At 40.6% G+C, this 55,883-nt stretch overlaps 2 protein-coding genes across 3 annotated transcripts; both read left to right on the forward strand.

Moving 5' to 3' along the window:
* Positions 1-1,658: 1,658 nt before the first annotated feature.
* Positions 1,659-44,114, forward strand: LOC115574864 (uncharacterized). Of its 2 annotated transcripts, XM_030406489.1 has the most exons (4): positions 1,659-2,087; positions 2,542-2,778; positions 3,711-3,955; positions 43,769-44,114. In XM_030406489.1, the coding sequence occupies exons 1-4, from the start codon at positions 2,012-2,014 to the stop codon at positions 43,880-43,882; spliced, it is 672 nt and encodes a 223-aa protein (XP_030262349.1). In that variant the 5' UTR covers positions 1,659-2,011; the 3' UTR covers positions 43,883-44,114. The 2 variants fall into 2 exon arrangements, 1 of the variants encoding a protein (XP_030262349.1); XR_003982577.1 differs by lacking the exons at positions 1,659-2,087; positions 2,542-2,778; positions 3,711-3,955 and adding exons at positions 41,955-43,215; positions 43,349-43,534.
* On the forward strand, positions 23,695-28,512 carry LOC115574863 (uncharacterized). The gene is made up of 12 exons (XM_030406488.1): positions 23,695-24,881; positions 24,996-25,073; positions 25,169-25,258; positions 25,488-25,836; positions 26,007-26,289; positions 26,395-26,628; positions 26,753-26,838; positions 26,926-27,030; positions 27,281-27,474; positions 27,565-27,729; positions 27,959-28,200; positions 28,360-28,512. The coding sequence occupies exons 1-12, from the start codon at positions 24,733-24,735 to the stop codon at positions 28,380-28,382; spliced, it is 1,998 nt and encodes a 665-aa protein (XP_030262348.1). The 5' UTR covers positions 23,695-24,732; the 3' UTR covers positions 28,383-28,512.
* Positions 44,115-55,883: the final 11,769 nt, after the last annotated feature.

Below are 55,883 nucleotides of genomic sequence, written 5' to 3' on the forward strand. Positions count from 1 at the left end.
ATCCACAACACAATCTTCCTTTTGTGTTGCAGATTATTAGTTGCTCGCAGCAATGTGGTAAGTTCCCGTTTAAAACGAGCCATTTTCTGTTCTTGTGTGTTCACGTGAGGTTACGTGGTTCTGCATTTGTGCGACGTTCAAGGACAAGCACGTTATCGTTCTTTCTGCGATATCCCCGAGCGGTGGACACACGCAGGCTGTCTTCCTGAAAATGTTGTTCAGTTACAGGTAGTTGTTTTATTTTTGTGCTAACTGGTTGGTCCTGTTAGGCTATTGGTTACTTTCTACTAAACTTTTGGAAAGGGTATTAACCTCTTCTAAATTATGGTCTGCATCGCACAGACATGTTTAAAGTTAGCTTGCTAACCGCTAGCTAATTACAACGTGACTGTTGGTTTGCCAGCTCGGTTACGTTGCATTAGCACCTTCGGGGCTAGCTACCGCTAACGTTACCGTAACGATAGCTAATGCGACTGTTAGCTTGCTAGCTAGGCTACGTCGGGAAGCTTAGGTGGGGTCCAGTGTGCCATTCCGAAGGGCTGCCATGCCAGCTCCTTGGGTGCTAGCTAGCTACCGCTAGCTAACGTTACTCGTTTGCTAGCTAATTTACTGTCTTGTGACTGTAAATGGGACTAGTTGTTATATGATAACTGCTTGAGCTAGCTAGCAAGGTAACGTAATTAGCCAACGCGTTAGCTAGCTGGCAAGTGTGTGTAAACTTCACCCATGCCATGCGTTAGGTAATGTGATTTTTTTATTTTTTTATCTTTTTATTTCGAGCTTAAAAACAGATAGTGATATCAATAAAATAAAAGTAATATCAAAGAAAAAAGAGGAAAAAAACAGGACAAAGAAAATATGCAAAGCAAAATCCAGAATATTCCTAACAAAACGGCAACAATTAAGACAGCTTGAAAAGGAGTAGGAAGAAGTTAAAACTTTTTTAATCCTACCCCCTATCTCTTTTTTTATCTAGTTATAATAGAGTATCATACCACAGTTACTACGTGTCAGATATTATTATATTATATACACTTTTCCGATATTATGTGTTGTAGGGTTGGTGGTGTCTTGTTATCAATCTGGCAGATAAGTAGCTAGCTATATGGCGAGGCGTTTCATTTGTTTTTGCGCCAGACCTTGAACTTTTGAGCTTGCTTATGCCTTGCCTATACTTTTCTTGTTTCAATATTTGGGAATTTAAAGGGGAACTTTTGTATTTTTTAACCTAGACCCTATTTTCTCATCTGCTTTTATCTAAATGAATGGTGGGATTTGCAATTTCTGTAATTGCTCCTGGGAGTGAGGGACTGGCCCAACTGGAGGCCCAAAAGCCTTTCAGTGCATTCCTTTGAGGCATACGTGAAACATCAAAACACTTCCACAAAAAGTAAATTTTCTCACGTTTTAATAGGGCTGAAATGTGAAATAATTCACTTTTTATGGAAGTATTTTGATGTTTCACATGCCCCTGGAATGCATTGAAAAAGGCTTTTGGGCCTGCAGTTTGGCCCCCCACTCCCGACAAGAGCAATGGCAAAAAATGAAAATCCCTCCACACATGATGTAGATAAAAGTAGATGAGAAAATAGGGTCCAGGTTAAAAGATACCACACAAGGGTTTTCAGTACTGCTATGGTGGCTGGTGTTATGCTCAGTTTTGTATGTATGCTGAAATCTACATGCACCCTCATATTCTTCCATATAAAGTCTCATAATTCAAACATTGTAAAATATTAGGTGCATGCCGACCATACATGCAAAACTCTTAATTCAGCATAACACCAGCCACCGTAGCAGTCCTAAAAACCCTCCTTGCTTTAAGACCCTATTACCTCCATTGTACCGTGCTGCCATATGTGGGACGGGACCACAGTGGAAATGAAATTCTTATACTTGGGCTATACTAAAGTAGAGAAATCTTACTCTTTGTCGTTGTCGCTATGATTGTGTAATTATGACATTGCCGTAACGGCTATATCCTTGACTAGATTTTTTTGTCTCCACAGCCATGAATACTAGAAGAAGGAATGCTACTGCTGATCCAGTTCCTGCCAATTCAAACATCAATGTCCTCAGTACTCCAGGTAACAGCTGTTGGCCTAAAATGAGCTTCAGCAAAAACGCATTTTGAAGGGACAAAGTGATTTTTTGCGACATCTAGTGTTGAAAAATGAAATTAACAGAGTTAGCATAAATAAGATACTCATACCTATACTTAATTGGTGCATGGTGGTATAAATGTACTTTTTTTTTGGAGGTTGCTTATTTTCAAATTCAGTCATTTGATTAGCCAATATCCAGCAGGAAACAAAGTCTTGGTGACATAAAAGGCTTATCGTTACCGCCAACTTTATATACAAGAGGCTAGCCTTTTTTATTTTATTGCTGCCCTAAAAATGTAGTGCTAGTGCTTTTATGAAACTGTAATGTAAATTAATGATTTTTTTTTATTGCTGCCTTTCAAATGATTGTGCTGGTGCTGTTGTGAATCTGTCATGTAAATAAATAAATGAATGAATGATTGTTTTTGTACTTCAGTGTTATTACAGTACCTGACCGGCAGTTGGGGCATTAGAGCCAGCTCTAATGCCCCAACTGCTGTCGCAGAAGTGGCCATGCTAAAAAAGCTTCTGGAAGCTGAGAAGGAGAAGAATCTTCTTAAAGATGAAACTATTGCCATTCTTAAAGCTGACAAAGTGTTCCTGCAGGAGTGGCTGGAAAAGAAGGAGACCTCTCTCCAGGAACTCATGAGAAAGCCCGAAGCATCTAGTTCAGGTTTGTGACTTATAAAACAAGACCATTAGTCATGTTAGGATAACCCTTATGTACGTCAGTGTGAGCCCTACCGGGGTTATAATTAATATAATTGATGGCTATCACACACGTTTCCATTCAAATTTATTTATGATCACCAAATGATTCCGGAGCGCGACACCACTGCTACTCGATACTCCCACGGGGGATGGCTCAAATGCAGCTGAACAATTGACCCTTCGCTAAGCCCCGCCCCCCATGGTTACTGTTGTACTGATATCAGAGAGAAGCAGTCAGAGAGTTCATTCATCGTTTTCAGTTACGTGACATGCAGGAGCATGGCTCGGAGTGAAAGCTTGTCTGGCGTAGCAACAGTAACCATGGGGGCTGACGTAGGATTGGACAGTAGCCGTTTGTGGGAGGGGCTTAGCGAAAGGTCAGTTTTCACTGTCTGTGACACTAAATGGGAATTTTACTATACTTGACAGGTGTGAAGCCCCCCAAGAAAGATACTGATCAGAGATGAGTCCGAAGTATCAAGTGGCACAGAGTCAGATTCTGATTCCAAGGATTCACCCTTATCAGATTCCTCTTTGGAGGAGGTGTTTGCCAAAAGCAAAGCCAAAAAGAGAAAGGTGGCCACTCCAAGAAAAACAGCATCCAAGGAGATTGATCGCGGCCGTGTTCGAAGCGAGTACATGACAATCGCAACAAGATGTGTTCTGTACTTTTTATAGTTATTTTCTAGATTTCTGGTAGCCTTGTCGGTTGGACTTCAGTTGGATACGGACACCTGCCGTACGATGTAATGTCTGTTGTTCATCAGAACACTATACTTTTTTAAATAGCATCATAACTTAAACTCCTTCAGGTGGCAGTTAATGCTTTTACTATATGAGGAGTCATGTCTTGTATATTTGATTATTTTTTTTTTCAATACTCCCTTCCTTTAGTGAGAGACTCCAAAGGCATCGTGGCGAGGTACCGTATGGCACTTAAAGCCTTCCAAGAAGGACATTCGATGAAGACCGCTTTTGACTCTCTGGGAGTTGATCAGTGCACAATTGCACGGACAGCTCCCATTGCAGAGCTGAAAATCTCAGCGCCGGATGTGTTCAAAGAGGTTCGTCCATGGGACCAGAGGTCCGAAAAGCTGTCTGCTTTTGTGGAGAGATGCCGCACTGTGATGACAGACGAGGTAAGAGACCGCATCAAGAAGTTTAAGGCAGATGACGAGCTCTTACCTTTTGCTTCCAAGTAGAACACCTGCAATGCCTTTTGTTTTTTTTTTGTTGTTTTTTTTACACGGCTATGGTTTTCTTTTCTTTTTTTTCTTTTTTTAAAGATTAAAAGTCGTCTGTAGTTGAAATTCAACAGATGTTATATCCCCACTTTCTGTTTTTGACCATGCACTTTGGCATAATTTTCTGTTTGCTTGTTGACCTTTGAGGTCTTGAGGATGTTTTACAAGTTGTCAAAAATAAAAATATTTCATTTTAAACAATGGGTTGTCTTTTTCTCTGCACAGTGGCTATACAAGTGCCCTCTAGAGCCAAATGGACATGGACCTTAGGCAAAGTATGACCACTTGTATTGATTTATAACTAGCTAATGTATTATGACTTTCTATAACCCACCAGAGTGTCCTCACTTTACTTAAAGCATCCAATGACCGCTTATAAACAACTTATAATATATTATGACTTTCTATAACCCACCAGAGGGTCCTCACTTTAGTTAAAACATCCAATGACCGCTTATAATCATTTATAACCACTGTTCAAGCATTATACCCTCTCATACAGCCATTATTTGACATAACTTATAATAAATTATAATCATGTTATAAAGTATAATAATAGTGATTATAATGCGTTAATGAGAGATTAGTTATAATACTTTATGATACATTATGATGCTTGAACCCTTATAAAACATTATAACAAAAATTGTAATCTGTTTATAATTGTTATTATAACACATCATGAACATGTATAAGTAATTATAACACCAATTATAAATCATTATAACCTCATTATAACCGTATTATGATCGCATCATAATGCGTTATAAGAATGGGCTTCATAGAAAGTGTTACCGAACAGTCACGGATGTGTTTGAGGAGGGCGTTCCAGAGGGAGGGGGCGGCTATGGAAAAGGCTCTGTCGCCCCAGGTGCAATGCAGCATAGGGCCCTGACATATAAAAAGCACAACCCTGTTCATTGTTATGTTCATGTATTTGTTATGTTTCTCATGTGTACACATGCACACATAAACACACAGACAGTATGAGATGAGATAAGGACAGGACAGAAACTGCTGTGGAACTAGTTAAAATGCAATATGCCATGGAAATACAATGCTAGCACTTTTGTACAAATAAGTACAGTTGCACTTGTTTTTTCAAATGTGTTTATTCGGTCGGACAGCGATATTGAGAGTTGAGAGATTTGTTACATTTAGCGTGTTTGGAGTGTGTAGTTAGTGTGTTATGTAGTGTTTGGTGTAGTGTGTTTAGTGTGTAGTGGAGTCGGTTTTTCGTTTAATGAGTCAGAACAATGAGAAAATGCTGAATGTGGAGCAGGCAGTGCAGCTCTCAAGGAGCACAGGCAGACCTGAGCATTGCCAGCATTTAAATGTAAATAGTTACATATAACTTTGTAAATGTTTTAAATGTATGCACAAATTTAGCAAACAACAATTTATATTTGCATTATAAGTAAAAAAAAAATGGTTTGTTGTAAATATGTTTATTTGTGGTTTTCACAGTAAAAAAATCAAACTTTTTCTACTCGGATTTTATGGTTTTTTTGTGATTTTAGGTCCATTGTGTTAATACAGTTTGTCAAAATAAAAAAAATAACTGTACAGTCACACATGTGAGGTTGTGCTAAAAATAATGACACCAAGTAAATAGTTTTTAAGGTGAAATATAATTGCAAAATCAAAAATAGTCAAAAACAGCCAATTATACCCTGGAATATCGGATTTCACAACAAACCTAAATATCTCCGACGTCCCACCTTCAAACACAGCCTCATTTGGCCATCCATGAAAAAGCTCCTTAACCTCCCACTTTTTTATAGGAATACACTTTTGTTACAGGCACTGCACTAGTAGATATAAATGTAGGGGACTATCACTGCTTGACTATTCCAAACATCTAACAGTACAAGTTTGACTTGGACAGCTAGAGTATCAATTTCAAATCAATTTACTCAATCTCAATATTCTGAAGCAGTGAATTCTTTGCACGTATCCATCGGTTCTCCACATTAAAATTAAGTTCCAGACAAAGACAAATGATTATATATGTTTATTGACTAAATAATTTGGGGTAACATAAATGAACTGACAATTTTAGACGAACAACAGATAACAGAAAAGGCAAAAATTGTAATAAGCAAAGTAATAAAGTTATGTGACCATTGGCAGATGGTAAAGTTTAAAGGGTCGGGTTTTTATATATTAAATATTACGGGAGTAATCCTTTAATACTAACGAGACCCTAACCTCAACTTTCAAAGTTCATAAGATAGAAGTCAGAACTTTAGACAGAAGTCAGAACTTTGACAGAAGTCAAAACTTTAGACACCACTCATTCTCAGGTGTGTGGATCCAGCGGTATGAAGACGTTCAGCCTGTTTTGTCTGGGCGTCAGGAGGCACTGAAGCTTGGTCTCTCTGAGAGTTCTGGGTTGCACTACGGCACAGCGCGTCGGTCCAATAGCCAGAGGGAAGGCCGGTACTCTGTTGAAGAACTCTTGGTCCGGAGGCCCAGCGGGTTTCCTGCCTTGGGAGCGCTGGGGGCAGAGGCGATCTCGGCTTGGAGCACACAAAGTCTCTTTTGTTGGAGACTCCTTGCACGGCTTCTGAGGCAGACGATGGACTGCAACGTTCTTCATCAGATGATCACAGCCTTGAAAAAGACTTTTTCTTTGATGTTTCAAGGTGGTTCTCAAGTTCTTATCCTTTCACTAATTTAACTTCTTCTGGATCAGGCAGTGATACATTAACGTTATATTAAAATCAAATCAAAAATCAAAAAGAAAAGAATTCGTTCTATTAAAGACTTGGATAAAAGTAGAGCACTTAAAGTAGTTATTCAATTCCCTTTCTTAGAGCTTGTTGCAAAAATAAAAGTAAAGATTACTTTAAAAATAAAAATAAGAATAAAAAGCAAAGAAGTGAAGAGAAGAGAAGAGAGAAGGAGAAGAAGACAGAGAAGTGTAGTGAAAGAATAGCAGTGACCGACGTCATGACCGAAGTCAGGACCGAAGGTCAGGACCGAAGTCAGACCGAAGGTGAAACAGAGAGGAGAGAGTGTAGTAACAGAAAGAAGTGACCAAGGTCATGACCGAAGTCAGGACCCAAGGTGGTGTGCAGAGCATCTTCTCTGTTTTTATGAGCTACAGCAGACAGACTGAGAACAGGGGTGGGGCTGGCTGACAATACTCCTTCTGTGTTCGGAGTTTCGACCCACAACACTTTAATTTAACTAAACTATTGCTTTAATGTTTCGAAATCGTGTTTTCTTCCCAAAAACTTTACCATCTTAAAAGTCGAATTTTTGTCTTCGTTAAAAGATGTAACATGGTTATGATCCAAGAATGAAAGAATTAAAAACATGATTAAGGCATAAAACAATAAAGTATACAAAATAAACAACAAAGTATACAATACACAGTAGGACCAAGGACTTATACATATTCCTTGTAGTTCTATCTTAACAAAACATATCAGACATTTAACTGGTAAATAACACAAGCATTACACACAAAGAGGATCATGATATACAAGTCTGTGCCCATCGCAAAGGTGGGGGCTGGTTTCTCTCAAGCCCCAAATTCATTAAGTAATAAACTTAATTTGGGCTTGACAATAACATGGGAAAGATCTATTGTATGGCCTTCTTAGGCTATTTGGAAATCTGATCAAATTAAGAAGATGAAATTGTAGTTAATAGTTATTCAGAACATATTGAAATGTGGATGAGTATAGGGAATGCAGCAAAGATTGAAATGTCACAGACAGGGTCATAAAAACGGCTTGGCCTGTAAGGGGGGAGGACTGGGTCATCTTTACCCCAACCAACATCTACCCCCACTTCCTGTCATCTGATGTGAAGAGAGAAAGGACTCTATTGTGCTTAGTCGTTAAATTAGTAAGAGAAGGTCTCCAGTGATCTGTTTATAGCAAGAAAGCAACACATCGTCCTACTCTATAGAGAGAGGAGGACTCGTGCTGGACATAGTTTGGCCTGAGGAAGGAGGAGTTCATCTTCTTTGGAAGGGGGAAGAGAAGCGAATATTCAGTCAAACAGATAGGCTTTGTTTGTTAAGTGAATCTTCTCTTGTGGTTGAGAGGTGAGAGGTCAGAGGACAGGGAAAGGAAGCAGAACCTCGTGATGGAGACATAAGGGCTGGTGTTCCTACACTGGTTAATAGTGCAATTAGGAAGTGAAATGTCAGCACTATTTTTTTTTTCTTTCTGCAATTTCAATTGCACTTGCACTTAATAAAAAAATACAGATTTTTAAAAGCATACATGATCTGCGTAAATATATTAGTCTGTGGTTAAAAGGACTTGAAAGGACTCGAAACTCAAACTGCAGGACTTGGGACTTGACTTGAGACTTGTCAGTCTTGACTTTGGACTTGACTTGGGACTTGCCTGTCTTGACTTGGGACTTGACTGAATTTAGGGCAAAGATTTGAGACTTACTTGCAAAACAATGACTTTGTCCCACCTCTGCCATTCATCATTTAATGTTAAAGCAAGAGGTACAGCAATCTTGATGAGGAAAGGCATTCCCTTCATTTTACAAAGACAAAATATCTGATAAGAAGTCGCCTTCTGATTGTAACTGGGCTGGGGAAATATATTCTTTTTGAATATGTATTCACCGAATAAAGACAGTCCATCATTCTTTCAGAAGGTAATATCTCTTATATCAGACTTATCCCAAACAAATTTAGTCATCGCAGGGGACTTTAATTGCGTGTTAGACCCCTACTTTGATAGATCTTCCACCCGCAGAATAGAGAAAACTAATTTGAGTATCCTTCTTGATACTTTATCAATAATACTAATTTGTCTGACATTTGGAGAATCACTAATCCGACTGGCAGAGAATACTCTTTCTACTCGGCAACGCATAACTCATACAGCAGGATAGATATTTATTTATTTACTTTGTCTACATTTTACTTTTCTTCATTTGTATTTTGTAACTCACATTTATGTATGTTCTTTAACCTACTATTGGTATATGTAAGACCCAACAGCACATATATCTATATGGATGTATATTGCGCTCATAGATATGTATGCTATAAATAAATAACTGTATAACAACGTGCTCTAATAAAAACATTTGTAACACATGAATACAGGCACAGTGAATCTACTCCTTCTCTGGTACTAGCCTCACCTCTTTGTTCCTGCTAATTTTGACATTAAGTATGAGTAAAGACGACAATAGTTAATATCCACAGTAAATATATTCCTGACAGTCACAGTTGATAGGAATCAAAGGTTCTTATTAGATTAGGAAGCTTGGTGAAGTAATGGAAGAACAACATTTATCAAAATGTATAAAAGATCAATTAAAAATTGAAATGGCATGACTTAAAAAAAAGATTTGGCTGGATTAGCTGTAGTTTGAAAGAATAATAATAATAATAATAATAATAATAATAATAATAATAATAATAATTATAATCAATATGACAATATTGCAAGAAAACATCCTCACCTCATTTTTGACCCACTTATGCAACTAAAGGTTAATTTGTATGTTAACCCTCTGGGGTCTGGGGTATAATTGGCCATTTTTGACTACTTTTGATTTTACCTTTATATTTCACCTTAAAAACTGTTTATCTGGCCTTGTGTGGTGTCATTTTTTTCAGCACAACCTCACATGTATGAATTTATTATTTCATTATGACATACTATATTAACACACTGGACCTAAATTCACCCAAAAATCATAAAATCTGAGTAGGAAAAAGTTAAATTTTTTAATGTGAAAACCACAAACATGTTTAACCCTCTTTTTTTATTAGAGTGAGATTTGTGATATTTAGTGTGTTTTGAATGTGTTTCTCGTGATTAGTGCGTAGTGTAGTCGTCTTTTAGTTTTGTGTGCCAAAACAATGAGGCAACTCCTGACTGTGGAACGGGCAGTGCAGCTCTTCTTTGAGCTGGATGGAGCTGAAGAAGACGCTGAGCCAGAGTCTGAGCCAGAGAGAGAGGACTCTGATGATGAAGTGGATGATCCAGCGTATGTTTTGGATGAGGAGAGAGAGGAAGAGGAGCCTTTGACGTCCACACAGAGCCGACTGGACGGCGCGGCGCGCCCACGAGGTCCGGATCTCCATTAGCTCAGGCAGCAGAGACACGCCCTAGATCTGAGCCCTGGAAGACAGCGGAGGATGCTGAAGCTGCCCCAGTGGTAAGCCTGTTTAAGCCAAGGAGAACACCAGGAGTCCAATTAGAGACACTTTCCCTCTACAGCCCAAAAGACCTGTTCTTGTTGTTTTTTGCTACTGACACAGTCAGGACAATTTGCAGCAACACAAACAAAAAGGCTGCAGAAAATAAACAATTAGGCTGTAAATATCAGTGGACTGACGTGGAGATGGAAGACTTATACAAGTTTTTTGTCATGTCATTGGTGTCTCTGCCAAGTCTCCAAGATTACTGGAGACAAAATCACAATTTGCCGGTGCCCCTGCCAGCCAAAGTGATGTCCAGAGAAAGATTCAGATCCATATTATGGAACATCCACCTCAGTGATCCTGAAGAGGATGCACAGAATGAGAGGAAGAAGGGGACACCAGGCCATGACAAACTGTTCAGAGTCAGGCCTCTTTATGACGACATCCTCAGCGACTGCCAGGCTTATTAACACCCGAGGAGAGAGCTGGCGGTGGACGAAAGGATGGGGGCGATGAAGGCGAAGATGGGCATGACACAGTACATGAAAGACAAGCTGACTAAACAGGGGATCAAGCTTTTTGTGTTGGCTGAGTCGAGAAGTGGCTACACCCTCAGATTCCAGATATATACTGGAAAAACAAATACTGCGAATGAGCAAGGGCTGTCTTATGATGTGGTCATGAACCTTATCCAGCCATCCTGTCTTGGTACTGGGTACCATATTTATATGGGCAATTTTTACAGCAGTCCCAAACTGTTCATGGAACTGGCCGGGATGAAGTTTGGAGCATGTGGAACCTACAGGGAGAGCCGAAGGGGATGCCCAAGATGGTGGGCAAATGCTCTCACCAAGAAATCTAAAGAGGATCTGTGAGGTGGATCAGAGAGGGGCCACTTGTTTTTGTGAAGTGGATGGACACGTGAGAGGTGTCTGTGTGCTCCACCATCCATCCTGCATTTTCTGGTGTGACAGCACAGAGACGGGTGAAGGACAGAGCTGGACGCTGGGCTGTGAGAGACGTTCCCTGTCCCTCACCGATCACGGCCTACAACAAGAACATGAGAGGGGTTGACCTGTCAGACCAGCTCATCCAATATTACTCCACCCACAGAAAAACGGTGTGCTGGTACAAGACTGTGAGGCTGCATTTCCTGGACATTGCGACAACAAATGCATTCATCTTGTACCGGGAGATCAGCAGTGCCAGGCAGGTGCAGCCCATGACACACAAAGACTTCATGGTGGAGCTGGTGTGTCAGCTGTGTGGCATGGACAAGACAGGTGTTCCCCAGAGCAGGAGAGCTGATCATGTCCCTGTGCCCATTGACACAGCCACTGATCCTGGCCAAAAAGTCACAAGGGGCAGGCTGAGGTGCCAACGCTGCCACCAGGTGGAGAACAAGAGGAGGGACACACCCTGGAGGTGTCAGGCCTGTGATGTGCCTCTCTGTCTTGTACTGGATAGGAACTGCTTTCTAGAGTGGCACAAATAATTTGGTGGCATCCTATTGTGGCACCTGATTGTTTTGTAAATAGATTTTTGTAAATTTGTAAAAAACGCCTGAGGAATTGCCTGCATTTTAATGTAAATAGTTGTATATAACTTCGTTGTTTGCAAATCTTGTACATAGGTTTTGAAGATTACAATTTATATTTGCATCCTAAGTGATGAAAAGGGTTTGTTAATATTTGATATTTTGGAAAGATCCTGATCAAAGAGAACTCCCTATTCCTTACTGTGGTGCCAGCAGAGCAATGTCATCCAGAGTAGCTATAACATTAGATAATGTATCTCTAAGATGTTTAGGGCCCGGCACAATAACCTCTGTTTTGTCTGAGTTCAGTAACAGAATAGTGCAGGTCATGTTTTTATGGTGTTCTTTTTGTGTGTTTTTTTTGTACATTAGCGGCTGCTTATGCACAGTACAGCAGAGTCGACCTGCTAACAAAACTCTCAGCTGTAGACAAAGACCAACTATGAAGACAGTCAAAGTATGTACTGAGGAAGCCAGCTCAGCCCTGCAGGACTGCTTTGAGGACACAGGCTGGGATGTTTTTGCTGAGGGGACAGACCTGGAGGGATGCACATCAGCTGTCCTTTCATACATAAACGTCTGTGCTGAGACTGTTTCAGAGACAAAAACTGTTAAAGTGCTCCCCAACCAGAAACCGTGGTTCAACGGCAAGGTGAGGACCCTGCTCAGGACATGGAATGCTGTGTTTAAGCCTGGGGACTGGCAGGCCTACAAACAAAGCCTAAGGAGAGGTATTAATGAGGCCAAACGCAGGTACAAGCAAGGCTAGGTGAGCCAAGGTGTGAATGGCTGTTCTATAATCTTCTTTCTACTTCACTAAGCAGATCAGTGACTTTGGTGTTATAGTCTGCTATGTTTAGCACTACAGTGAAATTCCCTTTGTCTGCTGGCAACATGGTCATGTTCCGGATTCTTTTGAGCGATTGCAGGGCCTTCCTTTCCTCAGTAGTGAGGTTGGAGGGGGTGCTTTTGCATTAGCAAGAGTGCTGTTCTGCCTCTGAATCTGCCAGCTTGTTGTTTCTAAAGGTTGACTCGGTTGCTGTGATTAAATCTACTACCGCTATCTGTTCTGGAGTGACTGCAAAGTTCAGTCCTTTGACAAGGACATTCTTCTCTGGTTGGGTGAGCTCTGTATTGGACACGTTTTTCACCCACTTCTCTTGTATGTCCAGATGTGCTGTGTTGTTGATTGCCCTATTTCTGCAGGTGAGAGCTTCTTTATTATGCAGGTTGCTTTGATGTGCCTGTTAAGTTTGGAATTTGTGTGTCAGCCGTTCCTTAACCTTAGTGTGCTGTGATGCTTGTGCCTTCTCAACAAACTTGGAGACATTTGTTTGGTAGTAGTGATTTTAGTTCCTCAAATGTCTGGTCTAGTTGGTTTTGAGCCTCCTGAAGGATCACTGTGGCCCTGTGTCCTTTCAATCTGGAGCCCAGGTGTAAGATTTTAGGAATTATCCTGTGTTGCCTGCATCTCAAGTTGAAGTGCAGGTGGTTCCTGTAAACAGCTAGCTTCCTGGCTGTTCGACCCACAAGTGGCCCTAACAGCTCTGAAACTCAGAGCTCACGTGTTCTTAACTGTAAGAACACACCCACACAGAGTTTAAAAGCCTGCAACTCCTCAAGTTATTTCGAACTGACGACGCTTCTTGGATGAGAGGTGAAACATCTTCAAGAAAATGAAACAAGTCCTGCTGCCTACGATACAGCACTTAGATTTAGTCAAGATAATAATATTGGTTTTATAGCTGTTTCTGAGGGTTCTGTATTAGAGGCTTAATTGATACCAGCTGAGGTCCAAAGGTGATGAAGTTGGTCTCTAAAAAGTAGACTTTTATAATTAAAGAAGCCCATAAAGTCATTACTGGTGAGTGTAATAGGAATACAAACATCAATATAGGTATAGTCTGTCAGCTTGGCTACAGTGCTCAAAAGAAACCTGGGGTTATCCTTATTTTCCTCTATCAATCTGGTCAAGATGAGCAAATTAACTTCTGTTCTTCTGTTCATTTAAATTTTTGTTGAGCTGAGTCAGGTCCCCTTTACTTTGCATTAATACCAGCTATCACACATCTTGCCGGCAGTAGATAAGTCGGTAGCGACTTGGCTTGGGGACCGGAGGGTGACTGGTTCAAGTCCAGTATGGAAGTGGACTGGTAGCTGAAGAGGTGCCAGTTTACTTCTTGGGTTACTGCTGAGGTGCCCTTGAGCAAGGCACCAAAACCCCCATGTGTGTTCCCCGGGCTTCTGACATGCCACTGCAGCCCACTGCTCCTAGTCTGCAGTGTGTGTGCGTATACTTACAATGTGCAGCTAGTGATGGGCAGAGGACAAGTTTCAGATGTGTTTGCATGTTAAATGTAAAAAATCACTGACAAATACAGTTTCTTCTACTAGAAGAAGAAATTGTTTTCGTCGTCATAGAGTGAAAAATATAACACTCCTTCTGTGATTCTTGTTTATGATCAATCTAACATCTGAATTCAAAGAACACTTCTGTGAGACGGATGAAAAGCGTCTCCTGTCACACAGCTTTAACTGAGGATTCATTAGATTAAAGTGAACTGATTTTTTTGCAATGAATAACTATATGTTCAAACAAATCAAATTGAACAACTCCATAACCACATGTTAAATATTCAAACCAAACAAATGAAAAGACTACACGTGCTTCTCCACCAACATCCCAAAGATAACACTAATGTGTCAAACTGCTCCTGCTTTCTCCTTTTTCTCTCTCTGCTTCACTTTCATCCAGCTCCCTCAGGCCCTTCTCCTGCCTTTCTGGGTAGTCCCTTAGCTGCTCTGCACCTTCTTATTCTTTTGGATTTGGCCTTTTGATTTCAGGTAGTAAATCTCCCTGGAGCAGAGATACTGGGAACCTCATGAGTCTGCAACATCTGGTGAGGAGTCAACTGCTGTGGCAGTGATGTTCAGTGGCCCAATGAAGTCTCTCTGCCCCAGAGCCTCATGCTTTGCCTCAAAGAAAGACCCATTCCAGTCGGATCAGTCAGTGGTGATATTGGAGAATCTGTACATTTCAGGAGTTCAGTTCAGAAGTACTTTGGAAATGTTTCTTTTCACATAATTTGATTTATGACATTACTATTTCCTCTCTGCATTCATTCATTTAAGTGGTGTGGTTACTCTTTGGAATGTTAGCACCAGGCAACTCTTTAAACTATTCAAATAATTTAAATAGTATCCTTAGTAAGACTAAAATGGCCACGCCTTTTTTGTCCAACAGGTGAATGGGGCATGAATGGGGCAAAAATTTTAACTTATAGATATCACCACGAAACTTCACATGTTGATCACTGACATCAATACAAACATCTTTTGTATTAGAAGTCTTCATGGATTTTATGTTTTAATGCAAATAGGCCATTATCTGATTAAACGTGTGCTAATTTGCATAACTTTCATAACAGATGTGTCAAAATTGGATAAAGCCTGGTTCAAAATTCTATCTGTTTTGTCGATATTAACCACATATTTCTAAATAGGTAATTTGGGATATAGCCAGAAAATCTTGGAGACATCTTGGTCTCCAAGATTTCTGGCTGGTTGCGATGTGGTACAACAAGGGAATGGAGAATGGGAATGTCCTGGTAGTGGAATTAGAGCACTTTTGGTCATCCTCTGTCAGTAAAACTGCTTTCCAGGCATTCTATGTTGAGTGGCTCATCACAAACTACCAGAACACCAAACCCCTTTACCTTGGTATATCACCACAGGCCTGGATTGTGTCAGCTGGGTGTGCATCTCCATTCCCTCGCCTCAACTGCACTCACAAGGAAGCTGATGACAGGATGATATTCCACATACAGGACATTCTACACCACCGGAAAGGACCTACATCCCTGACACTGACTTCAGGTGACACAGATGTCTTTGTGTGTCTGTTGTACAACATCGCAGACAACTGGAGACATCTTGGTCTCAAAGATTTCTGGCTGGTTCGCAACTCAGGAGTGAAGAGGTCAATATTACCTCTCCATAACATCTGCAAAGCTGTAGGAGCTGAGCTCTCAAAGTGTCTCTCAGCACTTCATGCCCTGACTGGGTGTGACACAACCAGCAAGATATCTACCAAACTTGCAGCTATGAATGCTGTCCGCAAACAGGAAAATTCCATTCTGATCAGTCATTTCGCCAGTCCACAGCTAACTGAGAGCACGATTCAGATGGCAGAAACATTCTTGGTGACTTGTCTCAAACCATCCACCAACCTGGAGACCTTTGATGACCTGTGACTAAGTGAATTTGAGAATAATTCCTTGAAAATGGATTTGGAGAAAGCCCCATGTACCTCAGCTAATGCAAAAAAAACACATTCAGAGGAGTTACTATCAAGTACAGCTATGGGTTCAAGCCCCATTTAGAGATGCCACCTTGATCATGAACCCTGAGATGTATGGTTTTTAAAGAAGTGGTGGTATCTTGGTGCCCGAGATGGTGATCTCCAAACCTGAAGGCCTGCCAGATCCTTGCAAATGTGGCAAGTGTGCACACAAGAATAGCTGTCGCTGCCGGGTAGCTGGGATACACTGCTGCAAGTACTGCAAGTGCAAGGGAGGTTCTTGTGAAAATACCATCACACCAAATGAACAGTGACTTATTGCAGACCAGGAGTGACAAGAAGAAAGGGGTGACAAACAGACAAGAAGGGGAGCATCTATCTAGCATCTACATCTATCAAACTTTGTGTAATTGAAATAATAAAATGTATATATTATTCAAATGTTTGCTTTCTTTCTTCAAGTAGTATTAATATCCCAAATTACCTATTTTAAAATATGTGGTTAATATCGACAAAATGCAGATAGAATTTTGAACCTGGCTTTATCCAATTTTGACACATCTGTTCTGAAAGTTATGCAAACTAGCACACGTTTAATCAGATAATGGCCTATTTGCATATTAAAACATAAAATCCATGAAGACTTCCAATACAAAAGATGTTTGTATTGATGTCAGTGATCAATATGTGAAGTTTCGTGGTGATATCTATAAGTTAAAATTTTTGCCCCATTCATGCCCCATTCATGCCCCATTCACCTGTTGGACAAAAAAAACAATTTGCCCGTACTTTTGCCGCCTTGGAGGGTACACTTTTTTCCGCCTCGCCTGCTATCTAAATCCGAGGCATCAATGTGCCAACCCCTGCGTAAGATGGGCGGAGGTGTTGAGGACCTGCATTTTTGTGCGACCCACAGCCGGGGAGTTTTAAAACCAAGAAACAGCTGATCACAGCAGTCAGTCCATCACTTCATCCGTGGACATTAAGATGAACAACTGGACAGCCGCTGAGATCCAGGAGATGCTAGCGTCTCCTGGATCTCTGTAGCTGTCACTGTCACTGTTCACAGCCCAACTTCATGCTTCACGTCACGTCACATGTTTACGCTGTGGATTTTTATTATATATTCGCTATGCTTTATGATATTCAGATGACAGACAGTTTACAGTACAGACAGAAGGCTCAAACCCTGTCACCCGAGAGTGATCCCTGTCACCAGAGAATGAACCCTGTCTAGTAGAAAGTGGAGAGATATAAAAGCAGAAGTGAACCAGAGGAGTAGACACAAATATGTGTCCTTGAGCATGAGGGATGGTACGATAGTGGGGAGGAAAACACCCCCAACCAAGTAACAAGATGTGAAGCAAAGTGTAAATATATCCATTTATGGTTATGCTTTATGAAATGTAAACGCCCCTATGATTTCAATAAAATGAGCCTGCAAACAGCGGAGAATTCGGAACTCTTGGGGAACAGCTGCAGGAGCAGGTCACGTGATCTGTATTGAGCTGTAGAGTTCTCCCTTTTGCAAAAGGTGGAAATTAATTCTGACTTTGTGTGATCATTCAGTCTTCTCTCCCTCCAGTATTTACAGGGTCGAGGTCCTGAGGATTCGGGGTGACACTTCTGGTCACAACAACGCCTACCCCGGTGGAGGGGTAAAAGGAGGAATATTACGCCTCCGTTTTAGAAAAGGACACATTGCCACCCTTACCTTGGAGCAAATGTGCCGCCTTTTCTATCTAAAAAGGGCTACTGCTTTTCTTGTTTCCCTACTGCAATAATTTCTGTTTTCTGCAAATTAACTTAGCATAACCTGAGACCAGTGATTATTTGGATAGATAAATCTGTTAAAGATCATCAGCCAGTTAATACATTAAACTGTATATTAACCTTTGACGGGGGGGCGGGAAAGTAGGCACCCCTGTCTGTTACCCTGCTCAAACAAATCTTATCTGTTGGAAACTGTCACAGATGAGCAACAAGGGTTGGACCCAAATACAAAAGACAGGCGAGGCAGCAGGATAACTTTAGTGATTTATTTAGACAGCTTATGTGGAGACCAGTCGGTAGGCAGACAGGCACACAGGTAAATTGACAGGCAGGCTGGTACACAGGTTAATCCGATAACAAAACTCAAACACTTGCTCAAACTGACATGACCAACTTGGCTGCAGGTATGAACTGGCCGAGTTTAGTGGGAATGTCTTACCTCCTCCCTTCTCTCTCACCTTTTTCTTTCCCTATGTGTGTCTGTGGGCGTGGCAGTGGTGTCTGCAGGAGCGGAGAGACACACCTGCAGATCATCAACTCATTTACCTCTGCCATTTAACCCTGGTCTCATCTCCACTCTGGTGCCAGATTGTTCTGTCCCATATGATGATTATTATCAGTGCCACTTGCTATTGTGTTTAGCTTGTCATATTATTTTCCTAGTCTTGAGATTTCTCTTGTATGTAAGTTCAGTGCTTTTGCCCTGTCTGGGCTACATCTCATGTTCGTGTTTTGTTTGCCTTGTGTGCAGAACATCCAGCATCTCTCTGTTGTGCTTCCTGCTCCACTGGCTCCCCTGAGTTCCCTCCACACTGTCACTAGACAATCCTACCTGCCTGCAGGTTGGCCTGCCCTCCTCATCCGCTATTCCCCCAAAGAACTCATGCATTTGGGTTACTTGAGCCATTTATTCTCATTCCAGCTAGGTACCTGGTGAGTTAGGTTGTTGTGAGCAGTTTTCACACCAGTGAGGATTCAGAATCAACTGAATCATATACCTGGGATTCAAAAATGGCGGCAATGAATGTGTCGACCCAAGGAGATGACTACACGTGCACAATTTTAAACATCGTTGTCTTTGGTTTCATGTGCAATGTGATTGCACCCGAGGTGAATTCAGAGGGATAATATAATATTATTATTTTTATTATTATTATTATTATTATTATTATTATTATTATTATTATTATTAACTAGAACTGCAAGCAGTTATGAACGGGGGCCAAGCCTCCCCGCGCAACTCGGACCCCACGCACCGCTGAGCCCACGGAAGTTGGCCCCAAAGGAAGCCGTGGTATTCACTGTAATGGGAAGTGCACTGGAAGTGCAAAAGGCTGAATGTGTGCCGATTTGGATTTGTTGTAATAAGGCACGCCCACATTGACCAGTCATGGCCATCTTGAAGATGTGGCCTCAGGATTGGTCCTACAGCATACTGACCAAATTTTTTTATTTTTTTAAAGATTTTTTTGTCATAGACACCTTTTATTAAGCAGTAGACAGATAGGAAATATGGAAGAGAGAGGGGGATGTGACATACAGCAAAGGACCTCTGGCCGGAATCGAACCGGGGTCGGCTGCGTTTATGGCATGCGCTCTAACCACTTGACCACCTGCGCGCCCATACCGACCAAATTTCGTAAAAATCTGCGTAGCCGTTCAGGAGATATAAACTTCTTATCCTTTTAGCGCCCCCTTAGTGGCCAAACTTCGCCAAATTCGGCTCATCCTTTCCCAGTCTCATGGCAAGCAAGGATCTCAAATTTGGTGTCAATAGCATTAAGTTTGATGGAGATATCAAACAGTTTACATTTTTATAGCTAGCTGCAGAAATTTGTTCGTTAATAATTTGTGCATTTTTTGACCGAGCAAAATTCTTTTGATAACTTCAGATCAGGTCCAGCTGAAGAGTGTACGTGCCAAGTTTCATGCAGATCGGATAGAATCCCAAGGAGGAGTTTGAAAAAGTAGGTTTTGCATATGTGGCAATTCAGCGAATGAAATGTGCAGCAGATGTGGGCGTGTCCTATGTCAGAAAACCCAGCTCTATTTAGGGAATATATGGATATAAGGTTTGCAAATGTTTAATTTAAAATGTGGAAGTTACAGGTAAAAATGCGATTGCATCCATTATAGCGCCACCTATATTCCAATTTGCACCAAATTTGGCACAGAGCCTCTGGATGACTTCAGGAATAATTGACTTAAGTTTGATGTTGAAAGCATTTAGTTTCAACATCAAAACATCAGACTGAAATATGAAACAATATGTGTTTTTTAGCTAGCAAAAAGGATTGTTTGGTTATAACTAGCAGATTTTTTGGAGTGCCAAAATACAAGATTTTTGAATGTACTACCTACGGTTTTGGAGTTTTATGCAAAAATGTGTTGGCTTAGGTTATAGCGCCCCCTGCAGGCGAATATATGTAGTTTTTTGTGTCTGAGATATTCGCAGGAGTCTGGACTAACCCTCCAAATTGCACTGCCCTCCCTTGCACGGTTTAGCCCGCAGCACCACTTTTAGCCGGAGAAAAATAAAAATAAAAATCTTTACAATTACAATAGGGTTCCTAGCACCGCTGGTCCTAGGAAACGCGTATGCTTGCATACGCTTTCCCTCGGCCCCTCAGGCTTGGCCCCCTAATAACAATGATAACAATGATAACTTTATTTATATAGCACTTTTCAAAAACAAGTTACAAAGTGCTTTACAATAAAATAGAAAGATAATATAATACAAACAAAGATATAACATGTAAAATAATTTACATAGTTAGAACAATTACCAACAATTAAGAAAAAGCCATAAAAGTGAGTTTTAAGAAGGGATTTAAAAGAGGATACTGAGTTTGCCTGCCTGAGATCTCCAGGCAGGGAGTTCCATAGCCGAGGGGTACGGACAGCAAAGGCCCGGTCACCTTTGTTGACAAGTCATTCAACTGCAGAACATTTTCAGACATCCAATTTTTTAACTCAGCAAGTCAGGACAAAATAAAAGAAACATCAGATTTACCAGGCTGTAGTGGGACATACGAAAAGCTGAAAAAGCTGAAAGCTGAAATGCCAGAAAAGCTGAAAGGGCTGAAAAGCTGAAAAAGCCAAAAAGCTGAAAAGGCTGAAAAGTTAAAGGCCGATGAAGGAGTTGAAAAAGTTGAACATTTTAATTGCTGAAGATGAAGTTGAATGTTTGAAAGAGCTGAAAAGGCAGAAAGGTGAATATCTTAAAAGGCTAAAAGGCTGTAGAGTAAGAGTGCTGGAAGAGGTTAAAAAGATTTTTAAAAAGCTGAAAAGGGGAAAAGCTGTAGAGTAAGCGGGCTGGAAGAGGTAAAAATGGTGAAAACTTAAAGGCTGAAAAGCTTAAAAAGGTGAAAAAGGATGAAAAGCTGTAGAGTAAGAGAGCCGAAAAGCTTAAAAAGGTGAAAAAGGATGAAAAGCTGTAGAGTAAGAAGGCTGGAAGGAGTTAAAATGGTGAAAAAAGGCTACAAAGTTTAAAAGTTAAAGGCTGAAAGAGCTTAAAAGGGTGAAAAAAGGATGAAAAGGATGGAAAAGGATGAAAAGCTGTAGAGTGAGAGGGCCAAAAAAGCTAAAACAGGTGAAAAAAGGATGAACATGTAAAAAAGAGGGCTGAAAGAGCTCAAAAAGGTGAAAAAAAGCTGTAGAGTAAGAGGGCTGGGATAGGTTAAAATGGTGAAAAAAGGCTAAAAAGGTAAAAAGTTCAAGGCTGAAAGATCTTAAAAATGTGAAAAAAATGAAAAGCTGTAGAATAAGAGCGGTGTAAAAGCTTAAAAAGGCGAAAAAGGATGAAAAGCTGTAGAGTAAGAGGGCTGGAAGCGGTTAATATGGTGAAAAAGGGCTAAAGGGTTAAAAAGTTAAAGTCTGAAAGAGCTTAGAAGGGTGAAAAAGGATGAAAAGGTGAAAAGGGATGAGAGCTGTAGAGTAAGAGGGCCGAAAAAGCTTAAAAAGGTGGAAAAAAAGGATGAAAATGTAAAAAAGTTAAAGGGTGAAAGAGCTTAAAATGGCTGCACATACGCTGGAGCAGGAGCAACCATGGAGCAAGCCAACAAGATTTCCTACATTTCTATGTATATATTGTCTGTCAAGTAAAAGATGTGGGATCCAAATCCAGCTGAAGAGAATTCTTTCTCCAGATTTTCCAGCTGTTCTACACTCTAGCGATGATGTCACGCACTCTAGCTCACGCAATACACACGCTGGAGAAGTAGCAGAGACAGAGATGAAAATGTCCCCATAAGAATGAATGGGAAAGCGCCTCCCAAACCCCTGCAATTTTTGAAAAAACTGTAATGGTTATCGCCAAAATATTTATATGTTGAGTGAGAAGAGACATGGCTGAATGCACTCATGTTGTTTTTATTTCTGTCGAGTGAGAAATGAGGGTAGAAAAGCAAGAGACAAATCAGGTACGGTCTGCTCTCCTCCAGAAATGTAGCCTCAAAATTAACATTGCGGCATATGGGGCAGCTGCTGGACTTCTTGTCACTCTCGGGCTTCTAAATCCAAAAGTGTAAGTCCTACATCTGAAATAAGACCGTCAGCTGACACCCAACAAGATTTCCTACATTTCTATGCATATATTGTTTATGTCAAGTAAAAGATTTGGGATCAAAATTAAGCTGAAGATAATTTTTTCTCCAGTTTTTGAAGCTGCTCTTCACTCTAGCGATGATGTCACGCACTCTAGCTCACGCAATACACACCCATTATAAAATTAGAAGAGGAGCTAAAAATTCTTGAAACTAAAACTGTGACCATTTCAAAACTGTACTATATTTTTAAAAACTGAATACATCGCCAATATTCCAAGGTCTTGTGAGTGTTTTAAAGTTTGAAAGGGTCCTCTAGCTCAACGTATGAGGGAGAAGAGGTTAAAAGTCGATGAGTTTTGAAGAGGATTTGAAGCTTTTCCCATTTGATTCAATGTTAAATTTTTTTTGGAAAAAGCTGAATTTCTGCAAAAGTTGAAAAGTTGAAAAGCATAAGGTTGAAAGAGCATAAAAAGCTGAACATTCTAAAAGTTGAATGCTTTCAATAGCTGAACGTATGCTGAAGTTATAGCAGAATGAAATTTGAAAAAATCCCCACAATTTTGCAGAAAAAGCTGAATATTTCCAAAAGTATAAAAGGTAGAAATAAGAAAAGTAAAAGCAGTAATGTCCGAAAAAAGCTGAACATTTTGATATTTGAATGGTTTCAATCGGACAATATTTGTAGGAGGAGATACGTGCCAAAAAACGTACGGAAGAATAATAATAACTAGAAAAAATAGCATTTCCTACGAAAATACAGTGTGAATGCTGAAGACTGAAGCGAAATCTGCTGAACTGACTTCCGGAAATGCATAAAATTATAGGCTGAATGGTCGGGATTTTGCAAAAAAAGCAGAATTTTCCAATAGCTGGTAAGGCAGAAAGGCTTGAAAGCAATAGGTTTAATGGGCTAACAAAGTTGAACATTTTAATAGCTGAACAATTTCTCTAGCTTAACATGAAGTTGTATGTTTGAAGGAGTTGAAAAGGCAGAAACATGAATATCTAAAAAGGCTAAAAAGCTGTAGAGTAGCAGGGCTGGAAGAGGTTGAAAAGGTGAAAACATATGAAAAGCTGTAAAGTAAGAGGGCTCGAAGAGGTTAAAAAGGTGAAAACATGAAAAGTTGTAGAGTAAGAGGGCTGGGAGAGGTTCAAAAGGTGAAAACATGAAAAGCTGTAGAGTAAGAGGGCTGGGAGAGGTTCAAAAGGTGAAAACATGAAAAGCTGTAGAGTAAGAGGGCTGGAAGAGGTTAAAAAGGTGAAAAAAGGATGAAAAGGTAAAAAGATGTAGAGTAAGCGGGTTGGAAGAGGTTAAAAAAGGTGAAAAGAATAGGAAAATCTGTAAATTAAGAGGGCTGGAAGAGGTTAAAAAGGTGAAAAGAATATGAAAATCTGTAGATTAAAGGTACAATATGTAAGAAATCTAAAGCAACTGGCCGTAAAATCATCCTAATATGTCACAGAGACTCAGGAATAATGTTCATATAACATACTCAACTCACCAACAACAACAGTACAGCCAAAATATTCGCATTAAAAAAAATCTTTTGCAGACCGCAAATCATGTTGATGTTTTGAAATCATGTTTTGGCATGTGGCGCCACCCACCGCCGTCTACAAGTCATTGCAGTCAGTCGAGTCTCAGTTGCCGAGCAACCACAGGTTGCCAGTCACGACTGAGCTACAATGGCGGAGGCAACGAAATCCAAAAGAGCTCGTTATGATTCTCAAAAACGCCAAGATAAAATTCGCGCTAAAGCGAGGGTCTATATAGGTCATGCTTTTGAACGGTGGAGACAGTTGAAAGCCGACAAGGATTTGAAAACGGACGCCGAATTGGCCACTCTTCTCCTAGACAGGTAAGCTAAACTTGGCTAACTAAGTTAGCATCATAGCTTGACGTAGATGGACATTTCGAATACTTTGAACTGTCGAGTAATAACGTTATTCATTTCGATCATAGAAACAAACGTTAGCAGCACAGCTAACGCTAGCAGCATTAGCACTGTACTGGTACGGGCATCCGGTCTCCAGCGTGCCGCTGTCCAGTCGATGTCCAGCCGCTGTTGGTGCGCTTGTCAGCAGCGGCTGGACAATATGAAATCTTACATTTCATACTTAGCCAAATTCGCGTCCTCTTTAGGTCTTTGCATATATGTCGCCATAAACTATATAACGTTATAAAAGGGGAGGCAAAAATGAAGGACAGTTCTGTCAAATATCATGCATAACGTTATTCCATCTGATATGTCCATCCCTAGTCAACAGCTAACGTTACCATAAATAATAATGCATCTTGATCTTCACTGAGAGAACAGAATTGTGTGTCTTGGAGCCACTCATTTATGATAAAACGCTCATCTCTTAAGCTACATGGGTCCGAGCACCTCCACCCCCAGTAAGAGGCACAGACTGGGGAAAAAAATCTTGGCAACTCCATCACTGTCAAGTATTGGAGGGGCATCATCTGATACCCTCTCTATTGAGAGCACCGCAGATGCCCCTGAAGCCCTACAGGAAAGGTAAATAAAGCCTCACGATCCTTGTAATATGATTGAGGAAAATAAATTAGGTTGAACATTCCCTTTTTGTATGATCCACACCTATGGTGACAGTCATTTTTTTCCCCAAAAAAGTTTACAGAACATGAGTATCCAGGATAGTGAGACCCAGACTATGGATGAACGTCAGATAAATGACCTGAGGAACAGTGTGTAAGTTTTACTGAAAATGCCCGTAGTAGTAGTAGTGTGACAAGACTTGCTGATGTGCTTTGATTGTTTATATTTTATCATTTCAAATTTGACAGTATTGATTGGGGTGATTGTGATGAGACTGAGGACGATATTGAAGGTGATGACAGTCAAGATGAGGACTACGTTCCTCGTATTTATGTTCGGTATGTTACCATTATTTTGATTCTCTTTGCTTCATGATGTTTCACTCGATAGGAATCTTTAGTAAACATTGTTTGGAACACAGAACAAAAAGAGACACAGAAGAGTTATTCGCAGAGAACTAAATAAAAACTCTAACAATTTATGTAATTATTGATGCTTCATCACTAGATCTTGTATTAATAACTAATGCATAAATAGCAATTGCTTTCATATGTTTCATGTCTACAGGATGGGTGGAGCATTGCAGGCACCACCAGACATTGCCAGTCTGCCTGTAATTGATGCTAATGAAACTGTACATGACATCCCAGAGATGGAGCCTGACCCTCCAGCAGTTGTCCCACCTCTGCCTCAACCTCCCTTTCCTGATGTACTGGATGTTATAACAGAGGATGACTTAATCGGGAAACGTGCCTCCATTGCATATGAAGACTGTCTGAAGCAGCTAGCGTCATTCCTTGTGCTGCCACTCCAAAGGTGCCCTTACACTTTTGGTCTCAGCCAGGTGGAGTGTCAGTGCCGCCCCCCCTTTGAAGTTTCTATCACCTACAGGGGTACTGCAAGCATAATGGAATGGGTGAGTGGTTGTAGTCACACAACATTGCAAACTAGTAGTATTTCTGAGTTAGAGACATTGGAACTTCTTTTGTGACACTTGATTATGCTTTCAACGTTATTCATATATTATCATTAGCAACACATCTGTATTTTGCAATGTTGATTAAGTTGTGTTTTATTCCTTGGCAGACCTGTCCTGTTGGCCATATTGTATGGAGGTGGTGCTCACAGCCAACAGTGAAATACGGGATACTGGCAGGGGACTTCATGTTGGCCACTAACATCTTGCTCTCAGTGAGTAACTATGCCAATGTTGCTCTACTGTTTAGTTTCATGAACATGGGGATGGTGGACCATACTTCATTCTACAACATTCAAGACACGTATTGTGTTGATACCATCAAGGAATGTTGGGAGGAGAAGAGAGCAGAGAGCATAGAACGCCTACAAACCAGAGATGTGGTGATAGTAGGTAATGTGAAGTTTTTAAAAAAAAATATATTTTAAGATTCAGTGGTTTGTTGAAGTTTGAATGTGAGGTTCATTGAAAATAATTTATTATTTACTATTTCAATAGCGGATGGAAGAATGGACAGTCCTGGGTATTGTGCCCAGTACTGTACATACACTGCCATGGAGAATGACTCCCAAGAAATCATTTCCATCGTAACAGTGGACAAAAGGGAAACGGGGAGAAATTCTGTGGTCATGGAGAAAGAAGCATTTGTGCGGACAGTCGATAGGCTATTGGAAGAGGTGAAGCTTGTGGAGGTCTGCACAGATGCCCATGTCCAGATCTCTGCCCTAATGAGTAAGTATTGAAAGTTTGTTAGGGATCTTACAGGAAAAATAATAGTAGTCATCGTTTTATTTATTTTTTTGGAAAATCAACTGTATTTACCGTACATAATTTTCAATTAATTTTACTGAATCAGACAAAGGAAAGTACAAAGACCTTGGGATGCAGCACAGCTTGGACATGTGGCATGGTGCCAAGAATTTGGCCAAAAGGATCCATTCTGTAAGTGTAGTTTTCATTACAAACACTTTTACCATGATAATCTAACTTGTGGTTTGTTTTGATGACTGTTCTATATTTACATCCTAGGCTGCACAGGTGAAAGGTCAGTCCAGCTTGATCCATTGGTTGAAGGACATCGTCAACCACTTTTGGTGGTGCTGCAAAGAGGCAGATTCATACCACGAATTCATCGTAAGTTGTCATGGTTTGAAAACTACTTGATTATCATTTTTTGGACAAAGTAAAGGTTTATTTCTAAGAAGAAAATGAGCAGTGTAATAAAAAGGTAAAATAAAGTACATCTGTTTCTATGATTTTAGACTATAGATTATTTTACAGATACTGCAAACAAATAGTCTGTATTTTTATTGTATAAGTGTGTTCTCAAGAACTCAATTAGTTTGTGAAAGAAAGCTGTTATCTATATATATTTATTTTTTAGGAGCTGTGGCTTGGACTACTACATCATGTCATCAATGAACACAAGTGGGTCCTGGGCAGCTGCCAGCATGTGGACCTGGAATCTGGGGGAACTCAGCAGTGGCTTGTGAGAGGCTCCATGGCACACGAGGCCCTCAAAGCCATCGTTGCAAACAAGCGGTGGTTGAAAGAAATCCACAAATACCTAAAATTTAGGTAATTTGACTGTCTCTTTACTAATAAGGATGTTTGCAAAGCTAGAAAGTAATTTACTGAATATTTGACAATGGTTGTCCCCATCTACAGGTCCACTGCTGATCTGGAGTCTTTCCAGAATCATATTCTTATGTATGCAAATAAGCGTACAGCATTTAGCCCACCAGTGTTTGAGGCCCGAACAATCCTTGCCGCCATGGATTACAATTTCCATAAGGACAGGCCAGACTCACTTAAATCTGACGGAGGCAAACAGTAAGTCACTTGCTCATTGCTCCATGTCTTTATTTTTGGAAAACACTAAAAAACATGTTTTGAGGAATATACTAAGACATCATGCCCATCACCACTTTGACCTATTGCCCTCTGGGCGGTGCGATCAATCAGTTCTCAGATTACTTTCCTGAGTTGAGATATTCTAATTACATTTCTTTCTCTCTCTCTCTCTCTGTCTCTCTCTCCCCTCTGCTTCTACAAATTTCAGGTACAAGAGGCTGTACAAAAAAAATGCAAGGAGGTACATGCTCTACACTGTGAAGGCTGCAAAAACATATGCATACATCCCAGAGTTGCAAGCCAGGATTCTTCAGAAGAGACTGGCTGGGAAGGGAATGCCCAGGAAGAGGTCACTTCGGCCTGATGACCCCAGAAGGCTTGGTCTGCTCCCCCCTGTCCCGGCACCAACTGTGACAGAACTCCTGCACACCCAAGTCAGGAGAGGTCTTGGTAGGTCGAATGTCTTCGTTACTTACTCATTGGGCTACAAAAGACACTCTCTAAGTTAGATCTCATGTGTAACATAACTTTATGCACAAACAAGAAACCTGTATTCTGTGCCAATGATTTAATCTACTGATTTTTTATTTTATTTGTTGTTCTCTGCAGCTCCAGCATTCAAGAGTGACTAAAGAGCCAGTAGGCATCGTGGAGCATCAAAACCTTTTTTTTTTTTTACTCTATTTACTTTGTTAATTTTTTTGTCTTTTTGTGTTAATTGGAAATTCAAAACCATGTGCTCAGTAAAAGGAAGTCACCGTGCAATCTGTACTGTGTGTTATTTATACTTCATCTTGAGGTTTATCGCACTGTTTTCACACTGAAATGACTGAAAGAGGACAGTTTTTGGTTTGTTCTTTAGACAATAGAAATAATTCATTACATTGTTTACAGTTTCGGCGTGAGTCTTCCGCCTTCGTCAGAACTGTCACCAGATGCCCTATCAACTGATGTTATAAACTAATTACATCAATTGGACATAATGAACTTTCACAACATATGATAATGATCTGGATCTAGCATTTTTGTTATGATATCATGGTAAAAGACATAGCAGTGCTATTTTCAATATAGTATTTTTATTGAAAAACAAAAACACATTTTCAATCACACTCAACATTTTAACAGTAACGAACATATGAACAACAAAACATAATTGAAAATGAAATCAAATAGTGGGCACAAAGCCTGTGTACTGGCCCAGAGGATCTGGGTATTTGTCCCTAACCTTCCAAACACAGCAGCTAGGGATTAGGCGCCTGTTACTCTGGCCCAATGACCCATGCTGCCAAATGATGTATTGCCGATAGACGAAGACTGAAAAAGTTGAAAAGTTGAAAAGAAGAAGGTTGAAAGAGCTGAAAAAGCTGAACATTTGAATATTTGAATGGTTTGAATAGCTGAACAAAAATTTTTGCAGAAAAAGCTTAATATTTCCAAAAGTATAAAAGATTGAAATGAGAAAAATACAAGCAGTAATGTCCTTAAAAAGCTGAACATTTTGATATTTGAATTGTTTGAATAGCTCAAGATTTGAAGAAGGAGAAGAGTGCTGAAAAACGTACGGAAGCTGGAATAATAACTAGAAACATTTGCATTTCCTACGAAAATACAGTGTGAATGCTGAAGACTGAAGCGAAATCTGCTGAACGTGCTGCCGGAAATGCATAAAACTATAGGCTGAATGGTCGGGATTTTGCAGAAAAAGCAGAATTTTCCAGTAGCTGGTGAGGCAGAAAGGCTTGAAAGCAATAGGTTTAATGGGCTAACAAAGTTGAACATTTTGATAGCTGAACAGTTTCTCTAGCTGAACATGAAGTTGTATTCTTGAAGGAGTTGAAAAGGCAGAAACATGAATATCTAAAAAGGCTAAAAAGCTGTAGAGTAACAGGGCTGAAATAGCTTAAAAAGGTGAAAGAAGGCAAAAAAGGTGAAAAGTTAAAGGCTGATGAGGACCAAAAAGGTGAAAAAGGATGAAAAGCTGTAGAGTAAAAGGGCTGGAAGAGGTTAAAATGGTGAAAAAGGATGAAAAGCTGTAGAGTTAAAGGGCTGTAAGAGGTTAAAAAGGTGAAAACATGAAAAGCTGTAGAGTGAGAGGACTGGAAGAGGTTCAAAAGGTGAAAAAATATGAACAGTTGTAGAGTAAGAAGGCTGGAACAGGTTAAAATGTTGAGAAAAAGCTAAAAGGTGAAAAGTTAAAGGCTGAAAGAGCTTCAAAAGGTGACAAAAGGATGAAAAGCTGTACAGTCAGAGGGCTGGAAGAGGTTAAAATGGTGATAACACATGAATAAAGGATGACAAGCAGTAGAGTAAGAGGCCTGGAAGAGGTTAAAAGGTGAAAATATATGAACAGCTGTAGAGTAAGAGGGCGGAATGAGCTTAAAAAGGTGAAAGAAAGACTGAAAAGGCCAAAAATTTTTAGAGTAAGAGGGCAGAAAGAGGTGAAAAAGGTGAAAAAAGGCTGACAGGTGAGAAGTTAAAGGCTGACGAGGACCGAAAAAGGTGAAAACCTATGAAAGGCTGTAGAGTAAGAGGGCTGGAAGAGGTTAAACTGGTGATAAAATATGAATATTCGTAGATTCAGAGGGCTGGAAGAGGTTAAAAAGGTGAATAGAGGATGAAAATGTAAAAAAGTTTAAGGGTGAAAGAGCTTAAATAGGTGAAAAAGGGAATGAAAGGGATGAAAAGCTGTTGGGTAAGAGGGCTGGAGGACGTTAAAAAGGTGAAAAAATATGAAAAGCTGTAGAGTAGGGGGCAGGAAGATGTTAAAATGTTGAAAGAAGGCAAAAAAGGTGAAAATTTAAAGGCTGACGAGGACCGAAAAAGGTGAAAACATATGAAAAGCTGTATAGTCAGAGGGCTGAAAGAGGTTAAAATGGTAATAAAATATGAAAAGCTGTACAGTAAGAGGGCTGGAAGAGGGTTAAAAGGTGAAAACATATGAAAAGCTGTATAGTCAGAGGGCTGGAAGAGGTTAAAAAGGTGAATAAAGGATGACAAGCAGTAGAGTAAGAGGCCTGGAAGAGGTTAAAAGGTGAAAACATATGAACAGCTGTAGAGTAAGAGGGCGGAATGAGCTTAAAAAGGTGAAAAAAAGACTGAAAAAGCCAAAAAGTTGTAGAGTAAGAGGGCAGAAAGAGGTTAAAAAGGTGAAAAAAGGCTGACAGGTGAGAAGGTAAAGGCAGAAAGAGGTTAAAATGTCTGCAGACATGCTGCAGCAGGAGCAGAAACACAGACGAAAATGTCCCCATAAGGAATGAATGGGAGAATGCCTCCCAAACTCCTGCGATTCTTGAGAAAACTGTTATAGTTATCGCCAAAACATGTTACATGTTGAGTTACAGGAGACATTGCTGAACGCACCCATGTTATTTTTATTTCTGTAGAGTGCATAATGAGGGCACAGGAGCGAGAGACAAAACATGTACCGTCTGCGATCCTCCAGAAATTTTGGCTCAAAATTAACATTGCGGCTTATGGGGAACATTCAGGAGTGCTTGTCGCTCTCGGGCTTCTAAATCCAAAACCGTAAGTCCTACAGCTGAAATGAGATCATCAGCTGAAACCCAACAAGATTTCCTACATTTATATGCCTATATTGTCTATGTCAAGTACAAGATGTGGTATCCAAATCAAGCTGAAGCAAAAAAAAATCCCGTTTTCGGAGCTGCTCCTCACTCTGGGGTGCGGCAGTTGATGATGTCACGCACTCTAGCTCACGCAATATACACCCATTATAAAAAATTAAAATCCTTAAAACTAAAACTGCGACCATTTCAAAACCGTACAAGATTTTTAAAAACTGAATACAGGTCCAATAGTTCCAGATGTTGTGACTCTTTTAAAGTTCGAATGGTGTCTCTCGCTGGAGGCATGAGGGAGAACAAGAGGTTGAAAGTCGATGAGTTTTGAAGAGGATTTGAAGCTTTTCCCATCTGCTGCAATGTTAAATTTTTTTGGGAAAAAGCCGAATAGCTGAAAAAGTTGAAAAGTTGAAAAGAAGAGGGTTGAAAGAGCTGGAAAAGCTGGACATTTGAATATTTGAATGGTTTGAATAGCTGAACGTATGCTGAAGTTATAGCAGAATGAAATTTGAAAAAATCCCCATAAGGATGAATGGGGAAAATTTTGCATTAAAAGCGTGATATTTCCAAAAGTATAAAAGATTGAAACGAGAAAAATACACGCCATCATGTCCTTAAAAAGCTGAACATTTTGATATTCGAATGGTTTGAATAGCTCAAGGTTTGAAGGAGGAGAAGAGTGCTGAAATACGTACGGAATCATGAATAACTAGAAAAATGTGTATTTCCTGTGAAAATACAGTGTGAATGCTGCAGGCTGAAGCGACATCTGCTGAACGACCTGCCGAAAATGCATAAAACTCTAAGAATGTTGAAAGAAAGGCGAAAAGCTATAGATTAAGAGGGCAGGAAGATGTTAAAATGGTGAAAGAAGGCTAAAAAGGTGAAAAGTTATAGGATGAAAGAGCTGAAATAGGTGAAAAAGGAATGAAAGGGATGAAAAGCTGTAGGGTAAGAGGGCTGGAAGAGGTTAAAAATGTGAAAACATATGAAAAGCTGTAGAGTAAGAGGGCTGGAGGATGTTAAAAATGTGAAAAAATATGAACAGTTGTAGACTAAGAGGGCTGGAACAGCTTAAAATGTTGAAAAAAGGCTAAAAGGTGAAAAGTTATAGGCTGAAAGAGCTTCAAAAGGTGAGAAAATGATGAAAAGCTGTTCAGTAAGAGGGCTGGAAGAGGTTAAAATGGTGAAAAAAGGATGAGAAGATGTGGAGTAAGAGGGCCAAAAAAGCTTAAGAAGGTGTAAAAGGATGAAGTAAGAGGGCCGAAAAAGCATAAAAAAGGTGAAGAAGGATGAAAAGCTGGAGAGTAAGAGGGCTGGAAGAGGTCAAAATGGTGAAAGAAGGCTAAAAAAGGATGATAAGCAGTAGAGTAAGAGGGCTGGAGGAGGTTAAAAAGGTGAAAAAAATGAAAAGTTGTAGAGTAAGAAGGTCTGGAAGAGGTTTAAAAGGTGAAAACATGTGAATAGCTGTAGAGAAAGAGGGCTGGAAGAGGGTAAAATGGTCAAAAAAGGCTAAAAAAAAGGATGATAAGCAGTAGAGTAAGAGGGCTGGAGGAGGTTAAAAAGGTGAAAACATGTGAAAAGCTGTAGAGTAAGAGGGCTGGAAGAGGTTAAAGAGTTGAAAAAGGGATGAAAAGGTAAAAAGTTTAAGGGTGAAAGAGCTCAAATAGGTGAGAAAAGGATGAAAAGGTAAAAGATGTAGAGTAAGAGGGGTGGAACAGTTTAGTGTGAAAAAAATGTGAAAAAAAAAATATGAACAGTTTCAGAGTAAGAGGGCTGGAACAGCTTAAAATGTTGAAAAAAGGCTAAAAGGTGAACAGTTAAAGGCTGAAAGAGCTTCAAAAGGTGAGAAAATGATGAAAAGCTGTTCAGTAAGAAGGCTGGAAGTGGTTAAAATGGTGAAAAAAGGATGAGAAGATGTAGAGTAAGAGGGCCAAAAAAGCTTAAGAAGGTGTAAAAGGATGAAGTAAGAGGGCCGAAAAAGCATAAAAAAGGTGAAGAAGGATGAAAAGCTGGAGAGTAAGAGGGCTGGAAGAGGTCAAAACGGTGAAAAAAGGCTAAAAAGGAAGACAAGCAGTAGAGTAAGAGGGCTGGAAGAGGTTATTAAGGTGAAAAAATATGAAAAGCTGTGGAGAAAGAGGGCTGGAAGAGGTTAAAATGGTGAAAAGGGGCTAAAAAGGATGACAAGCAGTAGAGTAAGAGGGCTGGAAGAGGTTAAAAATGTGAAAACATGTGAAAAGCTGTAGAGAAAGAGGACTGGAAGAGGGTAAAATGGTCAAAAAAGGCTAAAAAGGGATGATAAGCAGTAGAGTAATAAGGCTGGAGGAGGTTAAAAAGGTGAAAACATATGAAAAGTTGTAGAGTAAGAAGGGATGGAAGAGGTTAAGAAGGTGAAAAAGTATGAAAAGTTGAAGCGTAAGAAGGTCTGGAAGAGGGTAAAAAGGTGAAAACATGTGAAAAGCTGTAGAAAAAGAGGGCTGGAAGAGGTTAAAAAGGTGAAAAAATATGAACAGTTGTAGAGTAAGAGGGCTGGAAGAGGTTAAAAAGGTGAAAACATGTGAAAAGCTGTAGAGAAAGAGGACTGGAAGAGGGTAAAATGGTCAAAAAAGGCTAAAAAAGGATGATAAGCAGTAGAGTAAGAGGGCTGGAGGAGGTTAAAAAGGTGAAAACATATGAAAAGTTGTAGAGTAAGAAGGGATGGAAGAGGTTAAGAAGGTGAAAACATGTGAAAAGCTGTAAAGTAAGAGGGCTGGAAGAGGTTAAAAAGGTGAATAAAGGTTGAAAGCTGTAGAGTAAGAGGGCTGGAAGAGGTTAAAAAGGTGAAAAAAGGATGAAAAGCCAAAAAGGTTCAAGGGTGAAAGAGCTCAAATAGGTGAGAAAAGGATGAAGAGGTAAAAAGATGTAGAGTAAGAGGGTTGGAAGAGGTTAAAAAGGTGAAAAGAATATGAAAATCTGTAGATTAAGAGGGCTGGGAGAGGTTAAAAAGGTGAATAAAGGATGAAAAGCTGTCGAGTACGAGGGCTGGAAGAGGTTAAAAGGGTGAAAACATATGAAAAGCTGTAGAATAAGGGGGCTGGAAGAGGTTAAAAAGGTGAATAAAGGATGAAAAGCTGTAGAGTAAGAGGGCTGGAAGAGGTTCAAAAGGTGAAAACATAAAAAGCTGTAGAGCAAGAGGGCTGTAAGAGGTTAAAATGGTGATAACATATGAAAAGCTGTAGAGTAAGATGGCTGGAAGAGGATAAAAAGTTGAAAAAAGGATGAAAAGGTAAACAAGTTTAAGGGTGAAAGAGCTCAAATAGGTGAGAAAAGGATGAAAAGGTAAAAAGATGTAGAGTAAGAGGGTTGAAAGAGGTTAAATAGGTGAAAAGAATATGAAAGTATGTAGATTAAGAGGGCTGGAAGAGGTTAAAAAGGTGAAAAAAGGATGAAAAGGTAAAAAAGTTTAAGGGTAAAAGAGCTCAAATAGGTGAGAAAAGGATGAAAAGGTAAAAAGATGTAGAGTAAGAGGGTTGAAAGAGGTTAAAAAGGTGAAAAGAATATGAAAATCTGTAGATTAAGAGGGCTGGGAGAGGTTAAAAATGGGAACAAAGGATGAAAAGCTGTCGAGTAAGAGGGCTGGGAGAGGTTAAAAGGGTGAAAAGAATATGAAAATCTGTAGATTAAGAGGGCTGGAAGAGGTTCAAAAGGTGAATAAAGGATGAAAAGCAGTAGAGTAAGAGGCCTGGAAGAGGTTAAAAGGTGAAAACATATGAACAGCTGTAGAGTAAGAGGGTGGAATGAGCTTAAAAAGGTGAAAAAAAGACTGAAAAGGCCAAAAAGTTGTAGAGTAAGAGGGCAGAAAGAGGTTAAACAGGTGAAAAAAGGCTGAAAGGTGAGAAGTTAAAGGCAGAAAGAGCTTCAAATGTCTGCAGACATGCTGCAGCAGGAGCAGAAACACAGATGAAAGTGTCCCCATAAGGAATGAATGGGAAAATGCCTGCCAAACTCCTGCGATTTTTGGGAAACTGTTATAGTTATCGGCAAAACGTGCTACATGTTGAGTTACAGGAGACATTGCTGAACGCACTCATGTCATTTTTATTTCTGTAGAGTGCATAATGAGGGCACAGGAGCGAGAGACAAAACATGTACCGTCTGCGATCCTCCAGAAATTTTGGCTCAAAATTAACATTGCGGCTTATGGGGAACATTCAGGAGTGCTTGTCGCTCCTGGGCTTCTAAATCCAAAACCGTAAGTCCTACAGCTGAAATGAGACCATCAGCTGAAACCCAACAAGATTTCCTACATTTATATGCCTATATTGTCTATGTCAAGTACAAGATGTGGGATCCAAATCAAGCTGAAGCAAAAAAAAATCCAGTTTTCGGAGCTGCTCCTCACTCTGGGGTGCGGCAGTTGATGATGTCACGCACTCTAGCTCACGCAATACACACACATTATAAACTCAGAAGACAGGCTTATAATCCTTAAAACTAAAACTGAGACCATTTCAAAACCGTACAAGATTTTAAAAAACTGAATACAAGGTCAATAGCTCAAGGTTTTGTGATTCATTTAAAGTTTGAATGGTGTCTCTCGCTCAACGTATGAGGAACAAGAAGAGGTTGAAAGTCGATGAGTTTTGAAGAGGATTTGAAGCTTTTCCCATCTTAGTCTAGGACCTGGGTCAGATTTGTGGGCACTTCATTTGGGAGAGAATTTCTCAACTGTTCTAGACTAATATGACCCTAAGGAATAACATGGGAACTGTGCGAAATTCGCTATCCGGGACGAAACCCCCTAAAATGGCCACGCCTTTTTTGTCCAACAGGTGAATGGGGCATGAATGGGGCAAAAATTTTAACTTATAGATATCACCACGAAACTTCACACGTTGATCACTGACATCAATACAAACATCTTTTGTATTGAAAGTCTTCATGGATTTTATGTTTTAATATGCAAATAGGCCATTATCTGATTAAACGTGTGCTAATTTGCATAACTTTCAGAACAGATATGTCAAAATTGGATAAAGCCAGTTTCAAAATTCCATCTGCATTTTGTCGATACTAACCACATATTTTTAAATAGGTAATGTTGGATATTAATAGTACTCGAAGAAAGAAAGCAAACATTTGAATAATATATACATTTCATTATTTCAATTACACAAAGTTTGATAGATGTAGATGCTAGATAGATGTTCCCCTTCTTGTCTGTTTGTCACCCCTTTCTTCTTGTCACTCCTGGTCTGCAATAAGTCACTGTTCATTCGGTGTGATGGGATTTTTACAAGAATTCCCTCCCTTGCACTTGCAGTACTTGCAGCAGTGTATCCCAGCTACCCGGCAGCGACAGCTATTCTTGTGTGCACACTTGCCACATTTGCAAGGATCTGGCAGACCCTCAGGTTTGGAGATCACCATCTCGGGCACCAAGATACCACCACTTCTTTCAAAACCATACATCTCAGGGTTCATGATCAAGGTGGCATCTCTAAATTGGGCTTGAACCCATAGCTGTACTTGATAGTAACTCCTCTGAATGTGTTTTTTTGCATTAGCTGAGGTACCTGTAGTGGGGGAGCCAAAGTCTCAAAAATGGGTTGAACCTGACATGGTCTGCCATACTTTTTATTTGTGTTTTTTCTGTTAACTTTGACCCTAAGAACCAATAATTGGAGGGTCTGCTCTGCCGGAAATATCGCGAAAAAAAAATGTGGCCATTTTAGTGTATGTATCCTATATTTTTTATCAGAAAACTGTGAAAAATTATTTTTTCCCTCAACTCCTCAGTGGGTTGGTTAGTCTGTCAATAAATGGATTCCAGATACACAGAACACATGTGCTGACAACATCCACTGAAAAAATAACTCTTAAAACACATTACTACATGATTTTGCATCAATTTAATGCAAAAAAATTTGGCGTTTTCTCACTTTTTTCCAATATTTCTATCTTTACTTCATTGGCAATCAATTATTCCTCCAAGCAAAATCAATGGATCTGTGGAGATTTCACTGCTAGTAGGCGATCAACAGGCTCAGAACCTCAATAGAATTTTAGACATATTAGTCTATTTTTCCAGCCAATAGAGCCCCATTGTGAACCTCGAAATGTTGAGTACACCAAAGTTTTATGTTAGAAATGTACAGTATGGGTCCCCAGCATTAAGAAACTGCCAGATGCTAACTTGCATATGTTTGGCAATTTGCATAATTAGCTTTATTAGCATTAATTAGCATTAATCGCCTACATTGGCAATATTTCAGCAACTGCTTGGCCGATTTGGACAATATTGGCATGGTTTTGGGGGTTATTGAGGATGCGGAATTCATTTCTGACATTTTCAAAATTCGAAATGGCAGTTTAAACCAAAATTTCAACTCCCAGTGGGCCCGATTTTTATGAATTTTGAGTCAATTTAGAAGTTTTAGCTGAATCTATAAAAATACATTGTAGGATACTTATGAACACAATTATCCAAATGATGCAGAATATGTACATTTTAATTCACATAACGTTACACTCTGAGGTGACATTTGAGATAACAAAGGCAAGTACCATATCAAAATTCAAAGTGGCAGTTTAAACCTAAAGTGGTCATATTTTAACTCCCAGTGGACTGATTTTGATGCATTTCAGAATCAATAGAGCACAATGGCATTGGTGTTAATGTTGAGACGTAATACTTCTTCAAATTTCTTCAGTTCTGCTTGTGTGTTTTGACTAGTGCTGCACGATATTAGAAAAAACTGACATTGCGATTTTTTTTTACCCTGCAATATATATTGCGATATGAAAAAATACAGGAATTTTCATCAGATGACCTGAACAGCACTTGATGTTATGATGCATTTCAAAATGATAAGCATGTATATTTCATATGAGCTCATTCATGCGTGCTTGCGCCCTCCCAGGACTTCCATTCCCCATGCTGGCTTACTTTCATTTATAAAAATTACTTCCAATTTTCCTTCGGGTGGGTCGGGCGTCGGTAACAATTTATAGTGGGTCGGCTCGGGTGCGAAATGTAATTCGTGCTATTGTAGGAAAACGGGTGGGAATGTAATTTGTGCTACTGTAGGAAAACAGGTCGGATGCAGTTTTAAGTATGGTGTATACGGGCGGGTTTTCAAAATAAGACCTGTGCAGGACTCTGTTGTGTGGTACCGACGTAAATGGTCAAACTAATTAGTTGTGTTACCTCTCGTTGTGGCAACAGATGCAAGGCACTGTTGACACAGAAGATGTGTTTGGTCAATATCATCCTTCTTGTAGCCGAAATAATTCCAGATAACTGACGTTGCTTTTCTTTTTGGCACCAAGTCTTCATTTTCTTGATTTTCTCTTGTTCGTTGCTCATTTTTCAATGTTGTTACCAGCCACTTACTCCATGTGCAGGGGCTGGTCTGCTTCGGCACACTGATTAAGAACTAATGTGATTGGTGGATCGCTGTGCATGCAGAGTCTGCATACACAGTGTGTGTCAGGTACCCTTGAAACTATATGAGTTCATTTGCGTCCTACATCGCAGGCTCTGCGATGTGACTATTGCACACACGTATATCGCGATGGCGATGCTCAAACGATATATCGCGTAGCCCTTGTTTTGACTACACAACTTTGTGTCATTTTCGCTGTGGTTACTGCGTCGGGCAGAATACTGGCTGGACGGAAAGACCGACAAAACAGAGCTTTTTATATTTGGATATGTTGGGACCAACAGATGAAGTCATTCATTGTGGCTTTCAAAGTGGAACATTTTCTTTCTCATTCTTCACACCTTGGTGCAAAATTGAGGTTTGAGCTACTGTTGGTCAGGGTGACAGACCCCCTGCTGATCAGGTAGTCAAAACCCCAGCGCCTTCTTTGTTCGCTCTCTCTCACTCAATGCCCTCTACTTCTTCAACTCCGGATCTTCAAGGGCTCCTCTCCACCTCCCCCCACGAGGCTGCCCAACAAGCTGTGGAGAACTGCAAGCTGCCTTATCAGCAGGCCCAAAGAACTTCTCCTCACTGGACGAAGTCCTGCCAATCTATGGATCTGAGGAACACCAAGAAGGTTAGCGCCGAGCTGCTATCCTTGCAAAGAAAACTAGTTTTCTCCTCTGCCGCCTTTCATCAAACCTTGCACAGCAAGGACAGCATTGTTCAACACTGGAACCCCAACCTTCTCCTATAACCACCAGCACCTTTTCTTCAAAGACTGGTAACGCTGAACTGGGCTTAGATAGCATAGCATTGCACAGCTAAGCACAGGACTTTAAACCCTGGTTGATGTGATGCACATGTGTTCAATTTATGTGTTTGTTCACTGTTTTTGGTGTTATTGTGACCTCAAGTTATTGGTAGTTTGCTTTCCTAGACGGCTAATTTGACGTTATTATGCTTCACACAGACTCAGGGCATGCAACTAACCATCTTCTATAACCTGGCATCATGTCACACACACACACACACACACGTTCCTTGAGGCTAGAGCATATCACACCCACATGTGATATCAGTCAGTACGTTTACATGCACAGCTTAGTCGGATTACAGCCATAGTTCGACTAAGCTACTCAATAAGACAACTGCAATTGTCCGAGTATACATGCCGGTGAGAAAATAGAATTACTGGCTGAAGCATGTCATACCCCAGTAAGATAGGTGGCGCTGTACCCATTTCAACTGGTGGTAATGGAGCCACCTCCGGTGACACAGATGTCTTTGTGTGTCTGTTGTACCACATCGCAGACAACTGTAGACATCTTGGTCTCCAAGATTTCTAGCTGGTTCGCAACTCAGGAGTGAAGAGGTCAATATTACCTCTCCATAACATCTGCAAAGCTGTAGGAGCTGAGCTCTCAAAGTGTCTCCCAGCACTGAGGGTCTGCCAGATCCTTGCAAATGTGGCAAGTGTGCACACAAGAATAGCTGTCGCTGCCGGGTAGCTGGGATACACTGCTGCAAGTACTGCAAGTGCAAGGGAGGGAATTCTTGTAAAAATCCCATCACACCGAATGAACAGTGACTTATTGCAGACCAGGAGTGACAAGAAGAAAGGGGTGACAAACAGACAAGAAGGGGAACATCTATCTAGCATCAACATCTATCAAACTTTTAATTGAAATAATAAAATGTATATATTATTCAAATGTTTGCTTTCTTTCTTCGAGTACTATTAATATCCAAAATTACCTATTTAAAAATATGTGATTAATATCGACAAAATGCAGATAGAATTTTGAACCTGGCTTTATCCAATTTTGACATATCTGTTCTGAAAGTTATGCAAATTAGCACACGTTTAATCAGATAATGGCCTATTTGCATATTAAAACATGAAATCCATGAAGACTTCCAATACAAAAGATGTTTGTATTGATTTCAGTGATCAACATGTGAAGTTTCGTGGTGATATCTATAAGTTAAAATTTTTGCCCCATTCATGCCCCATTCATGCCCCATTCACCTGTTGGACAAAAAAGGCGTGGCCATTTTAGGGGGTTTCGTCCCGGATAGCGAATTTCGCACAGTTCCCATGTTATTCCTTAGGGTCATATTAGTCTAGAACAGTTGAGAAATTCTCTCCCAAACGAAGTGCCCACAAATCTGACCCAGGTCCTTTACTATCTGCTGCAATGTTATTTTTTTTTTGGAAAAAGCTAAATTTCTGAAAAAGTTGAAAAGTTGAAAAGCTGAATTGTAAGGCTGAAAGAGCTTAAAAGGCTGAACATTTTAATATTTGAAAAAATCCCCATAAGGATGAATGGGGAAAATTTGGCAGAAAAAGCTGAATATTTCCAAAAGTATAAAAGGTAAAACAAAAGAAAAACAAGCAGTAATGTCCTTAAAAGCTGAACATTTTGATACTTGAATGGTTTCAATCGCTCAAGATTTGTAGGAGGAGATAGATGCCGAAAAACGTACGGAAGAAGAATAATAAACGACAAGAACAATAGTGTGAATGCTGCATTCACACTAATAAATTCCAGAAGAACAATAGTGTGAATGCTGCAATAATATCAGACAGTCTCCAATAGCATTGATAAAATAGCACAACCAAGTATTAATCCCTTCTCTCCCGCAGAGCAGCTCCCCACGCTACTGCTGCGCCATCTCATCACATGCAAAGGAGCTTGGGATAATTAGTGTGAATGCTGAGTCAGCATTCACACTATTGTTCTTCTGGAATTTATTATTCTTCCGTACATTTTTTGGCACCTATCTCCTCCTACAAATTTTGAGCGATGAAACCATTCAACCATCAAAATGTTCAGCTTTTTAAGGACATTACTGCTTGTATTTTTCTCATTTCTACCTTTTATACTTTTGGAAATATTCAGCTTTTTCTGCAAAATTTTGCCCATTCATCCTTATGGGGATTTTTTCACATTTCATTCTGCTATAACTTCAGCATACGTTCGCTTTTCACATGTTTTCACCTTTTTAACCTCTTCCAGCCCTCTTACTCTTACTCTACAGCTTTTCATCCTTTTTCACCTTTTTAAACTTTTTCGGTCCACGTCAGCCTTTAACTTTTCACCTTTTTTGCCTTCTTTCACCATTTTAACATCTTCCTGCCCTCTTAATCTACAGCTTTTCGCCTTTTTTTCAACATTCTTATAGTTTCATGCACTTTCGGCAGTATGTTCAGCAGGTCTCACTTCAGCCTTCAGCATTCACACTGTATTTTCGCAGGAAATGCAATTTTTCTAGTTCTTTTTATTGTTAATGTGATGGCAACAGAAATAGCTAATAAGAGTCGATAGTACAGGTAACATTGGACTTCAACCTGTGTTGTCTGCATGCAAGACACAGCAGTTAACCACTTCTCTATCATCACCACAAGTAGGGTGGCAGAACTCAGCAATTTATTGACGACATCTTTCAGGGTTGTTGCATCACATGAAGGATTTTATAGGTTTATTCATGTTGAATATCCCATAGGTGCTGCTATATGGCTGCTACATATCTGAAAGTATGTGATATTTGAGTAGAAAAGAGGCACAGGAACTTATGGATATAGAAATTCATTGAAACACACGTCACATATGTCAGCATAGATAAGAGCAAATTAGGGCAAAGTCCTGACGTCATGAAGGTGGGTCTAGGCTCATGCAGCACCTAGAGAGCAACTGCGCAACTGCTCTGCAGCCGCCTTGCTCCCGCGATAACTTAAGGTCATGTGACATCGGATGCGGAGCAGAAACCACTCCCATTCACGTCATCATGGACACATTTTAACCAGCATGCATCACGATTTAGGCAGCGCTGCGTGATCCTGAACTCGCCTAGTGTCAGATTTGGAGCACCTGTAAAGACATGGAGGTTCTTGGTCATTCAGACAAACAAACTTCAGAGAGAGAGTTCCCTCATAGGTTCAGTCCAAAGATGCCAATGGTCAGTGAAATGTTTTATTTACTTTCATGGTGTTTGAAATGCTGCTTAATATGTTCAAGTTTATGTTTAACTGCTGTGTAGATTGGTTAAGGAACACATTGCAGCATTGACTTCATTAACTTTGTGTTAAATGGATTGTGCTAAAATAACATTTCATTTTGAGTTTGTAAGATTTAATGTATTAGATACAAAAGGATAGTACAAAGTTAAATTTTTAAACTTGACAAAAAAATTGGGAAAATTCTTTATTCCATTTGAAAGGCCTAAGTGGTTCATTTAAAATGTTTAATTAAATGTTTAAATTCATTTAAAATTCATTAAAATGTTTAACTAAAATGGTAACTTTTGTTTCTCTGTCTTTAAAGGTTTACAACCTAATTTACTGAACAGACCAATCAACTGACCAAGCCAAAAGAAAAGAAAAGCAATTGAGTCGGACATTTGAGTTGTCATGTGTCCTTTGGAAGTTGAACAAGAGGAGAACTTGACATTAGCACTTAGCATCCGTTGTATGTTTCCCATTTTGTGACATGAATTAACAGTCAACAACAGAATATCATATCAATGTTGCCGCTGTGATGTTGGTACAGTACAAATAACATGTTGCTTTTCATTGCGTTTGTGGACACGTTTTGAATGTAGACTACAATATGAAACGGAGCCAGGGAGATATCTCCAATTTCTTCACAAAGAAGAAAATTAGCAGGCAGAGTGCAGATGACCAGCAGGAGTGTGAGAGTAGTCAAGTTGAATGCAGCCAGGCAGCTGACACAGGCCAAAATTTCCAGGGCCAGACCAGCCCTCATTGACCTCCAGTTGAAAATGCAGGTATTAGGGAAATGCTTTAAAATGTGTAATGTGGTGTTCTGCACGATTTTACAGTTATTCAGTGAACAAAGCAATTTAAATACCTCCTTTTAATCACAGTACTAAACTGCCACTATGCACTAAAAAATGTGTATTGTTAAATATTTGCAATTCATGCTATATATTATAAAATCATGTATGTTTAATTAAAAATAGAATTATTGAAGTGTTGACTGTGTCAATCAATACTTTCAGATGCACAAAAGGAGAGGACTGACACTGGCGATGATGATGCTGAGTCAGATGGCAGCTCCAGCAGCTCCAGCACCAACAGGAACCTCCCAGTTCATCCTACTTTTGCCACACTGAAAGGTCCCCAAGGTAGAGGTAGAATATTTACTAAAAATGCTATTTACCTATCACCTGCAACATGTGAATTACTCGTTTGTATTACTTGCCCGCTGAAATGTAGTTGCCCCATAATATATTTAAAAGGGTAAAGCTTGACAATCTAAATGTTACTTTGGAGTTGTTCTTAATGATCCAACTCAACTTTTAAAAAGTTAAATAAAAAGTTAAACATCTTTAAAAATGAACTTAATTCTTGGTGGTGCTTAAAACTGATTATTATACAGAACACTGCTATGTTCACTGTACCTGTACAGTGGACATAACACTGTTGCAATGAACAGTGAACATAGAAGTACTAACTTCTTGCTAACTCTGTACAGCAAACATGCTAGTGTTCTGTGTGTTACCACTTGGCAAGAGTACACCCAGCAGATTTAATGTGGCCAAGAACAGCAAGATGAAAACAAACAGTGTGTAACTGTACATTGCAAATTGAAGTGATCGCCCATATTGAAGTGGGCGACAGTGGCAGCTTTCATTTTTGTTACTTTTGGGTGGCCCCCCCAGATTAATTGTTGTTACCCGCTGTGCCCCCCACCAGAAAATTCTCTGGACCCGCCCTTGATCCTGATGCTGTTTTGTATGTGGAATAAATGCCTTCCTTTGCCCTCTCTGTCCCACCTCTCCCGCCACATTTGATTGGTTTTCCCCCAGATGACACTCTTAACCTCAACCTTACTGATACCCACTTCCATTTCTATTCTTCCTTTCCTTAATGCCCTCTATGCAAACTCATCTTCCCTCTCATTCAGTCACCCCTACATGCGCTAGTACCCACATAAATCTAATCTGACCTCCTCTATTCACTATTATTGTAACTGACTGAAGAATCTGAGCAAATCAGTACCTTGTTGTGTCTCGACTCTTCCACTCACCTTAACGCTACCAACACTGCCAGCATCTCCACCGTGTAGACCCCTAGCATATTTGATGTTCTTCTATTTATCCCAATTCCCTTTGCTGGTACAGCCGCCCCAAATCCTGTCACTCCTGTCTCAGGTTCTATAGCTCCATGTGTATATCAAAGCATATAATCACTGTACTTTCCCATCACATGATATTTAAAAGCACTTACCAAGTTTATTTGACCTTTTCCTTTTCTTTTAAGCTCTAACAAACACCAGTCTATTTCTGGCCACCCAAGCAACTATGGTGATGTCACTGGATACACTACTGTGGGGCTTATCCTCACTCCCAAGACTCCCGGGTGAGAATCACTGTGTCCCTGCAAATTTGCCCAGTAATTCACCATCAGCTGCTTAATTCTCAACCCCAGTTGCATCTCTCCCATCTCTACCTGTAAAGCAGGAACTGGCGATGTTTTAAAAGCCCCACTGCAAACTCTCAGTGCCTGTGCCTGAATCACATCCAACTTCTAAAGATGGGCAATAGGCAATACTGCCACAATCAAACACAGATCTGATCAAAGCCACACATATTATTTTCAGTGCCGAGCAACTAGCTCCCCATTCCCTACCTGTCAGACATCTCAACATGTTTATTACTTTTTTGCATTTTTCTTTTAGTCTGACAATATGACCTGCTCATGTTAGCTGTGAATCAAACACTACTCCCAAAAATGTAAATATTCCAACTTTCTGTCATTCCCATTCATCCTCAGTTTCATTCCTTTCTCTATTCTTTTCCTGTTGAAATAAACTGTTTGGGTTGACTCCACAGAGAACTGGCACCCCCAATCACAACCCCACTCCACCACCTCATCAATAGCCCTTTGCACTTTTGCCAATGACATGCGCCACATTCCTTCCTCTTTTCCACAAGGCCCCATCATCTGCAAAAAGTGATCTACCTATATCTTCTGGTAATTTTGAGAACATATCATTTATCATGGTAGGGAAGAAAAATGGACTAATCACACTACCTTAAGGAGTCCCATTCTCAACTGCATACTGATTTGATGAATCTGATTGAACTCATACTTGTATTTTCCTTCCACACAGAAAAAACTTTATCCAATTAAAAACCCTCCCTCTTACACCCAGCTTGCACAGCTTTATTAACAATACTACCTTCCACATCATGTCATAGGCTTTTTCTATATCAAAAAACACTGCAACTACTGACTCTTTATTTGCCTGTGCCTTTCTTATCTCAGTCTCTCCCCTAATCACTGCATTTATTGTGTTTCTTCCTTGATAATTTGCCAGCATTTCTCTCTTGATCATACGATAACCTCTCTGATATCATCCTTTCCATTATTTTGCACAAATTTGATGTTAGTACTATTGGTCTATGGCTAGTTTGGTTGTGAAGGATCCTTACCAGGTTATCTGCTTCTTATAGGAATCACTACTGCCTCTTTCCATGCACTTGGTAACCTTCCCTCTTTCCATATTTTGTTATAAAGTTGCAGCAACTTTGATAAAGCTCCTTCCCTATGTGTTTTAGCTTCACATAGCAAATCACATCTATCCCAGGAGAGGTTGGCTTTGATTTATTTACAGCCCTCGTCATTTCTGCCAATGTAAATGGTTCATCAATTGCTTCACCTGTTTATTCCCTCCTGTCTAACACACCTGGATACTGATTCATTGTGTTCTCTCTTCTCCTCCTTGCCTCTTCTGATAGATTTTATGTACTGTGTAGCTTTGCAAATGACTTTGCCATGATTTCTGTCTTATCTCTATTAAAGACTGCCGTTTCCTCCCCAGACGTCATGACTGGGTAATCCCATACCCTTCTGTCACCCCCTATCTTCCTTATCATTTCCCATACCTCTCCTACAGCAGTTGCTCTTCCTATTTTACTTGCCCTCTTAGCCTGGCATACTGTTCTTTTCTCTGCTGCCTGTGCCTTCTTATACTGGATTAAATGTTTGTATGTTGATTGTATGTTATGGGTTCTTTAAATGCTTTTTTTCTATTTTTAACAGCCTGACGACATTTCTCTTTCCACCATGGTACCGTTTTCCTATTCACCCTTTTTTTTACTCCTGGGAATAGCTCCCTCTGCTGCTCTAATAATTCCTGAGGTTACCTGATCGTTTATTTCCTCTATATCTCCAGAAACGTCAGTTCTTGCCATTGTTTCCTCACTTACCTCTTAGAACGTATCACATTTTGCCTTTGCAAAAACTCACTTTTAGATTTGTGCATTAACATTTGCTTCTGCTCTCTCTCCTGCCAAACATGACACCAGGTAGTGATAACTACCTACAGTTGAATCTGTTCAAACTTCCCAGTTACTAACTCCAGCTTCCCAGTTACTAGACACCAGAGCTAGACACTAAAGTAATGTCCCCCCATTTGCTCCTCTTCCCCCATGATGAGCTGAATTTTAACATTTTTTGATTTTACTTCGGCTGTACTATTGACTACTTCTGCAATGAATGTCACCAAGTCCATTTGGTCCACATACATCCTGTCAGTTGTCCTTTGTTGTGACTCTTGAACGCTACAGCTCCTTGCTCATTTGTATCTCTGTTCTGTGCTCTCGACACTCAAAGCATCTGCATAAGTGAAATGATTATTCTTTCCACTCTTACTTTTTGAATATTCGTTTCCCATCTCGTAACCTCACACCCACCATATGCCACACTGTGGGCTCCTCCACAGCTACAGCATTTGGGCTGCACCCCTTTTCCGTATTTCCCATACTCATGGTCACCCTCACATCTTGCACACCTCCTCTTCTCTTTGCAATTCATGGCTGTTTGTCACGATCTATGGCTGCAGTGCCTGTGTTATGTTTTTGTGCTTGTTGTTTGTTTGCTTGCAGAGGTGCCCTGGGGTCCGTTGCACAAAACTAGGATAAGGGATTAAGCCGGGATATCTTGGTTATCCTGGCTCAACTTATCCGTGATCCGGTTGCACAAAAGCGGGATAGGGGGCAGTAGGATATGTTATGGTATAAGTTACCATGGAGATTTATTCTGTGGAGCTAGCCTGCTCCAGACCAGGCTAAGTTCCAGGATCTATTTAATCTCATCCCTTATCTCAGTCAGCAGTCACCGCAAATGGAAACCAATAGTTATTCCACTGCCCACTACACATTGTTATCACATATAACTAGACCCACTCTCATTTTTTAAAAGTTTGTGATCATTAATTTCAATCATTTTGGATAAATTATGATTTTAGATGATGTTGCTATCATTAGATAATTTACAGTTTCCCATAGACTATAAGGCTATATATAAAATGACGGAATATAAGGGCCACAGAAAAAGAAAAAAATTAATTCACAGACTTCGAGAATAAAGTCATAATATTGTAACCCGTTGTTTTAGAGGAGGAGAGTTGTTAAAATGAGGGCTGTGAAGCATTTCGTGGAATTGTACTTCAGTATAGGTTTCACAAACAAGGAGATACTTAATCTTTTGGCACATCAGCATCACATTGTCATAAGTATCAGGACTTTAAAAAGAATATGCAAAGAAATGCATCTTTTCCGCAGAAATAACCAGTCTCATAAATGTATGACTTTTTCTTTCTTCCTCAGTGTGGCCCGAATACTCTGTAGAATCAAATACACATCCCATATAAATATAAATACACATCAAAGTGTAACATTATGTTCCTTTATTGAATAAGGATAAAGCAAAACAGGTAAACCATCAGCTCCTTTCAAAACTGAAGTCACACAGTGACTCTACAAGATGGAAAGCACAGAATCAAAGCATATTATACAACACAAGACATTCAAAGGTCTGTATATAATAATACACTCCACATGTCTGCACACACTGAAATAAATGCAGGACAAATCCATACACATCAAATGAACAGACAAATAAATGGATGCAGTAGCCTCCCTGCAAGCTTCAGTGTACAGCACAAACATCATAAGAAGCCAAATTAAATTAATTAAAAAAAAAAAACAATAAAAAAAAAAAACACACACACACACAAATTCCTCTACCACTGCAGGACATATTTAACTGAAATTTTAAGCCTGCATATTAACTAGAATAATTTAACACATAGGCCCTCACTCGCCATTGTCAGAGCAGAAAGGAACACACCATTTTGGGCCTTCATATAGGCTATTGGCTCACTTGACTTTACAAGGATTGACCTTTTATTGTTTTTTATTTAAGATGTGTCATCTTCTTGGAGCTGGGGGAGGAATACAGTGTGCAGTCAGCATACAGTGTGCACTGAAGGCATAACTCAAGTTTTTTTATTTTAAGGTCCAATTTTCTAACTGTCCCCTTTTTTATTTCGGACTCCAGTGCAAGGTTTTCTATCTTTTTCTTCTCATACTGCATATCTATATCTGCCAGTTGTATTTGGCGCCGGAGGTGGTTGTTATTATTAGCTCATCTATTTATCAAAGAGTTATAAAGTCTGATGGAGTTACATTTACACAGTTTCACTCATATCTGCAGTCCATTTCAATCAAAAATTCAACTGATTCATAATCAGAGTACAACTGTGTTTTGTAATTGTGATGTTTCAGCGGAGCGGTGAGTGTGCAATTGTACACTACTTACGCATTCAGGTGGTCAGCAATACTTTGACACACTTTTTCTCTTTGCTTTATCACTGTGGCGGTGTTGCCTTTCTTTTTAATTATGTCTTTTACCTCCTCGTATGCCTCCATGAGGATTTCTGCCTCCGGCGGGGAAAAGTAAGCCACTCTACTTGCCATGGTGAATCAGTGAATCTGTGATCGGTGGCGGGGTCTATTTGAGGGAGCCGTGAGCAAGCACTTATCCAGGATTGGTTTCACCTGGCTTGATGAATCCGTGTCTGCTCATCCTGGCTTGGTCTTTGTGCAACCAACTAAGCCTGGACGCTCTTGTTTTGGATTCATTGAGCTCAGCTCAGTCAATTATCCTGGATGTCTTAATCCTACTTTTGTGCAACGGGCCCCTGGAAGGCTGGGCGGAGTTTGCGGTCTCTGGAGGGATATCACACACATGCACCTGCAGCAGGTTTCTAATCAGCACTGCTTTAAACCGCTGCCAGATGATTTTGTAACCACACGTGGTATATGGCTCAGTTGTTAGCGTTTGCTAAAGTTACTCTAGTGTATGTGTCTTCCTGTGCTTCAACTAATTTCGACCTGCTTTGCCTTCAGTGACCTCCTAAGCAGAGACTGACCAGTGACTCTGCTCCAGTGTGCCAGTACCTCGGCACCTCTGCAGCATTTTTCCTGCCCTGCACTCCTCCGAGCGGCTACGCACGACTCAGCGCTTCAGCACCTCTGCAGCACTTCACCTGCTCCACGCTCCTCTGAGCGTCTTCACACTACCCAGCTCTCCTGCACCTCCGTGAGCTACCCCACCGTTACCTTCAACATATGGACTCAGCCCCTGCCGTCTTCGATTCCAACTCTCTCCTACTGTGCCATTGAGTGTGTTCCTAATTAATTACTTCCTCATCCAGCTCCAGCGTCGTGTCCACTTTTGGGTCTTACCAGATAATGCCAAGTGCAACACTGTGTGTCCAAACCTTTGACAATTAAAACACCTTAATGGTTTTGACACATACACTCACTGGGAAACTCTCAAACCCCAGGAGCACTCTCTTGGGCACATTGTCTCCTTCAAACTCAGTCATCACTGATTCAATCCATCTTTAATTGTTTTCAGCCTTTCTGCTTCCTTGACCTTTCCACCTTTACTCCTCTTCTTAAGCTCCTCCATCCCTACATTCATAGGCACCCCCATTATCACTCCTTTACATCCTCCACCATTTTGTGCTCCCACCCTCCTGGTGTTGACCACCTTGTTTTTCCCTATCTCTTTTAATGCTTTATCAGTTTGTTCTTCACTTTTACACCTCACCAATAGATTCCCATCATTTAGTACCTTAGCATATTGTATTTCCCCTATCTTACCAGCCAGAGTTGTTAACAAGAATGGATTTACTTTCTTCATGTTTTCTTGTCCTGTTGTATCACAGATAATCATTTGATGTTTGTATACTTATTTACATGGGTTACAGTGATACTCCCTGCAGAGATCATCATTAGTACGTGGATGTTATGTTGTAGTACCCATAAGAGTCCAACAGAGGGCGGACTCAGACCGTTTAAGTTTCCAAGGTTCATGTAACGCAAGTTGTGTTGAATGCTATAATCTCTGAGTGGTGGAAAGTTGTGCTGGTTAATAAAAGTTTTGTTGGATGGTATAAACTCTGAGTAGAAGACAGTTGTGTTGAATGGAAGGAACATTTGAGTGGGGAAGAGATTGAGGAAACAAAGTGTGACTGTTTCAGTAAGATTGGTGGAGCTTTGCATCCATCTTGTGGTCAATACCGGGCATTGTTGCATTTTGAGCAGAGGCCCTGGTGGGCAGTGATACAATTACACCAATAGTTCAAAAGGCACTCTCTGTCTTGATCTGGTAGACAGAGGATAAAAGTATAAGTAAGACAGTTGGTACAATCATCCAGTGATCGTAAAAGACAAAAGAATAAATATCTGGCCTCAACAAGTAAATAGAATAAACAAATTGAAGACTTAAACATAAAGTTACAACAAGAACAAAACATTTATTGGTTTGCCTGCATTATTATTATTAAAAAAACCTTTTTAATAATTACCTTAATTTATTGCTATGGTTTGCTGAAAGTTATCACCACTTGAGAGATCACTTTAGTTAACTGTTTTGTCTAATTGTAAAATCCACCTATTGAGTGATTGCTTTATCTAACTGTTTGTTTTGTTGAGACATCCACAAATTGAGTATTGATTTATTGCTTTACTTTGTTGAAAGGTCTACCTATTGATTAACCAGTTTAATTAATTGATTGAGTTATTGAGATAACTAACCAATTCAGTAATTGATTTAATTGTTTAGCGTTTACAAATTTCACCAGTTAAGGAATTGTTTTAAAAAGGAGGTCCTTTTTATTTTTTAAATTGATTTGATTTTAATTATTTTTAATTGAGTTGATTTTAATTATTTTTTTATTTTAATTAATTTACCAAAAAATACTTTTTATTTTTTAATTGATTTGATTTTAATTAATAAAAGAAAAAACGTTTTATTTTTCACGTGTGGATCCAATGGTAGAGCCTTAATGAATCTGAGTACGAACTGAACACACGCACTGATGCAATGGACAAAACACAAAGCCCCAACAATTTAGGACAACTGAAGGAATAGATCACCCGGCAGATGGGTTAGGGTTAGGGACCAAATGGGAAAACCAAGGTCTGCTAGAAAAAGACCCAACAGCACCCCTGCCCAGTCTGGCCTCCATTGAGTGCATCACCACACTTGCAACAGGGGAATACAATGAAGCCAAAGCTGAGCAGGAAAAAAGATGACAGCAGTGGGGAAGGAGGACAGTAAAGAAGAAAGGAGATGGAGCTGAAGTAACCACAGCATGTGTAACCTCATGTCTCAAGCAGATTGATAGAGGACTGACAAAGATAAGGAAAGGAAGAAGCACCCTAAACAGCACGAAGGAAGAGCCCTCATACCTACTTGCTCTACTGGAGGAGCTACATCGCCACCCTGCAGGAGCTGCAGGAATGTACCCAAGCCTACTACGGAGAGCACACACTACCCCCACCCTACGCACCTGGTCATTCTAACAACAACCCATTTCGACAAACACCTGACCCACCAGTACAGGCCCCCACCCTCACTGTTAAAAGAGGATTCAAGATTCAAAGGTTTTATTTGTCACATACTCATACAGGATGCACAGTGAAATGTTTTTGTGACATGTACTGTACTTCTGTGCTTAATTTAAGTATAAAATAAAAATAAAATTCAGTGCAAGTAAGATACATTCAAAACTGTTCCTCATCCTCTCTGTGCGTGTTTTATGACAGCACAGGCGTCTGCCTGACCTGAGGGTCACAAACAGTTTGTTGCAGGGGTGATGGGAATCCTTGATAATCCTTCTAGCTCTGTTGGTACAGCGTGTGGTGTATAAGTCATGCAGAGGGGGAAGTGTGGTACCCATGGTCCGCTCAGCAGTCCTCACCACCCTCCGCAGGGCTCATCGGTCCCCACAGGAGCTGTTACCGTACCAGACAGATATGGCTCCAGTCAGTATACTCTGTACAGCAGCAGAGTTGAAGGAAATCAGGATCCGTTGGGAGACCTTGAATCTGCTGAGCTGTCTAAAGTGATAAAGGCACTGTCTTGCCTTTTTCACCACAGTGTCCGTGTGTACAGACCATGATAAATCCTCAGAAATGTGCACTCCGAGGTATTTAAAACTGCTCACTCTCTCCACTGGTGTCCCGTCTATCAAGAGAGGGTTGTAGGTCCTGCAACGTTGTGGGCAGAAATCCACCACCATCTCCTTGGTCTTCTCTCCATTTAGCAGTAGGCTGTTATCCTTGCACCACGTTGTCAGGTCTGACACCTCCTGTAGGTAGGCCCGTTCGTCGTTGTTAGTGATCAGGCCCACCACAACAGTGTTGTCCGCGAACTTCACTAAGGTGTTGGAGTTGTGCCTGGCGGCACAGTCGTGGGTGTACAGGGAGTACAGCAAAGGACTCAGCACACAGCCCTGGGGGACACCAGCGTTGAGGATGAGGGTGTGTGATGTGTGCCCTCCCGCTCTGACAACCTGAGGCCTGGCAGTCAGGAAGTCCAGGATCCAGGCACACATTGATGGGTTCAGGCCCAGGTAATGCAGCTTAGTATCCAGCCTGCTGGGGACCACAGTGTTGAAAGCTGAACTGTAGTCTATGGACAGTAGTCTGACACAGCCCCCTCCTATGGTGTCAAGGTGGGAGAGGGTGGAGTGCATGACCTGGGAGATGGCTGTGGATCTGTTGGAGCGGTAGGCGAACTGCAGTGGGTCTAAGGTGCCTTGAAGAGAGGAGCAGATGTGGTCTTTCACCAACCTCTCAAAGCACCTCATAACCACCGAGGTCAGTGCTACGGGACAGTAGTCGCTCATACCAGCTGGGGAGGCGTTCTTGGGCACAGGGATGATGGTGGACATCTTGAAGCATGTGGGGACTGTGGATTGTGCAAGAGAGAGATTGAATATGGTGGTGAACACTGGAGCTCGAAGGTCAGCGCAGGTCCTGATGACTCGTCCTGACGGCTCAAATTGCAGACCTTACAGCCAAAAAGAGCACACCTCAGGAGGACCCACAAGAATACGAGGAAACTACAGATCATTTGGATAATGTTATGAATGCGGTGGATATGGCCACTACATGAGAGAATGGCCCCAATTAGGATCCCCCGGGCAGAGAGGACATTAGATGCATGCCCCAGCCTTTAGAGGAGGAAGAGGAGGTCAGATGACAGAAAGCAGTACACCAGTATACCAGTACACCAGACAGTGCTATGGTTGTGGGGCGAGCAGAGGCATGGGCTACGGCAGAGTGGGTGCATGACTCCACCATTTGTCACTCGATGAACCCTTTTACTTCCACCATATCCAGAATCTTTGACCACTCGCCTCCAGGCCCAGAAGCTGCCAGAATCATGAAGTTGCTCCACCAAGGTACATCGATCAGGCATAACATTATGACCACCTGCCTAATATTGTGTTGGTCCCCCTTTTGCTGCCAAAACAGCCCTGACCTGTCGAGGCATGGACTCCACTAGACCCCTGAAGGTGAGGCATCCATGGATCGGACTTGTTTTTCCAGCACACCCCACAGATGCTCGATTGGATTGAGATCTGGGGAATTTGGATGCCAAGTCAACACCTCAAACCCGTTGTGCTCCTCAAACCATTCCTGAACTATTTTTGCTTTGTGGCACAATGCATTATCCTGCTGAAAGAGGCCACAGCCAACAGGGAATACTGTTTTCATGAAAGGGTGTGCATGGTCTGCAACAATGCTTTTAGGTAGGTGGTACATGTCAAAGTAACATCAACATGGATGGCAGGACCCAATGTTTTCCAGCAGAACATTTCCCAAAGCATCACACTGCCTCCACCAGCTTGCCTTCTTCCCATAGTGTATTCTAGTGCCATTTGTTCCCCAGGTAAGTGATGTACACACACTTCCATCAATGTGATATCAAAGAAAACGTTATTTATCAGACCAGGCCACCTTCTTCCATTGCTCTGTGGTCCAGTTCTGATGTTCACATGCTCATTGTTGGCGCTTTCAGTGGTGGTCCAGGGTCAGCATGGGCACCCTGACTGGCCTAAGGCTATGCAGCCCAATACGCAACAAACTGCGATGCACTGTGTATTCTGACACCTTTCTATTAGAACCAACATTAACTTCTTCAGCAATTTGAGCAACAGCAGTTTGTCTGTTGGATCGGACCACACGGGTCAGCCTTCGCTCTCCACATGCATCAATGAGCCTTGGCCACCCCTGACCCTGTCACCAGTTCACCATTGTTCCTTCCTTGGACCACTTTTGATAGATATTGTGTTACATTCGGTCCAGGAAGCCGAGCCCAACATAAATAACCAACACCAACATGGTGTAAGTTAAGAGAAAATGCAATTTATTACGAAAATCCAACAGACAGAAGTGTAATTATGTACAGTGATAGGTGCGGTATAGACAAGTTGTTACATGCCCAGCAGGGGCATCAGGTTTGTTGTTTTCTTGCTCTCTTCTGTCTCTCCCTCCCCTAGTTTTCCACCAGTTGCTGATCCAGATGAGCTGCACCTGTGAGGACATGAAGCCACCGCCTCCTTTGGCCTTAATTTCTGCCATGGCCAATCACCTGACTGGAGGCCCAATAAAAGGGAGCCTGCTGAGGAGCTCTCCCTCTCTCTCATTCTTGTATTTTGACTACACATGACAGAAGCTCTGGCAGACTTGGTTTTTGGTGTTGGATAAAACAGGTGTGGTGGGGAAGGGAGTTAGGTAAGTCTGGGGTACCCTATACATGTCATCGCCTAGTCAACTACTGTCTAAAGACAAAAGGTTAGCAGTGGAGCGTTGCCACCCGTGTAACATTTTGGCAGTTGTTTTGAACTCTCCCTTTTTTAGAGAAGACAGGATTTTTGTTTGGTGACTAAGAATTAGTATAGGCCTTGTTTTGTTTTATTGATTTCATTTCTTTGGCACTCCACCTCCCCGGCATTTT

The sequence above is a fragment of the Sparus aurata genome, chromosome 23 (genome assembly GCF_900880675.1).
Source record: "Sparus aurata chromosome 23, fSpaAur1.1, whole genome shotgun sequence".
Lineage (NCBI taxonomy): Eukaryota > Metazoa > Chordata > Actinopteri > Spariformes > Sparidae > Sparus > Sparus aurata.

Coding starts and splice junctions, on each gene's coding strand:
- LOC115574864 (XM_030406489.1), top strand. CDS start 2,012: ATGAATACTAGAAGAAGGAATGCTACTGCTGATCCAGTTCCTGCCAAT. Junction 2,088..2,541: donor CAATGTCCTCAGTACTCCAG/GTAACAGCTGTT, acceptor TTTGTACTTCAG/TGTTATTACAGTACCTGACC. Junction 3,956..43,768: donor GCACTGTGATGACAGACGAG/GTAAGAGACCGC, acceptor CAATACTTTCAG/ATGCACAAAAGGAGAGGACT.
- LOC115574863 (XM_030406488.1), top strand. CDS start 24,733: ATGGGTCCGAGCACCTCCACCCCCAGTAAGAGGCACAGACTGGGGAAA. Junction 26,839..26,925: donor TGGCCAAAAGGATCCATTCT/GTAAGTGTAGTT, acceptor TTTACATCCTAG/GCTGCACAGGTGAAAGGTCA. Junction 27,475..27,564: donor CACAAATACCTAAAATTTAG/GTAATTTGACTG, acceptor CCCCATCTACAG/GTCCACTGCTGATCTGGAGT.